Raw genomic sequence first — 72,089 nt, 5'->3', positions numbered from 1 at the left:
CTGCCGCCCGCGCTCAGCAATGTGCATCCAACGTTCCATGTATCCAATCTCAAGAAATGTTTAGCTGACGAGAACCTTCACATTCCACTTGATGAAGTTCAAGTTGACGAATCCATGCATTTCGTTGAGAAGCCTGTTGAGATTATGGATCGCGAGGTTAAGCAAACCAAGCGCAGTCGTATCCCTATTGTTAAAGTTCGCTGGGAGTCCAAGCGCGGAGCAGAGTTCACATGGGAAAGGGAAGATCAGATGAAGATCAAGTACCCGCACCTGTTCTCTGCGCAGCCTACTTCGAGATAAATTTCGGGACGAAATTTCTTAAAGTAGGGGAGACTGTGACATCTGCCCGATCCGACCCGACCCAGGTACCCGTTTTCTGATCCGATTCTTTTTATGATTTAAAATTTAATTATTTTCTTTTAAAACTTGACATTTAAAATATATATATTACTAATAATATTTTCCTTCCCGCCTCTCCCTCTCTCTTCCTTTCCGCCGTCCCTCTTCTTCTCTCCGCCTTCTTTTCTCTCTTGTCGCTATCCCGCCCTTCTGTTTAACCTTTGAGCCTTGAACCCCCCCCCCCCCCCTCTTTAACTCTTTGCTTGCCCCTTTGGTTCTTCCCGCCTAAGGATGTCTGCGCAGCCTCGCGCGCTAGACTCCTTACAAGGAAGCCTGCGTGAAGATTGACTGTTCCTGCGTTACGCGCTAGGGACTGTAGTTCTTCCCGCGGCGCGCTAAGAACTATAGTTCTTCGCGCGGCGCGCTAAGAATTGTAGATCCTCCCGCGACGCGCTGTGAATTTGTAGTTCTTCCCGCGGCGCGCGCTAAGGTTTGTTCTGTCTGCCTTCGCCCTCGCGCGCTCAATCTTCTCGTGTGCGCAGCCTCTCGCGCGCGCAGCTTTCTCGCGCTGTCTTGTGTCCTTTCTTCTGTTTTAACTTGCTTGTTTGCTTTTGATATCTTATCTTTTGTGCTGTTGACCTAACCTGTCTTATGTCTGAAAAGCCACTTTTGGCGCAGCATGCGCACCAACCCCATTGGTTGGCAGGAAAAGTGACTGACATTATCTTTTGAGATCTGCTTTTCCCATGCTTGACCAGTACCTTTTCTGACACCTCCCATGCCTGTTTACTGTTCCCTGTCAGTCTTCCCTTTTGCTTTTTCTCTTTTCCTGCAGCCGTCATATCTTTTGTTATCTTTTGGTTTGTCTTGTTTGCCTTGGAATCTTTTCCCCTTTTTCTGGATTTATGTCTCCGAGGGTTTCCCTATAAATAATAATGCTATTTTCCTAACACTACACACACAATACTTATTATCTTTCTCTTCCTTTGCTCCTTGCCGTTGTTCTTCCTCAGCCGTCTCCCTCTCTGCCACCGTCTTCCTCCCTGTTCTGCCCTGCTTTTCCGGTAATATATATTATATATAATAATTTACTTATTAATTATGCTAACTTATAATCAAGACTTAAAACCAATCGTTAAAACGATAATCTTTAATTATAGGATAACTTTGCTTGTTAAGAGTTGGTTCTTGCTTTATCTTACACCGCACCGTTTATCAAGTGAGTAATCTCGTACCTAATCCCTTTTTATTTTTAATGTTTTGGGATGTTCATGTGTTCATACAAACTTAGAGTCTTAAACTTGTTTATGAACTTTAGTCGCGCAGTATCCCATGTGTTGAGGACGTAGACTTGGCTGTTTATTTGTATGTGTGGATCATTAACCGTCTTGTCGGTCTATTCCGCAGTTCTCATGGTACCATTAGATGAACACGGGAGAACTATAGTTTATGATTTTCTCTTTTGTTTACACCTGCACAGTTTTCTTGTTTTTGTGCTCAATTGGGAGCACGGATTGACTATGAGCTATGAATCTTAGACTTGGTCCCGATCTGATTACACCCTTGTTGAAAACCAGACATACACATGTTGCGCGCAGATTTATTGTTATCTATGTATGGTATTAAACTTGATTTCTCACCAACACGCAAGTGTTTGACGTTTTATTTTAACACATGTTCAGGTTTGCTGTAGCTACATTTGGAGCTTGTGGACACGTAGGACGTTTTCACTTTCGGACCTAGATTAAAATGTATCAAGACAAGTTATTGTTGTTCGAATATTTTGCCTTATAATATATTGATTTATGTTGATTTATGTTATCTTGCCATTGCGTTGCGCGTGCGCGAATGAATATATTTATTAAATATTGACACCCAATAGTGTCACGAGTAATGAAACAATATGTGGCGCCCCGATGTATAATCCGCCTTTGGTCGGGGTGTTACAGTGCGTACCTATTGTACTGTTGTACATGTGGTGGTACCATGTTTTTGTTTATTCCTGCAAGCTCTTGTATTGATGGTGGTCCCGAGTGTACCTCCACCTATGTGGCATTCTTGACTATTATATGTCCAAGGATGCGTGCCTGTGGGTATGTTCCCTTTCTAGACGCTTTCCCTTCTGACAGTTTGGCCTATTTGAATATGTAACTAAAATTACATCCCTATTATCTCATAAACGCAATAAAACACGAAATTCAGGCATGCAGAAGTTTATACAAGTAAAAACCAAATCTTTATGTAACACCTAAAGAATCACACATGCAACACCAAAACGAAGCAATGTAGAACAAAACAAAGATTAAAGTAACATCATATACAACAAAAACGAAGATTAAACTGTAACTGAATCGAAAATATAGTAGAGAATAGAGCCTTTCTCCCTCGTTTATTAATCGGAATATTTTGCGAAATTGTAGAACGCCTAATTCAGTTATGAAATATCAAAGTGCAGTGGGAATTCATATGCGAAGCCTAAAAGTGTACTGGCGTTATACGTGACAGAAACTACTCTGATTACAACACTTACTACAACATTACAAAACAGAATAACACTTGCCACACAAAAATAATAAGAAACCCAAAGGACCTAATATGTCAAAATTTAAATTCTAGTAACAATCAAATTCAAATTCTAATATGTGCGGCTGTGTCATTGGACAAGGCCCACAAATTTTTTTGAGGCCCGAAAAAGGAAAACAGATACATAATATGCATACATATATTATTTATACACACAAATTGATAAGAAGTAGGGATAGCATTTTGTTCCAAATATCTGTATTCGTATCTATACATGTATCTGTACCCGTACCGATTTAGCTTATACGGTACGAGCATTGGTACTCATTTTTTTTGAATTTTAGTACATGTACAATCGGGTACAGGTCGTGTACGTTTGTTATTTTGTACCTGTTTGGAGTATATAAAGGTTTAATTGGTATTCTTCATATTTAATATATAATAAATTCTCCAACCATGTTATTATTGAATAAGTATCAAGCGTTTCTTCAAAATTAAATAATATAACATCCAAGACTTGAACCAACAAACAAATTACTTAAAGTGGGCGACCGAATTAGGGTTCTTCAATACTATTTTATCATTAAATCGACGACCAATATGTTACCTGTACTAATTTGGTACCCGTCACGTACCTGTGAAAGCACCAGATTGTTTGTTACTCGTATCGGTACCGGTTTCAAGATCGTTGAAGATTTGAAAATAAAAAAGCAAAATGATACAAAAATGGGTACTGTACCGAAATACCCCTACCAATACTTGTACCAGTACCATATCGAAAAAATTGGTACGAGTATTGGTCTGTGTTATTATTGATTTTTGATACAAGTAGAATCAGGTATAGGTATAAATACGGATACAGGTACTGTCCCATATTTATCCCTAGTAAGAAGTGGCATAGCTCGCATGGTTAGCCAGTCTATTTTCAAGTTGAAGTCCTCAAGTTCAAAGTTTGAATTCCATCCATCACATTTTTTTCCTTTGATTCACATCAAAATGTCTTTTTTAAATATTTTTTATATTAACTGGTATCCATATATTAGTCACACTCTTTTCCTTTCTTTCACCGATCAGTCACACTTTTATCCTTTGATTCACATCAAAATGTCTTTTTTTATATTAGTTGGTGTCTATATATTATTATTTATTTATATTAGTTGGTGGTCATACATTAATATATTATACTATATATTATTACTGTTACATATTTTATATTTAGTGTTTTTTTAGACCATGGCTCATAATTAAATCAAAACTCAACTAAAATATGTATAGTAGAAGCAAATTTAGTTGGGCATAATTTAAAGAATAAAATGTATTTGTATTTTAGCTTAAATCAATTTTATATTTTGAGGCTCATTTTTATTATTTGCACATGTCACAAGGTCTCCTGGCATTCACATAAACGAAACGATATGGCCATGCATGTTTATATATATAATAATTTTGTGAGAAAAATAAATATCTAGATCACCCAATCACCTGACAACTACTTGGCCAGCCATGCAAGAATTAGGCAGAAAAAGGACAAGTTTCATTTTAACAATAATTGATATAAAATGGTCCAACTAAAATCAAACGTATATTTACAAATCTACTTTAACGACCTTGGATCCAGTGTGGACAAATTAAGATGGCAGATTTCTTCAGTGACCTTCCTGAAGGATTTGTGGCGGAAGCATTGGCTCTCACCACTCCACGAGATGCTTCCAGGTTGTCCTCTGTCAATTCTTTCTTTCGGTCTGCGGCCGAGTGGGATACCGTGTGGGGGAGTTTTCTGACCCCGGAGAGGCTGCTGCCCAAGGCGGAGGCGGACGGTTCACTGAAGAAGGTGTATTTACGTCTCTGTGATCACCCTATCATCATTGAAGATGGACACAAGGTGTGTTTGTTTTTCCGATCAGTTTGCTTTTTCCATTCCTCCTATATATATATGACAATATTTAAAGCTGTATTACGGATGTTAATTTCTTATATTAATTAAACTAACCCTTACACTAAATTCCTGGGTTGTGTTTTCGTATATAAACGAGTCGAGCTCATACTTGGCTCAGCTTGTTTACACCCCTGCTTTTATCATATATGTGAACATATATTAATTCTAATTTTGTACGTGAAATGTCTATTTTAACATTTACACAATGGGTTAAGGATATTTATTTTCGGGTCGAACCTATGAACCCTTTTAGCTAAACTGCTTGGGTTTTAAATCAACCCGACAGGTTCACGAATATTTGTTTTATATTATAAATATATTTTTTTTTCAAATGTGTTTTACTTAATAAATTAAGTTGTTTACGTAGCTTATGCCAAAAATTCAAAATTAAAGAGAAATTTGTATTAGTATAATATAATGTTAGCTTTATACTAATTTAAATGTAACTTTATGATATAAATTTGTATTTTTTGTTATAAATATGAAAATTTAAAGTGTTAATATGTGAAAACAAAAAGAAAAAAAAATATCGGGTCAAATGGGTCGTGTTCGGGTTCACGTGTCTTACACGATTTCTGGGTTTGTGTCGGGTTGGACCCGCAAACACGATCCGTTTAACACCCTTAAGCTGTATAGATTTGATCATCTTTAATCTGATTTAATAGAGTTTCTGGTTGGATAAATGCACTGGGAAGAAATGCTACATGTTGGCTGCCAAACAATTGTCAATTGCTTTGGTCAACTCCCCTAATTGTTGGAAATGGGCCTCCATACCAGAATCTAGGTAATCTTTTGCTCTTTTAAACTTAAAAGACCATTTTAATTTATTAATTTGTTCATAGTTTAAATGATAGATTCACAGAAGTGGCTGAACTTATAAGTGTGTGTTCACTTGAAGTCAGTGGGAAAGTCAACACTTCCATCTTATCTCCCAACACAGCTTATGTTGGTCACCTTGTGTTTAAGACAACCGCGGAAGCTTACGGTTTTGAGTACAAACCAGTGGAGGTCTGCATTGGGGACAACTCAAACACAAGAATGGTGTATATGGATCCCGAGGCACAAAATAGACGAAGATTACGACCAAAGAGACGGATAGGAATATTTGGGAGATTAGCGTTTGCAAGCTACAATGAACTACCTCCACCTTGTGAGGACAATTGTCCAAAACAAAGGGAAGATGGGTGGTTTGAGGTTGAGATAAGGGAGTACTATAATAAGGGAGGGGATGGCGCGGAAGAAGTTGAGATGAGTGTAATGGAGGTGAAAAGAGGGAATTGGAAGAGTGGGCTGATAATTCAAGGGATCGAGTTTAGGCCGAAAAACGGTTTATAAGTTTGTATATATCGCTTTGTAGTAACGACTTTTTAGTTTATATCTTCATTATAATCTTGTTGGGGAATTGGCTTTGAAATTTATCATTGGCAGTTTGATGGTGGCATATTTTATGCTACAACTGCTGCAAGTAGTTAACTTATGGTCTAGTTATTTTAACAAGGTTTAAATGTTTAATTGAGTTGAATGATTTAAGCATATATATTAACTAGAACTGGGATGCTCAAATGGGTCATTGAAGTTACATTATGAAGATTCCCATGTTCCTGTTATAATGTTGTGGTTATGAGCAGCTGTTGCTTTGTTAATGGTTTTTGGTGATCAATATTTGGACTTTGGTCAATGGTAGTCAAACTTAAGCAACAATCAAAGGGATACATAAGGCTAAGGGTAGTGGGGTTTGGTTGAGCCCCTAGTGATCTAATATATTTGCGCCATGCAGGCGTTGATGTGGCACAGGATCAAGCCCCTCAACCAAGCCCCAGAGGGTGTAGTGGTCCAGGTGATCTGGGGCTTGATTGATCTTTTTTATTTATTATTTATTTTTTGTTATACACACAAATATAAATTAAAATACTTCATTAAAAGATAAATAAAAAGGAAAATACAAAAGGAAAATAAAAGGAAAAATAAAAAAGGAAAATAAAAAAATACTTATAAATAGCGTTTTTATTTTTGTGTTGCCAATTCCTTTCAAAGACGTTCTTTTTCTTCCTCCATTAGCGCTTGGTCGTATGGCGGTAGGTGGCTAAAGTCTTTGGCTAGAAAAGCCAAACTCTTGAAACGGTTTCTTTTGTGTCGAGCTTCACCAATCGAGAGGAGGCCACTTGACAATTCCTTAATTTCTTTTTATAGTCGCCATCAACAACAGTTTTTTTCCCACGATCCCTACCCGGAGGGCGGCTACAACCTTGGTCTTTCAAATGACCTTCGGACAAGTTTAGGTCGAAGTCAATTTGATTATCTGACTCGCTCGAAGAGAAGTATGTGCCGGACGCACTAGTTTTTGTACGTTTTGCCCCATCGCCCACGTCCTCCACACATAGTTCAATCCATTTCGAGCACTTTCTTAACACCTCCCACAAGTAGCCCTTGTCAAACGTCTTCACCACCTCGTGCCTCCTCAGCACCTCTTGTTTCCATTCTTCACATGTGAATTGGTAAACCGCGAGATCGTCGGACCCACTCGGCCGCATTCGGTTAGCATTGAGGTTATCTATGTTGGAAAACAATCCTACATATTTACGAGTATCAGTCCACCGACCCGATATCATAATATCGGTACGAGCCCTACTCCCCACTTGATCATAAAAACATTCCCGAACCTTGGCCCAAAAAACTCTAGCTTTTTGAAAGTCGGCTACAAAATAAATAATAAAAAATGTAATAAGTACACACAAAACTTAACAGATATATTATTCCATAAAATTCACGAAATAATTTACCCGCGTTCCGATCTTGGGATATTTCAATCCAAGCTTTCGCCAACGCAAGTTTCTCTTCTTTAGACCATGGAGTAGATTTCCGCTTCTCCGGTGCCGAAGGACCATCCGTTTCGCCGGTTTTCTTCCTCTTTTTTTGTGGGATCGTTTTGCCGGCTTCTCCGGTGCCGGCTCCGGTTGTGTTTCCGGGACCGAAAAACCGGGCTGTGACATCTCAATGAACTCTTGAAACGATTCGCCGTCCATGTAGTTCAATCCCTCAGAAAATTAAGTGTCGTTGATGTTAATATTACCATAACCCCAACCCGACATAGTTTAGTAAGCTCTTTAAGGCGAATAATATTGTTCTGTTCCAGTCCGAGTTTTCTAAAATAATATTATTCGCCTTAAAAAGCTTACTAAATGACTGAAAGTTAACAAATACAATAAATGTGTGTCTGGAAATTAACAATAATAACACACCACTGGAACAACATTTTGCAAAGTATTAATTTCATATAAAATAATGGTTAAACAAGATAGTGGATTGACCTGTTTAACTAAACAGGTTAAACAGGTCGACCTCTTTTAACTAAGCATGTTAAACAGGTCAACCCTGACACGATCCTTTTAAATAGGCTAGATATGTCAACTCCATAAATAATTATTTTTGGGTCGTGTCGTAAATTGCCAACCCTAGGTTTTAGGCAAAACTACACCTTGGGCCCAATCAACTCGTTTGACTTGGTTTGATTTTTAGCTAATCTTTTTTTACGTGTATGATATGTTTGAGATGCAAATTAATTAATTTGAAATGACTTGTTCATAAGAAAATAGGTCAAAATGATCACCTCCAACACACAAGATCCCTTTGTTTGAGATACAAATTAATCCGAATAGACCCATTCTGATTTTCCTAATTTATATGAAAGTTGAATTCCATTCGCACTCCAATAACATCAAATTATAGTCACCCAATTTGATGTTATTGAAGTGGGAATATAATTCAGCTAATATGATAAACCCGTTATATTTATAAAGATTAGAATGTACGTTTAAACAAAAATCATGGGCACAGATCAAAACGATCTTGTGTATTAGAGGTGGCCCATTTTGGCCCGTATTGGCTTGACCTATATTTTACCTCCCGTAACAAAAATTTTAGGATCCACCAATTAGCCATTTGATGATTTGAATGTTTACTAGTTTATATGATAAGTTTGTGCTTTAATTTACACTAGCAAAAGTGCTCGCGTGTTGCTGCGAGTTCGTGCAAGCTATCGCCTACTGTTGGTTTGCAGTGTTTAGTATGGTGTAATGGGTTATTCATGCGAGCGAGCTACCGCATGTGATTATGGTTTGTTGGATGTCTTATTTTTTCTTCTTTTATTGGGGGGTGGGGGTGTTCACACAAAGATGTTAGCGTATGCATATATAGTGGCCCGAAAACTATAGTGGCATAAGTGTGGTTCAATACGGTAACAATTAGGGGTGTGCATGCAGGGTCAGTTTTGGACAGTTTTGGGCCAAACCCATAACCATAACTAATATGTCGGTTAATGGAAAATCATATCCATAACTGATCCGTTAAGGCGGTTTCAGTTTACCTGTTTTGACGGTTATAGCTCATCGGTTATGGGCCGGTTAACAATAACCAAAACAATGCGACCACGCCCAAGTTTGGTACCAAATATTAGAAAAAAATGACATAATCCAACCAAATATAAAATTCATGCAATTAATACCAAATATTAAAAAAAAACTGGCATTATATAACTCAACAATGAAATAAAATTAATTCGGTAATAAATGTTGCACCGAAAAACATCAAATGGTATATCCAACAATATGTTTTGTGGAAGTTAAAAGGGTCGGATCGGTTATGGTGGGTTCTGAATTATCTTTAACCCAAGCCGGTCCATATTTGACGGTTTTTCAAAATTCATTAAACCTATCCATTGGTTTTTGTCGATTATTGGATAAAGTCAGTTACAGTTATGCTTTAGTTAACGGTTATACCGATTAAGTTGTTCACCCTTAAAAAACAATTTTATCAATAGTTAGAATCTTTTATTAGCTTTATAATAATTTTTAATGTACGTGTTACTTTAAAATTTCCCAAACCAATTTTATGTCTAGATCACACATTAGTATATGAATAATGTGTTATTTTGCGTGTCACTTATACGGTGTAAGCAATTAATACATTTTGTCCTCACGATATCAATTTGTCCTTCAACCTTTTCATTTAACAAAAATTACTTGTCATTCCAAAAACATTAGAAGGATTCTATTAAGTTTAAGCCAAAGAATGAAAACTTCTTCTGACGCTAAATAATACACTTTTTGTTTATCAAAAGCGGCGGGGGCACATTGGAGATTTAGTCGATAGTGGGTTGGTTCGTTATGGCACTGGAAGTTAGCAGGGACTAAACGTGATTTCAACTGCATGGGTTTGTAACAATGAAAGAAAAGAGTAAAAAGACATAAAATAGATTAGTATGAATAATGTGTTATTTATGATTCCAAAAACGTAATTAATAAATATTAACTAATATCTCCTCCATTTTTGTAGAGTTTGTTTGGATGTGTAATTGGTTATTAGTGCGAGCACGCTACCACATGTGCATATGGATTGTTGGATGTTTTCTTTGTAGTTGTTAATAAAGTAGGTTTATAGGTTTTGTGATTTTTAATTAACATAAATGATTGAATGTGTATTAATTGGAGAGTGTTTAAAGTTCAAGTTAGAGCCACAAAGTTGTCGTCATGTAAACCCAGAGCAATAGCATGATGAACCAAAAAGTCTCCAGGACCTGTTGTTAAATGTAAAAAAGGTAAAGTGGTGGGCATATGTGATTTGATTGTGCACATGCATACTGACTTATATTGGAAAGTTGGTGTTATAAAGTGATAGGTTAATATAAAATCAAACTAAAAGAACAAATCATTTAATTTTTTTTCTTTTTTTTCAACTAGAGCCAGCTATTTTCCTTCGACGGCAAATCATGTTCCATACCATTTAGTCAAGGATAAAGCATAATAACAATATCCCTGAAAACAACCATCTTAATACATCTTGTGTCGTAAAGTGTAATATCCCTAAGTCTTCGTACATCTTGTGTCGTAAAGTGTGATATCCATAAAAACCAACTTATTCATACATATTGTGTTGTAAAGTGTCATATGAATTTATACCAAAATTTTTACTTTTAAGAAGACCAGTTTTAATAAAGAGAATGCCTACGAAATACGAAAAAATACATAGCAAATTTTGAATGTCCCGCATCAAATATACAAAGAATCCAACTTAATAACATAGTCATCTTTACATAATCTTGATTCAACATCATTGTATATGTACGTACATCACAAATATACCTTGATTAATCACAGTTGTTCATAACTTCGCTTATGATCCTTCAGTCACATATTGTCATCCAAAATGATACATTCAATGACCTAAAATTAATATTCTTTCTACAATCATTACTCATAACTTTGATTTTCTTTATCTGGAACTTGAGCAATAATATGGTATTAACACAAAAAAAAACCCAAAAAAAAAAAAACAAAATACACTTTAAAACCTATTGGCTTTACAAACAAAAAATTAAATGAAAAGAAAAACAAACAAAAACGAAAAGAATAAGACTATACAACTAAAACTTGCCAGAAAATGAAGTAAACATTCAGTGACCTGTATTATCTGAATGAACAAGAAAACAACTTTCTGATTATTTAACTGAATGAACATGAACAAAAGTCTGGCTCGTTTTTGTTCGTTCATTTACATTGATGAATGTTTGTTGTGTTAATTTATATCCATTTATGTTTATTAATTTATGTTTGTTCATTCGTTAGACCAGTTCATGTCAAAGTAGTCAACCTTAAAAAAAACTTGGTTTGGATAAAACTGGTCAGTTGAAAAATAAGTCATTCTAATTCTGCAGTTATTACTCTTATTTCCAATTTAAACACAAAATAACAATCAAACTGTAACAAAATTTGCCAAAAAAAAGTCAATATTCACTAAAATGTCAACAAAAATCAATAAAAATCAGTTTGTAACTTTGTTTCTAATTTTCATATTCATCCATATTAAATGTGCTGAACTTTACAATAGAGTTTGAAGTAAAAACAAATCAATATTAAAATACCATGAGTCAAATGGTTCCAATGTAACAAATTAAAAACGACAATAATGCTCTTGCAAACTGTATTTGATATTTATTTCCTTTATTAAGTATTTTCCATTTTTTTCATATTTCGAGACCAAATGTTGGGATTAGTTTATGTATAGTAAAAACACAATCTCATAGTTACTTATACAGAGATAAGTAACATGAATACATGATCAAGTAGGCCTATACAAAAAATATTTTTTATAATCCTTCTATTATTCAATAATTTCATTGAAAGAGATAACAAAAGAAGCAACGAATACAAAAAATGGTAACATTCATGAACCTGAAAGACTATCTTTCAATCCCATGCTCTTTGGAATATATCAATTGAATAAACTTCATTTCTTCAAACTCGACATCATAAACTGTAGTGCCAAGATTATGCGAAAACAACTCTATTTCCGTCAAATACAAACTCTAATTGAACTTAAATGAAATTAAAACAACCCAAATTGAACTGAAACTGAAACCAAGCCGAATCAAAACTTAAAATAAACACAAAGCCCAAAAAACTAAAACAAAACCAACAAAAAATACCTTACCAAAACAAAGCAAAAAAAAACTTACCCTAAACGAAACAAAAGACCATACCCTTTTTTTCCGCGAGGCTATAAATAATAATAATAATAATAATAATAATAATAATAATAAGCTCGTGAATTAATTCGTGAAAGGTCTTTTCATTTTCAAATAGGTACGAATTTCGTCACCGTTATTATTTTCTTAAATTCAACTTACACTATCATGTTTACTATTTAATTCAAGTAGTTGTGTTTGAGTTGATTTAATTAGTTGTATTGTTTTGGTTCGAATCCGTAACGATTTATCAATTTTTTATTTTATTTTTTAGTTGTTGAGTGTTGTAGATGCTGTTGGCTAGGGTTTAATGACTAAATCGGAGTAATGTGCATCATGTTTGTTTGATTGATCGTGTGCATTCACAAAGGAAACGACACTTAAGAAATAAAATCAGAAACCATTTATGGCTTGTTTATGTGAGCCGTTAAGCTAATTGAAGCTTTTCATACATATTGTATTTATTGGGCAAACCCATTTAAAAAACAATTTTTTGTTGACTGAATAATGATGATAACTAAAGTTTTAGGTCACGGCCCACTAAACACACATTTTTAAATTTAACTACATAAAGTACAATTATGTTGTCATGATTGATTGTACACAGTGACATAAGCATTACTCACTTTCCCATTAAACATTATTTACTTTCATTAACCACATACATCGAGCACAAGTTTGATTTAGAGTAACAAACAAACAAAAATTTGTTGTACAAAAACATCAAAACATTCTAATTTCTACACAACATTTGCTCAACCAAATGAGAACCAACAATAATCAGTCCACCCTTCCGAATCCAAAGCTGGACCTTGCTTTACGTTAGTTGTCGTTGTCGTTGTTGTTTTGAATAGTGTATAGAAAGCATAATAAGTAGAGAAACTGGAGTTTGTTATTCATTGATATGTATGCATGTATATCTAGTACAAGCACAAGAAGCCACTATATATAGGCTAACAAAGTTAATAGAAACATAATGACACATGAGAATTAAGAATGTGGATAGTCACCATATAATAATAATAATACAATTGAATCATTGAAATCAATTAAACTATTGATGTTGAGTTAGTGGGCTTTTATAATAATTATTTAGTATTGTTCAAACATTAATTAAAAAAACCTTTTGCATCTCTAAAGGCTTGAAAAGCAATTTACAAAAAAATAGAGCTTTATGAACTTGTAAAAGATGCTTGAAAAACGAAATTACGCAATGGCAAATTACTTTTGTTGCCCAATTATGAAATGTCTGTTTTACCCTTGTCATGGAGTTATGAAATTACTTTTGTGCCCATCACACCTCCTTTATATATAATATAGATAAGGACATTTTTACTGGCAAACCTTTTTTTTTCTTTTTTTTTAAGATGTCATGGTTTTAAATTTTATTTAATTATTTTGAACTAAGGATCCAATTACAATAGAGAGGCAGGTAAGGCGGGCAACAAGTTGCGATGTCACACCCTTTTGAATGGCAAAAACGATGTTACTGAAAACAAAATTATCGTTCTTCGGCGTCGTTGAGTTACTGTGCACGACCTGTTGAACTCTTTTTAAAAATGTAGCAGCATCGGGGGCAAAAGACCCAAATGTATCAAAAGCAAAAGGAATTAAGGCATGTTGATTCTCAACACACGCCTTCTCGTGTTTAACAACTTTTCCTGCTTCTGCCTTTAGCAGCGCCTGCCTAGCAACAAACCCGGTGTCCCTAAGCCCGACAAGAGGGGACACCCTAATAAGGTCCACACAAGCATGCTCCCCCCTATCCAAACAAAAGAATGTCCGCTGGTCGGAGAGTAGACCTTCCTTCACGTGGATCCAACAGGAAATTCACAAGAGCCTCTTTTTTTGCCAAGATTCCCGTCGGTTTTAACACATCACAAAGGACATCCCTGACCAAATCATGTCTATATTTAAACCCCGGGAGTTCTTTGCAATGAACCGCGTGTTCACCAAAATTATCTAAACAAAATTTACGGTAGACTGGACATGACTCATCAACTGGGAACAGAGGGATCATTAAACGATATTTGAGAATGGCTCGGTACTTCACTGCTGACATGTGCTGGCATAACCCTTCGATAGGGGTGACAGTCAAATAGTCTTGAGCATGAGGAGCCTGAAGACATTCTAATACCGCTATCTGATGAGAGGACATGCCAAACTTTTCTCCCAAACTTTGGACGGTTTACTATACAGAGCACTCACCAAAGCATTTTGGGCTTTAGGGGAGGGTGTCCTTATTAGCGAAACCGCCAAGATCAAAATCGGGAATGGAGTTGTGCAAATAATTCATTGCACACCCAAAATCAGAATCTAACCCATCAACACCACAATCACGCAAAATGTGATCCTGTAACTTCCAAGATTGTGTTCTCGAGGCTACAAAAGCATAGGTGGAAACATCCTCTGCTGAATATAACCCTAAACCACCAAAATGGATGGGGAGAGAGGCCAGCCTCCATTGAAAATCACCAAAAAACGAAACCCCCCCCCCCCCACACACACACATACCACAATATCCTTAATCGTCGCTCGAAGCCCTTTGTCAAAAAAAGAGACGATTCTTTAACAAACATACGCTGACATGTTCGAAGTCCGAACAACAACTTAGCCACCCCCATACATGAGCGAAGCAAGAGAAATTCACATTGAGGGTCACGCAGGCGAGTAAGACATCTCATTAGTTCTACTGCTCTTTAAGCTCTAGTAGTGGCAAACTACTGATAAACCCAACGTCCGGGCTAACCGCTCCTCCAAGGAATTTTACCCCTAACTCCGGTCTCTTAATCCCAACAGGAAATAAACCTACTTTTGCCTTTACCCTATTGCAGGACGACCAAAATACTTTGGTCTTTTTAATATTAAGCTCAAGGCCCAAACTAGGCCCCTTAGATCTAATAATATCCAAGGCTTTAGCTACTTCAATGACGTCTCCTATAATCGTGACATCATCTAAGTACCGTGCATGGAAAAGTAAATTACAACCATCCCGTACCCGATGAATGAGGGGTGTAAGGCTAATGTAAAGAGAAGGGGTCCTAAAGGATCGCCTTGCTAAGCACCGTTAGTTGAATGGATACAATTATTCCCTACATATAGCCTAGCTGGTTGCCCGTACAGAAAATTAACCCATAGGAAAATAGATGGGCATCTGGCACGAACCTCCTGCAGGAGTGTGGTCGTATGTTTTGCAACCTGTTAAAGCATTCCTAAAACTATATAAGTCTAAACTGTGTAACCAAACCGTTTGTACAGTTTGGTTTGGTTTGTTTTGGTTTCAATTATGCAGAAGTTTGATTTTGGTTTAAAGAAACCGTAACAAAGGCTCACGGTTTGACTTAAAAACCGTCAAAATCAAATAGTGAACACCTCTAACGATGGTCCATATCAATCGCAATCGTTGGCCCAATCCTAAACTGCATATTAGATAACAAATGTTAGTAAAAAAAATTAGAACCATAAACATCAAAAACTTATATACCGAACATTTGGAGCATGGCATTTAGCCTCAATTTCTTACACTACATCCAAACTGTTATCAGAAAATGACATCTTCATGAAATCAGCCTGTACCACTTTTGGATCACATAGTTGACATAAACTTTCATGTTCTATTGCTCTATAATCTAAATAAAAGAATCTTTTTTAATAAACAAGGAGAATATTGTCGAGTAAGTTGCCACTAACGTACCTTAAATATTTAGTTTTTGTTTTAATTTAATTCATTTGTCAGTGATTTTTTATAGGTAAATATGGGTAAATAACATAAACTGTTGAATGTAACTATGTAAGTTAGAGAAATAAACAAAATATTTTGATAATCTAGTTTATAAGTATTTTTGTAGAAAGTTCACAACTACACAAATGAAACTCAAACCCTTATGATTCCATTCATACACTTTAATAAAACTAGTAAAAGGATGGAATTGTCACAAAACAAGTATTCCAATTATAACTTTAAACACAGATTAGTTACAACATTTAACTTGTAGTAGCAAAAGAACAAGTGTTCATCTCCAAGACATCAATCGGGACTGGATCTTGTGGATACTCGCAATTACTGGGACCTTTCTCTGATAACTCACCGCAGGGTTCGGGTAACACATTACTCGAGACACCAGACACACCCGTACAATTCCATACTTGATTTTCTTTTTGTGTACCGAATCCGATAGTAACATTTGATAAACAAAATCCAGTGAATGGATAACCATCTATGCCCCCCATATTCCCCGCCATCTTCACATCTTCAGCCACCACATTTCTATAAGTAATTCGGTCAACCACGGGGAGTGCCCTAGAATCATAACCTAGATCTGGTGCTCCCCATGGGACCCAGTGGTCCAAAAGACGGAATCAATCGCTTGTAGATTCATTTCGTTCACAAATATGTCTGTAATGTATCCTCCTCTTCCGGGAGAAGTTTTAATTCTGATCCCGGATAGGGAATTAATAGCCGTGATGTCTTCGGCTCTAATGTTTTTTATGCCACCCGACATTTCACTTCCTAGTGCGATCACTGCACCATTTGGTGAACTACATGTTAGTCTCCTTATGACCATTTGTTCGGTAGGCATCCTGAATCTAATCCCGTATTCATCCCACCCGCTTTTCACGGCTACACAATCGTCACCGGACACAACATTAACATCTTGAATCTTTACATTGCTACAAGAATCTGCACAAAAAGAGAAAGACAACGCATATTATTTGGCGCTTGGCTGATTTGTATGATCAAATTGTATTTTAGTGTGAAATTTTCCTCTCCTACATATTATTTATACTCATATGATGAATTAACCGAAAAGGGCTAACTGAATACAAACCTGGATTGATACCATATGTATTAGGAGAATCAATAGGTGCTCGAATGATTAGGTCTTGAATTATAATATCTCTGTACATGAACAAACTTTGTGTTTTAGATTATGCTTTAAAGATTAAAAACAAAAGTGTTAAGATGGCTTGACCTGCTATAAACAGGGTGAACAAACCACGAAGGCGAGTCGATCAATGTGAGATTAGAAATTTGGACTTGGTTTGCGTAGATTAGTTCGATAAGGTATGGTCTGGTGTTCTTTAGCTTCTTTCTGTTAAACTTTTTCCACCATATCGAACCTTGCCCGTCAATCGTGCCATTATCACCTTCAACAACATGTTGGCGACGAAAAATAAACCGAATGTATATGCTAAAAATGTTGTAAAAAAAATTGTACCAGTGACAACAACATCATTGAGGTGTGATCCACCTATTAGACTGCTAAATCTTCCCCCTGGTCCATCTCTTCCTTCACCATAAGAAGGTAATGGTACTAGAAGTGGGTACTCTCCAGCATCCTGATTTAGCCAAAAAAAAACCTTAATTGTTCAACTGAGTTTGTGTAATAATTATAAATGATTTATTCAAAAATGGGATGTTTTAAAACCCGTAACGACAAATTGGGTCTTTATATGACTACGGCGGGTTAGTCTGCTTTAAAAATAGCGGCATGTGTGTCTTGAAGTTGCCTATATCTTCCTCGACAAAACCCATATGTAATTTATATAAATAATGTTACTGAAATATTTTCTAACGTGTTTATATCCATACCTGAGAAGCAACAATAACCGCACCGGACTGAAGGAACAAGGTGAAATGGCTGGTGAGGTTAAAGCTACCTGTGAGCCATCTTCCGGGTGGCACAATAAGCTGTGCTCCACCATCTTCTGCCACCTGACTAAGGTTCTGAACGGCTGCTCGGAAGACTGCGGTGCTTGATGTTTTCCCATCACCAAAGCCACCAAAATCTGTCAAATATGCAGTATGCTTACGGCAGTTGATGGCAGCGTAGGTAGCATAAGATCCGGAGAGCAAATTCCTCCGGCATTCAACGAAGGACAACGCTAATATTAATAATCCAAATAACAAAAAAATAGCTACCAAGTTCTGCATTTGATGATTCAAATTATTAGAAAAGTGATGCAAAATTTTAATTAAAGTTAAAAGAAAACGATGCATACAGGTGAAAGTGTGTATTGCTGATAGAATGCCATGATTGCTGATGATTAAAGAATGCTATAGGCGAGAGATTTATAGTGTGTAGATTTTTGATAATCCATGGGATATAGGCTTATGCAATGCATGAAATAATAAAATAACAAACATGTATAATGTATTATGAAATATATTGTTGTGCTTATAAAATACTATAATTAATAACACACACGTTTCTCCTTGGTCTGTTTGTCCACCAAATTTTCGTCCATAAAGTAAGATAAAAAGTTTATTAATTATGCTTGTTATTTAACTGTATTTTAATTTAAAAATAAAACAATAAAGGAGACAAAGAACTTTAATTACATTACTTACATCTAACTCATTTTAACCACTGCCAGTCTGCCAAAAACATGGCTATTCACCTCTTTTGTGGAAAATTGCCGGAAACAAGATATACTGACAAATTTTTGAAAAAAAAGGCACTTCCACGGTTTAACCGCTATACATTTAGTATCATAAACGTAAGCATATACGTATAAAATATGAATATGCTTGAGTAGAAGAAAGGGCCCTCGTGGATTACGAAATAGAGGCCCTTTACGCTGTGCGGCTAAAGTGTCACTTGAAAGAGACGCGCCGCTGGGCCGGTAATGGGTTTGAGCCTACCAGAATAGGCCCAAGTTAAGACTACCCCTTTAGCCTCTTTATTCCTTAATTTAAATGTCAAATTAGATTACTTTTCAATCATTTTGGAGAGAAATAAACTAATATACCATGTTCTGGTAAAATTATATCTTTATATTACCTTTGAATATAGCAATAAAATAACAACCCAAATAAGATCTAAATGCAGATAATTAAAGGAAAACATATATATAATCAACCTAATAAAAGTCTAGGAAACAACAAAGGTTTTATATAACAGCTTTAGATTCCTGCATTTAGTTCATCGTGGTATGTCAGCAGACAAATTGTGTGTAATATCTTCGTCACCATTATCAAGTGCACCACTACTACTTGATGGTTTTGCACCAGCAGCCACAAGGTTTTTGAACCAAGCAGGTTGTTGAAAACTAGGGCTGGCGGTGCCGCCTTTACTTGAGCTGCTTGGGGAATCTGCAGTCACTGCTGCGGCGGTGTTGGAAGCAATTCCGGCAAGGAATTGATATGCCACTTTGCTAGCGGTCACAATCTCCGTTTTAGCTTGTCTGAACTACATTCATTGAAAAACAAAAGTAAAAAACAGTTTTAATCAATATATTATTTATGATATTGTAGGTGGCAAGATGCACAGGTTAGATAATAACTTATAATGAGGTCTTGCTTGACACAGGTCGATTTCTAGCCCGAATGAAATTTGTCATATCTGGCTGAGTTGACCAACAAATAAGTACATTTTAAAATCATATACAGATATTTAATGTGTCAATTATTTACAAAACGATGTTTTTAAAATAAAGAGTAAATTGCCATTTCCGTCCAAATTTATTATTTTTGTTGCCATTTTCGTCATCAAGGTTTCTAAAACTTGCCAATGCAGTCCAAATCACTATCTGTTAAGTTAGTGTGAAATGACCAAAAACCCTTAATATAATAACATTGATAATAACTACCCACCCCAAACACACCCATTTCTTCTCCACACCCCCACCCTCCTTCCCCATTTTTGTGAAATGGAGTTTAGTCCCGGGGGGTGGGTGGGTGGGTGTGAGGGGGGGGGGTGTTTGTTGATTTAGATTTTGTATTGATGGCTGATCGGTGGTGGTGTTAGTTCAGTGATTTAGCAAGAAATCGAACCAAGGGTAATCATGAAACAAATAAGAAGGTTGGCGATGGTGCAGTGGTGGCAGGAAGCTGTTGCTATGTCATTGGTTGTAGCCGGAAAAGGTGTTCAATTATGATGTGTTCGGCTAGCAGTGGTGACCGGAAGTAGCTTGTAGGGTTTTAATTTTTGGGGAAGAAGAAGACAACTGTGGTTATTGGAATATTTTTAAAAATGTTAAAAACTAAAAATCTAAAGAAAGAAATACCCCTTAGTGATTTGGACTGCATTGGCAAGTTTTAGAAACCTTGATGACGAAAATAGTGAAAAAAAAATTTTGGACAGACGGCAAAAGAGATCAAACCACTGAGACGAAAATGGCAGTTCTCTGTGAAATAAATGTATACCTTTGAATAAAAATATTATGTTGTATGCATTAATAATTACCTTGAGCGAGACCTTCAACCCTTTTGATATCCCTTTTAAACTAATCTTTTTAGTTTCACCCATTTGAGATAAAAACACGACCCATATTGGTTGAAATCACCATATCTAGTAACGAGTCAAAACGAATTTGTGATTTTAGTAAGTCTGGCAAAAGGGGCAGGTGGGGACGTGTTAGATGGCAGGTCAAAACAAGTCCGGGTCAAAAGAAGTCTACAAAATGAGTTCGGGTAAACTGGCCATGTTAAAAAAGTATTAGTATGATTTGGGTCAAACCAGGAGGAGTCAACATGTCTACAAAATATGCTCAGGCCAACACGAGCCGTTTTAATATGATCTGGGTCAGAACTCAAAACAGGTTGCGAACAAAATAAACTCAAAATCGATGAGTTGTCTTAGAAAACAGAATATCAAACATGCTCACCCACCAAATTTTATTTGTGGCGGCTAGTGGTGAAGTGCGCCGGGTTGTGGTGGTGGTGGCTACATAGCGAAGGTGGTGGTAATGGTTGTTGTGGGGTCAGTTACAACGAGTAGGTGATGGAGACAAACAATAGCCACAGGTGGCGCAAACACATTTGCGTGCGTTTTAAATTAACAAATTTGATAAGGCCATTTTGACCGCAATATAATTTGAGTTACCCAAATGAACCCCCATTGGCAAATCATTTTTCCCCAAATCATCCCATTCTTTAAAGAACGGGTCATAATTGATTAATTGCCACCTTTAGATTTTAGTGGCTGCCAAATGATAACAAACTGATAAAAAAAAAAGAAAGAAAGAAGAGCACTCACCCGGTAAGCAGTAGTTCCGGCTATTTCTACAGCAGTGTCACCAGCATTAGCAAACCTATTCACCCAACCTGTAACAACATAACAGAAGTTGATCATTAAAACAAATTCAAAACCAAACTCGAAGCCCACTTTCAAACAGAAAACAACAATCACCTGGAAGTTCAGGGACACCGAGTCTGACACAAAACTCATCACAAAAGTGATTACAATTCTTTGAAAGCAAATCATAAGAATCGCCGGGCCATTCTCTGCTAAGTTCCCTGAGTATCTGATTAACCTTAGACTTAGAAAGGTCTGTTATCCCAAGAACAATCTACTCTCGGTACGTGTACATTGGATTCCTCCCAAAGGGGCAGTTAAAAACTCCACTTCCCTCTTCACAAAACCCGAATGACCATTCATCTTCTCCATAAACCTGTAACACAAAACTAGTTAGTTTTGTCTTGTGAAACCAACAACATATGATATTAAGACGCATCTCTCTTATTGTTCTGCATATAAACCAATGTTTCAAGCAATCATTACATCCTTCCTTCTGATTGTTTAACATTAAATAATTATACATTAGAAATTGGTCGATTAGCAATTGATCCACTTATAAACACACAAACTGAATAAAGCAAATGAAATTGAAAGCTTAGATCGTGTTGATAAATAATAATAATAATTAGTTGAAGAAATAAAACCTGAAAGGCACTGTGGAAGATCCCACCGAGGCCAATACCGTCTTTAAAAAACTTGTTGATCTGAACAATGGTGTTATTCGTCTTGTCAGAATCACTATTAGTCACATCGTATATATGGAGTATCACCTCCGACATCTCCACAATCCTTAACCCTAATCAATTCGAACGAGATCGGAATAATAATTGCTGGAACAGGAGTAAGTAAGATATAGTCGATATGGATGGGCCTCCATTACTGTATTCATTTTCACCTTTTTAACTTATTGAACCAAATGTACGGCTGCCGTAATGGAAATACACTTTTTTATTATCATTATCATTATTATTATTATTATTATTATTATTTTGTTTTATTATTATTTCAGGACCTTATTATCTTTTAAACTTGGAAAACGCTATAAATGTTCACTCTTTCTAAATAGAAGCAGTGGATTCAAATTCTTGCAAGTGTAAGGTTAGTGGGATTTTTATTCTTACAAATGCAAGGTTGATGAACATAACTATGTGGCGTTTTGAGTGGAGAACGCAAGGGGTGTCCCCCCCCCCCCCCGGCTTTTTCCTTCGGCGTTTTGGGCCCAGTGTTTCCCACAAAACGCTATTATGGCACGCATTTTGATGAATTTTGATAAAATTGTGTGTTGGGAAGGGAGAGAGAGGGGAATATATGTAGTTATTATAAGAGAGTTGTGACGTTTTGCCCACCAAGCCATTTTTTGCAAAACTCTCCATTGATGACGGGGATGTCACATGGCACAAAATGTCCAAGGGTTAGGCTTTTCGACTACACATGGTCGTAAGTGCTGATATATATATATATATATATATATATATATATATATATATATATATATATATATATATATATAAGATGGGTATCATTACAGAACTGTTAAATTATTTAAGAACTTGAAGGAACCCTTGAAAAATAACATTTTTTTTATAAAATTCTTTGTATGTCAATGTTATTTAAGTGTAGTTTTATCATTTTTCTATATCTATATTTATAATTACAATTTTGAAAATTAGTTTTTTTATACATATCTATGTTTTGTTTTACACCTATGTAAATTTGTTAGTATATAAATTTTACACATATGTAAACTTGTGATTAATATATGTAATCAAAAAATTTTATATAAAATATGATAAAACTACTATTAAATAATGTTAATACATAAAAAAAATTTTAAAAAAATGTTTGGTTGTTTAGAGTTCCTAAGAGTTTTTTAATTTTTTTAGAGTTCTTAAATGATACCAACCCTATATATATATATGTTAGTGCACGGTTTTGTCATCTCGAGTCTTTGTAATAGTCGTTTGTAATTTATTATTATTTTAATGTTAAAAGACAATTATGTAATTATGACTCATTCTCTATGTAAGGCTCATTCGTTAAGGATGTTTAACGAATGAGCCCATACGTTGTTAATCATAGTTCATTCGTTAAGGATGTTTAACGAATGGACCTTAGTCGTTATGAATTAGATCCATTCGTCATGGAATGTTGACGAATGAGGTATAGCGAATGAGTCATTCGCTATACCATAATGATAACGTATGTAAGGAAGACAAATGAAGGCCATTCGTTACGGGATGTGTATGCGTGTGGGTAACTTCCACCATAAAAAATAGCAAACACGTTGCACATAATTCACATAAAATCATAAACATTATGCGGGACTAATATTAACATGAACGATAAATGTGAATTGGTTTGTAAACAAGAGCATAACTAATGAGATAAAATTTGTGACATGCTACACCACAAAATATTAAAAACGTTAAAAATGGGTTATGAAAAACTCACTTATTTAATAAGCAAGAATGAGTTAATAAGCGAAGATGTCTTTAAGAGAGTGAACCGACAGGGTTCGGTTCATCAAGCGACCCTAGATAAATAAATAACTATGATCAGAATAAGGTTGAGGAAAGATAAAAAATAGATTGTTGACATGTTCGGTTTATAATTTTTAAACGAAAAGTTTATTAAAAATATATTTTTATTCTATTTGTTTATCAAAAGCATTAGAAGGATTCTATTAAGTTTAAGCCAAAGAATGAAAACTTCTTCTGACGCTAAATAATACACTTTTTGTTTATCAAAAGCGGCGGGGGCACATTGGAGATTTAGTCGATAGTGGGTTGGTTCGTTATGGCACTGGAAGTTAGCAGGGACTAAACGTGATTTCAACTGCATGGGTTTGTAACAATGAAAGAAAAGAGTAAAAAGAAATAAAATAGATTAGTTTGCAAAAGTGCTCGCGTGTTGCTGCCAGTTCGTGCAAGCTATCGCCTACTGTTGGTTTGCAGTGTTTAGTATGGTGTAATGGGTTATTCATGCGAGCGAGCTACCGCATGTGATTATGGTTTGTTGGATGTCTTATTTTTTCTTCTTTTATTGGGGGGTGGGGGTGTTCACACAAAGATGTTAGCGTATGCATATATAGTGGCCCGAAAACTATAGTGGCATAAGTGTGGTTCAATACGGTAACAATTAGGGGTGTGCATGCAGGGTCAGTTTTGGACAGTTTTGGGCCAAACCCATAACCATAACTAATATGTCGGTTAATGGAAAATCATATCCATAACTGATCCGTTAAGGCGGTTTCAGTTTACCTGTTTTGACGGTTATAGCTCATCGGTTATGGGCCGGTTAACAATAACCAAAACAATGCGACCACGCCCAAGTTTGGTACCAAATATTAGAAAAAAATGACATAATCCAACCAAATATAAAATTCATGCAATTAATACCAAATATTAAAAAAAAACTGGCATTATATAACTCAACAATGAAATAAAATTAATTCGGTAATAAATGTTGCACCGAAAAACATCAAATGGTATATCCAACAATATGTTTTGTGGAAGTTAAAAGGGTCGGATCGGTTATGGTGGGTTCTGAATTATCTTTAACCCAAGCCGGTCCATATTTGACGGTTTTTCAAAATTCATTAAACCTATCCATTGGTTTTTGTCGATTATTGGATAAAGTCAGTTACAGTTATGCTTTAGTTAACGGTTATACCGATTAAGTTGTTCACCCTTAAAAAACAATTTTATCAATAGTTAGAATCTTTTATTAGCTTTATAATAATTTTTAATGTACGTGTTACTTTAAAATTTCCCAAACCAATTTTATGTCTAGATCACACATTAGTATATGAATAATGTGTTATTTTGCGTGTCACTTATACGGTGTAAGCAATTAATACATTTTGTCCTCACGATATCAATTTGTCCTTCAACCTTTTCATTTAACAAAAATTACTTGTCATTCCAAAAACATTAGAAGGATTCTATTAAGTTTAAGCCAAAGAATGAAAACTTCTTCTGACGCTAAATAATACACTTTTTGTTTATCAAAAGCGGCGGGGGCACATTGGAGATTTAGTCGATAGTGGGTTGGTTCGTTATGGCACTGGAAGTTAGCAGGGACTAAACGTGATTTCAACTGCATGGGTTTGTAACAATGAAAGAAAAGAGTAAAAAGAAATAAAATAGATTAGTACGAATAATGTGTTATTTATGATTCCAAAAACGTAATTAATAAATATTAACTAATATCTCCTCCATTTTTGTAGAGTTTGTTTGGATGTGTAATTGGTTATTAGTGCGAGCACGCTACCACATGTGCATATGGATTGTTGGATGTTTTCTTTGTAGTTGTTAATAAAGTAGGTTTATAGGTTTTGTGATTTTTAATTAACATAAATGATTGAATGTGTATTAATTGGAGAGTGTTTAAAGTTCAAGTTAGAGCCACAAAGTTGTCGTCATGTAAACCCAGAGCAATAACATGATGAACCAAAAAGTCTCCAGGACCTGTTGTTAAATGTAAAAAAGGTAAAGTGGTGGGCATATGTGATTTGATTGTGCACATGCATACTGACTTATATTGGAAAGTTGGTGTTATAAAGTGATAGGTTAATATAAAATCAAACTAAAAGAACAAATCATTTAATTTTTTTTCTTTTTTTTCAACTAGAGCCAGCTATTTTCCTTCGACGGCAAATCATGTTCCATACCATTTAGTCAAGGATAAAGCATAATAACAATATCCCTGAAAACAACCATCTTCATACATCTTGTGTCGTAAAGTGTAATATCCCTAAGTCTTCGTACATCTTGTGTCGTAAAGTGTGATATCCATAAAAACCAACTTATTCATACATATTGTGTTGTAAAGTGTCATATGAATTTATACCAAAATTTTTACTTTTAAGAAGACCAGTTTTAATAAAGAGAATGCCTACGAAATACGAAAAAATACATAGCAAATTTTGAATGTCCCGCATCAAATATACAAAGAATCCAACTTAATAACATAGTCATCTTTACATAATCTTGATTCAACATCATTGTATATGTACGTACATCACAAATATACCTTGATTAATCACAGTTGTTCATAACTTCGCTTATGATCCTTCAGTCACATATTGTCATCCAAAATGATACATTCAATGACCTAAAATTAATATTCTTTCTACAATCATTACTCATAACTTTGATTTTCTTTATCTGGAACTTGAGCAATAATATGGTATTAACACAAAAAAAACCCCAAAAAAAAACAAAATACACTTTAAAACCTATTGGCTTTACAAACAAAAAATTAAATGAAAAGAAAAACAAACAAAAACGAAAAGAATAAGACTATACAACTAAAACTTGCCAGAAAATGAAGTAAACATTCAGTGACCTGTATTATCTGAATGAACAAGAAAACAACTTTCTGATTATTTAACTGAATGAACATGAACAAAAGTCTGGCTCGTTTTTGTTCGTTCATTTACATTGATGAATGTTTGTTGTGTTAATTTATATCCATTTATGTTTATTAATTTATGTTTGTTCATTCGTTAGACCAGTTCATGTCAAAGTAGTCAACCTTAAAAAAAACTTGGTTTGGATAAAACTGGTCAGTTGAAAAATAAGTCATTCTAATTCTGCAGTTATTACTCTTATTTCCAATTTAAACACAAAATAACAATCAAACTGTAACAAAATTTGCCAAAAAAAAGTCAATATTCACTAAAATGTCAACAAAAATCAATAAAAATCAGTTTGTAACTTTGTTTCTAATTTTCATATTCATCCATATTAAATGTGCTGAACTTTACAATAGAGTTTGAAGTAAAAACAAATCAATATTAAAATACCATGAGTCAAATGGTTCCAATGTAACAAATTAAAAACGACAATAATGCTCTTGCAAACTGTATTTGATATTTATTTCCTTTATTAAGTATTTTCCATTTTTTTCATATTTCGAGACCAAATGTTGGGATTAGTTTATGTATAGTAAAAACACACAGTTTATGTATAGTAAAAACACAATCTCATAGTTACTTATACAGAGATAAGTAACATGAATACATGATCAAGTAGGCCTATACAAAAAATATTTTTTATAATCCTTCTATTATTCAATAATTTCATTGAATGAGATAACAAAAGAAGCAACGAATACAAAAAATGGTAACATTCATGAACCTGAAAGACTATCTTTCAATCCCATGCTTTTTGGAATATATCAATTGAATAAACTTCATTTCTTCAAACTCGACATCATAAACTGTAGTGCCAAGATTATGCGAAAACAACTCTATTTCCGTCAAATACAAACTTAAATTGAACTTAAATGAAATTAAAACAACCCAAATTGAACTGAAACTGAAACCAAGCCGAATTAAAACTTAAAATAAACACAAAACCCAAAAAACTAAAACAAAACCAACAAAAAATACCTTACCAAAACAAAGCAAAAAAAAAAACTTACCCTAAACGAAACAAAAGACCATACCCTTTTGTTCCGCGAGGCTATAATAATAATAATAATAATAATAATAATAATAATAATAAGCTCGTGAATAATTCGTGAAAGGTCTTTTCATTTTCAAAATAGGTACGAATTTCGTCACCGTTATTATTTTCTTAAATTCAACTTACACTATCATGTTTACTATTTAATTCAAGTAGGTGTGTTTGAGTTGATTTAATTAGTTGTATTGTTTTGGTTCGAATCCGTAACGATTTAGCAATTTTTTATTTTATTTTTTAGTTGTTGAGTGTTGTAGATGTGCTGTTGGCTAGGGTTTAATGACTAAATCGGAGTAATGTGCATCATGTTTGTTTGATTGATCGTGTGCATTCACAAAGGAAAGGACACTTAAGAAATAAAATCAGAAACCATTTATGGCTTGTTTATGTGAGCCGTTAAGCTAATTGAAGCTTTTCATACATATTGTATTTATTGGGCAAACCCATTTAAAAAACAATTTTTTGTTGACTGAATAATGATGATAACTAAAGTTTTAGGTCACGGCCCACTAAACACACATTTTTAAATTTAACTACATAAAGTACAATTATGTTGTCATGATTGATTGTACACAGTGACATAAGCATTACTCACTTTCCCATAAAACATTATTTACTTTCATCAACCACATACATCAAGCACAAGTTTGATTTAGAGTAACAAACAAACAAAAATTTGTCGTACAATAACATCAAAACATTCTAATTTCTACACAACATTTGCTCAACCACATGAGAACCAACAATAATCAGTCCACCCTTCCAAATCCAAAGCTGGACCTTGCTTTACGTTAGTTGTCGTTGTCGTTGTTGTTTTGAATAGTGTATAGAAAGCATAATAAGTAGAGAAACTGGAGTTTGTTATTCATTGATATGTATGCATGTATATCTAGTACAAGCACAAGAAGCCACTATATATAGGCTAACAAAGTTAATAGAAACATAATGACACATGAGAATTAAGAATGTGGATAGTCACCATATAATAATAATAATACAATTGAATCATTGAAATCAATTAAACTATTGATGTTGAGTTAGTGGGCTTTTATAATAATTATTTAGTATTGTTCAAACATTAATTAAAAAAACCTTTTGCATCTCTAAAGGCTTGAAAAGCAATTTACAAAAAAATAGAGCTTTATGAACTTGTAAAAGATGCTTGAAAAACGAAATTACGCAATGGCAAATTACTTTTGTTGCCCAATTATGAAATGTCTGTTTTACCCTTGTCATGGAGTTATGAAATTACTTTTGTGCCCATCACTCCTCCTTTATATATAATATAGATAAGGACATTTTTACTGGCAAACCTTTTTTTTCTTTTTTTTTTAAGATGTCATGGTTTTAAATTTTATTTAATTATTTTGAACTAAGGATCCAATTACAATAGAGAGGCAGGTAAGCGGGCAACAAGTTGCGATGTCACACCCTTTTGAATGGCAAAAACGATGTTACTGAAAACAAAATTATCGTTCTTCGGCGTCGTTGAGTTACTGTGCACGACCTGTTGAACTCTTTTTAAAAATGTAGCAGCATCGGGGGCAAAAGACCCAAATGTATCAAAAGCAAAAGGAATTAAGGCATGTTGATTCTCAACACACGCCTTCTCGTGTTTAACAACTTTTCCTGCTTCTGCCTTTAGCAGCGCCTGCCTAGCAACAAACCCGGTGTCCCTAAGCCCGACAAGAGGGGACACCCTAGTAAGGTCCACACAAGCATGCTCCCCCCCATCCAAACAAAAGAATGTCCGCTGGTCGGAGAGTAGACCTTCCTTAACGTGGATCCAACAGGAAATTCACAAGAGCCTCTTTTTTGCCAAGATTCCCGTCGGTTTTAACACATCACAAAGGACATCCCTGACCAAATCATGTCTATATTTAAACCCCGGGAGTTCTTTGCAATGAACCGCGTGTTCACCAAAATTATCTAAACAAAATTTACGGTAGACTGGACATGACTCATCAACTGGGAACAGAGGGATCATTAAACGATATTTGAGAATGGCTCGGTACTTCACTGCTGACATGTGCTGGCATAACCCTTCGATAGGGGTGACAGTCAAATAGTCTTGAGCATGAGGAGCCTGAAGACATTCTAATACCGCTATCTGATGAGAGGACATGCCAAACTTTTCTCCCAAACTTTGGACGGTTTACTATACAGAGCACTCACCAAAGCATTTTGGGCTTTAGGGGAGGGTGTCCTTATTAGCGAAACCGCCAAGATCAAAATCGGGAATGGAGTTGTGCAAATAATTCATTGCACACCCAAAATCAGAATCTAACCCATCAACACCACAATCACGCAAAATGTGATCCTGTAACTTCCAAGATTGTGTTCTCGAGGCTACAAAAGCATAGGTGGAAACATCCTCTGCTGAATATAACCCTAAACCACCAAAATGGATGGGGAGAGAGGCCAGCCTCCATTGAAAATCACCAAAAAACGAAACCCCCCCCCCCACACACATACCACAATATCCTTAATCGTCGTTCGAAGCCCTTTGTCAAAAAAGAGACGATTCTTTAACAAACATACGCTGACATGTTCGAAGTCCGAACAACAACTTAGCCACCCCCATACATGCTCGAAGCAAGAGAAATTCACATTGAGGGTCACGCAGGCGAGTAAGACATCTCATTAGTTCTACTGCTCTTTAAGCTCTAGTAGTGGCAAACTACTGATAAACCCAACGTCCGGGCTAACCGCTCCTCCAAGGAATTTTACCCCTAACTTCGGTCTCTCAATCCCAACAGGAAATAAACCTACTTTTGCCTTTACCCTATTGCAGGACGACCAAAATACTTTGGTCTTTTTAATATTAAGCTCAAGGCCCAAACTAGGCCCCTTAGATCTAATAATATCCAAGGCTTTAGCTACTTCAATGACGTCTCCTATAATCGTGACATCATCTAAGTACCGTGCATGGAAAAGTAAATTACAACCATCCCGTACCCGATGAATGAGGGGTGTAAGGCTAATGTAAAGAGAAGGGGTCCTAAAGGATCGCCTTGCTAAGCACCGTTAGTTGAATGGATACAATTATTCCCTACATATAGCCTAGCTGGTTGCCCGTACAGAAAATTAACCCATAGGAAAATAGATGGGCATCTGGCACGAACCTCCTGCAGGAGTGTGGTCGTATGTTTTGCAACCTGTTAAAGCATTCCTAAAACTATATAAGTTTAAACTGTGTAACCAAACCATTTGTACAGTTTGGTTTGGTTTGTTTTGGTTTCAATTATGCAGAAGTTTGATTTTGGTTTAAAGAAACCGTAACAAAGGCTCACGGTTTGACTTAAAAACCGTCAAAATCAAATAGTGAACACCTCTAACGATGGTCCATATCAATCGCAATCGTTGGCCCAATCCTAAACTGCATATTAGATAACAAATGTTAGTAAAAAAAATTAGAACCATAAACATCAAAAACTTATATACCGAACATTTGGAGCATGGCATTTAGCCTCAATTTCTTACACTACATCCAAACTGTTATCAGAAAATGACATCTTCATGAAATCAGCCTGTACCACTTTTGGATCACATAGTTGACATAAACTTTCATGTTCTATTGCTCTATAATCTAAATAAAAGAATCTTTTTTAATAAACAAGGAGAATATTGTCGAGTAAGTTGCCACTAACATACCTTAAATATTTAGTTTTTGTTTTAATTTAATTCATTTGTCAGTGATTTTTTATAGGTAAATATGGGTAAATAACATAAACTGTTGAATGTAACTATGTAAGTTAGAGAAATAAACAAAATATTTTGATAATCTAGTTTATAAGTATTTTTGTAGAAAGTTCACAACTACACAAATGAAACTCAAACCCTTATGATTCCATTCATACACTTTAATAAAACTAGTAAAAGGATGGAATTGTCACAAAACAAGTATTCCAATTATAACTTTAAACACAGATTAGTTACAACATTTAACTTGTAGTAGCAAAAGAACAAGTGTTCATCTCCAAGACATCAATCGGGACTGGATCTTGTGGATACTCGCAATTACTGGGACCTTTCTCTGATAACTCACCGCAGGGTTCGGGTAACACATTACTCGAGACACCAGACACACCCGTACAATTCCATACTTGATTTTCTTTTTGTGTACCGAATCCGATAGTAACATTTGATAAACAAAATCCAGTGAATGGATAACCATCTATGCCCCCCATATTCCCCGCCATCTTCACATCTTCAGCCACCACATTTCTATAAGTAATTCGGTCAACCACGGGGAGTGCCCTAGAATCATAACCTAGATCTGGGTGCTCCCCATGGGACCCAGTGGTCCAAAAGACGGAATCAATCGCTTGTAGATTCATTTCGTTCACAAATATGTCTGTAATGTATCCTCCTCTTCCGGGAGAAGTTTTAATTCTGATCCCGGATAGGGAATTAATAGCCGTGATGTCTTCGGCTCTAATGTTTTTTATGCCACCCGACATTTCACTTCCTAGTGCGATCACTGCACCATTTGGTGAACTACATGTTAGTCTCCTTATGACCATTTGTTCGGTAGGCATCCCGAATCTAATCCCGTATTCATCCCACCCGCTTTTCACGGCTACACAATCGTCACCGGACACAACATTAACATCTTGAATCTTTACATTGCTACAAGAATCTGCACAAAAAGAGAAAGACAACGCATATTATTTGGCGCTTGGCTGATTTGTATGATCAAATTGTATTTTAGTGTGAAATTTTCCTCTCCTACATATTATTTATACTCATATGATGAATTAACCGAAAAGGGCTAACTGAATACAAACCTGGATTGATACCATATGTATTAGGAGAATCAATAGGTGCTCGAATGATTAGGTCTTGAATTATAATATCTCTGTACATGAACAAACTTTGTGTATTAGATTATGCTTTAAAGATTAAAAACAAAAGTGTTAAGATGGCTTGACCTGCTATAAACAGGGTGAACAAACCACGAAGGCGAGTCGATCAATGTGAGATTAGAAATTTGGACTTGGTTTGCGTAGATTAGTTCGATAAGGTATGGTCTGGTGTTCTTTAGCTTCTTTCTGTTAAACTTTTTCCACCATATCGAACCTTGCCCGTCAATCGTGCCATTATCACCTTCAACAACATGTTGGCGACGAAAAATAAACCGAATGTATATGCTAAAAATGTTGTAAAAAAAATTGTACCAGTGACAACAACATCATTGAGGTGTGATCCACCTATTAGACTGCTAAATCTTCCCCCTGGTCCATCTCTTCCTTCACCATAAGAAGGTAATGGTACTAGAAGTGGGTACTCTCCAGCATCCTGATTTTGCCAAAAAAAAACCTTAATTGTTCAACTGAGTTTGTGTAATAATTATAAATGATTTATTCAAAAATGGGATGTTTTAAAACCCGTAACGACAAATTGGGTCTTTATATGACTACGGCGGGTTAGTCTGCTTTAAAAATAGCGGCATGTGTGTCTTGAAGTTGCCTATATCTTCCTCGACAAAACCCATAAGTAATTTATATAAATAATGTTACTGAAATATTTTCTAACGTGTTTATATCCATACCTGAGAAGCAACAATAACCGCACCGGACTGAAGGAACAAGGTGAAATGGCTGGTGAGGTTAAAGCTACCTGTGAGCCATCTTCCGGGTGGCACAATAAGCTGTGCTCCACCATCTTCTGCCACCTGACTAAGGTTCTGAACGGCTGCTCGGAAGACTGCGGTGCTTGATGTTTTCCCATCACCAAAGCCACCAAAATCTGTCAAATATGCAGTATGCTTACGGCAGTTGATGGCAGCGTAGGTAGCATAAGATCCGGAGAGCAAATTCCTCCGGCATTCAACGAAGGACAACGCTAATATTAATAATCCAAATAACAAAAAAATAGCTACCAAGTTCTGCATTTGATGATTCAAATTATTAGAAAAGTGATGCAAAATTTTAATTAAAGTTAAAAGAAAACGATGCATACAGGTGAAAGTGTGTATTGCTGATAGAATGCCATGATTGCTGATGATTAAAGAATGCTATAGGCGAGAGATTTATAGTGTGTAGATTTTTGATAATCCATGGGATATAGGCTTATGCAATGCATGAAATAATAAAATAACAAACATGTATAATGTATTATGAAATATATTGTTGTGCTTATAAAATACTATAATTAATAACACACACGTTTCTCCTTGGTCTGTTTGTCCACCAAATTTTCGTCCATAAAGTAAGAGAAAAAGTTTATTAATTATGCTTGTTATTTAACTGTATTTTAATTTAAAAATAAAACAATAAAGGAGACAAAGAACTTTAATTACATTACTTACATCTAACTCATTTTAATGAGTACGATGATGATGATGATGATGATGATAACTCATTTTAACCACTGCCAGTCTGCCAAAAACATGGCTATTCACCTCTTTTGTGGAAAATTGCCGGAAACAAGATATACTGGACAAATTTTTGAAAAAAAAGGCACTTCCACGGTTTAACCGCTATACATTTAGTATCATAAACGTAATCATATACGTTTAAAATATGAATATGCTTGAGTAGAAGAAAGGGCCCTCGTGGATTACGAAATAGAGGCCCTTTACGATGTGCGGCTAAAGTGTCACTTGAAAGAGACGCGCCGCTGGGCCGGTAATGGGTTTGAGCCTACCAGAATAGGCCCAAGTTAAGACTACCCCTTTAGCCTCTTTATTCCTTAATTTAAATGTCAAATTAGATTACTTTTCAATCATTTTGGAGAGAAATAAACTAATATACCATGTTCTGGTAAAATTATATCTTTATATTACCTTTGAATATAGCAATAAAATAACATAACCCAAATAAGATCTAAATGCAGATAATTAAAGGAAAACATATATATAATCAACCTAATAAAAGTCTAGGAAACAACAAAGGTTTTATATAACAGCTTTAGATTCCTGCATTTGGTTCATCGTGGTTGTCAGCAGACAAATTGTGTGTAATATCTTCGTCACCATTATCAAGTGCACCACTACTACTTGATGGTTTTGCACCAGCAGCCACAAGGTTTTTGAACCAAGCAGGTTGTTGAAAACTAGGGCTGGCGGGTGCCGCCTTTACTTGAGCTGCTTGGGGAATCTGCAGTCACTGCTGCGGCGGTGTTGGAAGCAATTCCGGCAAGGAATTGATATGCCACTTTGCTAGCGGTCACAATCTCCGTTTTAGCTTGTCTGAACTACATTCATTGAAAAACAAAAGTAAAAAACAGTTTTAATCAATATATTATTTATGATATTGTAGGTGGCAAGATGCACAGGTTAGATAATAACTTATAATGAGGTCTTGCTTGACACAGGTCGATTTCTAGCCCGAATGAAATTTGTCATATCTGGCTGAGTTGACCAACAAATAAGTACATTTTAAAATCATATACAGATATTTAATGTGTCAATTATTTACAAAACGATGTTTTTATAATAAAGAGTAAATTGCCATTTCCGTCCAAATTTATTATTTTTGTTGCCATTTTCGTCATCAAGGTTTCTAAAACTTGCCAATGCAGTCCAAATCACTATCTGTTAAGTTAGTGTGAAATGACCAAAAACCCTTAATATAATAACATTGATAATAACTACCCACCCCAAACACACCCATTTCTTCTCCACACCCCCACCCTCCTTCCCCATTTTTGTGAAATGGAGTTTAGTCCCGGGGGGTGGGTGGGTGGGTGTGAGGGGGGGGGGGTGTTTGTTGATTTAGATTTTGTATTGATGGCTGATCGGTGGTGGTGTTAGTTCAGTGATTTAGCAAGAAATCGAACCAAGGGTAATCATGAAACAAATAAGAAGGTTGGCGATGGTGCAGTGGTGGCAGGAAGCTGTTGCTATGTCATTGGTTGTAGCCGGAAAAGGTGTTCAATTATGATGTGTTCGGCTAGCAGTGGTGACCGGAAGTAGCTTGTAGGGTTTTAATTTTTGGGGAAGAAGAAGACAACTGTGGTTATTGGAATATTTTTAAAAATGTTAAAAACTAAAAATCTAAAGAAAGAAATACCCCTTAGTGATTTGGACTGCATTGGCAAGTTTTAGAAACCTTGATGACGAAAATAGTGAAAAAAAAATTTTGGACAGACGGCAAAAGAGATCAAACCACTGAGACAAAAATGGCAGTTCTCTGTGAAATAAATGTATACCTTTGAATAAAAATATTATGTTGTATGCATTAATAATTACCTTGAGCGAGACCTTCAACCCTTTTGATATCCCTTTTAAACTAATCTTTTTAGTTTCACCCATTTGAGATAAAAACACGACCCATATTGGTTGAAATCACCATATCTAGTAACGAGTCAAAACGAATTTGTGATTTTAGTAAGTCTGGCAAAAGGGGCAGGTGGGGACGTGTTAGATGGCAGGTCAAAACAAGTCCGGGTCAAAAGAAGTCTACAAAATGAGTTCGGGTAAACTGGCCATGTTAAAAAAGTATTAGTATGATTTGGGTCAAACCAGGAGGAGTCAACATGTCTACAAAATATGCTCAGGCCAACACGAGCCGTTTTAATATGATCTGGGTCAGAACTCAAAACAGGTTGCGAACAAAATAAACTCAAAATCGATGAGTTGTCTTAGAAAACAGAATATCAAACATGCTCACCCACCAAATTTTATTTGTGGCGGCTAGTGGTGAAGTGCGCCGGGTTGTGGTGGTGGTGGCTACATAGCGAAGGTGGTGGTAATGGTTGTTGTGGGGTCAGTTACAACGAGTAGGTGATGGAGACAAACAATAGCCACAGGTGGCGCAAACACATTTGCGTGCGTTTTAAATTAACAAATTTGATAAGGCCATTTTGACCGCAATATAATTTGAGTTACCCAAATGAACCCCCATTGGCAAATCATTTTTCCCCAAATCATCCCATTCTTTAAAGAACGGGTCATAATTGATTAATTGCCACCTTTAGATTTTAGTGGCTGCCAAATGATAACAAACTGATAAAAAAAAAAGAAAGAAAGAAGAGCACTCACCCGGTAAGCAGTAGTTCCGGCTATTTCTACAGCAGTGTCACCAGCATTAGCAAACCTATTCACCCAACCTGTAACAACATAACAGAAGTTGATCATTAAAACAAATTCAAAACCAAACTCGAAGCCCACTTTCAAACAGAAAACAACAATCACCTGGAAGTTCAGGGACACCGAGTCTGACACAAAACTCATCACAAAAGTGATTACAATTCTTTGAAAGCAAATCATAAGAATCGCCGGGCCATTCTCTGCTAAGTTCCCTGAGTATCTGATTAACCTTAGACTTAGAAAGGTCTGTTATCCCAAGAACAATCTACTCTCGGTACGTGTACATTGGATTCCTCCCAAAGGGGCAGTTAAAAACTCCACTTCCCTCTTCACAAAACCCGAATGACCATTCATCTTCTCCATAAACCTGTAACACAAAACTAGTTAGTTTTGTCTTGTGAAACCAACAACATATGATATTAAGACGCATCTCTCTTATTGTTCTGCATATAAACCAATGTTTCAAGCAATCATTACATCCTTCCTTCTGATTGTTTAACATTAAATAATTATACATTAGAAATTGGTCGATTAGCAATTGATCCACTTATAAACACACAAACTGAATAAAGCAAATGAAATTGAAAGCTTAGATCGTGTTGATAAATAATAATAATAATTAGTTGAAGAAATAAAACCTGAAAGGCACTGTGGAAGATCCCACCGAGGCCAATACCGTCTTTAAAAAACTTGTTGATCTGAACAATGGTGTTATTCGTCTTGTCAGAATCACTATTAGTCACATCGTATATATGGAGTATCACCTCCGACATCTCCACAATCCTTAACCCTAATCAATTCGAACGAGATCGGAATAATAATTGCTGGAACAGGAGTAAGTAAGATATAGTCGATATGGATGGGCCTCCATTACTGTATTCATTTTCACCTTTTTAACTTATTGAACCAAATGTACGGCTGCCGTAATGGAAATACACTTTTTTATTATCATTATCATTATTATTATTATTATTATTATTATTTTGTTTTATTATTATTTCAGGACCTTATTATCTTTTAAACTTGGAAAACGCTATAAATGTTCACTCTTTCTAAATAGAAGCAGTGGATTCAAATTCTTGCAAGTGTAAGGTTAGTGGGATTTTTATTCTTACAAATGCAAGGTTGATGAACATAACTATGTGGCGTTTTGAGTGGAGAACCCAAGGGGTGTCCCCCCCCCCCCCCCCGGCTTTTTCCTTCGGCGTTTTGGGCCCAGTGTTTCCCACAAAACGCTATTATGGCACGCATTTTGATGAATTTTGATAAAATTGTGTGTTGGGAAGGGAGAGAGAGGGGAATATATGTAGTTATTATAAGAGAGTTGTGACGTTTTGCCCACCAAGCCATTTTTTGCAAAACTCTCCATTGATGACGGGGATGTCACATGGCACAAAATGTCCAAGGGTTAGGCTTTTCGACTACACATGGTCGTAAGTGCTGATATATATATATATATATATATATATATATATATATATATATATATATATATATATATATATATATATAAGATGGGTATCATTACAGAACTGTTAAATTATTTAAGAACTTGAAGGAACCCTTGAAAAATAACATTTTTTTTATAAAATTCTTTGTATGTCAATGTTATTTAAGTGTAGTTTTATCATTTTTCTATATCTATATTTATAATTACAATTTTGAAAATTAGTTTTTTTATACATATCTATGTTTTGTTTTACACCTATGTAAATTTGTTAGTATATAAATTTTACACATATGTAAACTTGTGATTAATATATGTAATCAAAAAATTTTATATAAAATATGATAAAACTACTATTAAATAATGTTAATACATAAAAAAAATTTTAAAAAAATGTTTGGTTGTTTAGAGTTCCTAAGAGTTTTTTAATTTTTTTAGAGTTCTTAAATGATACCAACCCTATATATATATATGTTAGTGCACGGTTTTGTCATCTCGAGTCTTTGTAATAGTCGTTTGTAATTTATTATTATTTTAATGTTAAAAGACAATTATGTAATTATGACTCATTCTCTATGTAAGGCTCATTCGTTAAGGATGTTTAACGAATGAGCCCATACGTTGTTAATCATAGTTCATTCGTTAAGGATGTTTAACGAATGGACCTTAGTCGTTATGAATTAGATCCATTCGTCATGGAATGTTGACGAATGAGGTATAGCGAATGAGTCATTCGCTATACCATAATGATAACGTATGTAAGGAAGACAAATGAAGGCCATTCGTTACGGGATGTGTATGCGTGTGGGTAACTTCCACCATAAAAAATAGCAAACACGTTGCACATAATTCACATAAAATCATAAACATTATGCGGGACTAATATTAACATGAACGATAAATGTGAATTGGTTTGTAAACAAGAGCATAACTAATGAGATAAAATTTGTGACATGCTACACCACAAAATATTAAAAACGTTAAAAATGGGTTATGAAAAACTCACTTATTTAATAAGCAAGAATGAGTTAATAAGCGAAGATGTCTTTAAGAGAGTGAACCGACAGGGTTCGGTTCATCAAGCGACCCTAGATAAATAAATAACTATGATCAGAATAAGGTTGAGGAAAGATAAAAAATAGATTGTTGACATGTTCGGTTTATAATTTTTAAACGAAAAGTTTATTAAAAATATATTTTTATTCTATTTGTTTATCAAAAGCATTAGAAGGATTCTATTAAGTTTAAGCCAAAGAATGAAAACTTCTTCTGACGCTAAATAATACACTTTTTGTTTATCAAAAGCGGCGGGGGCACATTGGAGATTTAGTCGATAGTGGGTTGGTTCGTTATGGCACTGGAAGTTAGCAGGGACTAAACGTGATTTCAACTGCATGGGTTTGTAACAATGAAAGAAAAGAGTAAAAAGAAATAAAATAGATTAGTATGAATAATGTGTTATTTATGATTCCAAAAACGTAATTAATAAATATTAACTAATATCTCCTCCATTTTTGTAGAGTTTGTTTGGATGTGTAATTGGTTATTAGTGCGAGCACGCTACCACATGTGCATATGGATTGTTGGATGTTTTCTTTGTAGTTGTTAATAAAGTAGGTTTATAGGTTTTGTGATTTTTAATTAACATAAATGATTGAATGTGTATTAATTGGAGAGTGTTTAAAGTTCAAGTTAGAGCCACAAAGTTGTCGTCATGTAAACCCAGAGCAATAGCATGATGAACCAAAAAGTCTCCAGGACCTGTTGTTAAATGTAAAAAAGGTAAAGTGGTGGGCATATGTGATTTGATTGTGCACATGCATACTGACTTATATTGGAAAGTTGGTGTTATAAAGTGATAGGTTAATATAAAATCAAACTAAAAGAACAAATCATTTAATTTTTTTTCTTTTTTTTCAACTAGAGCCAGCTATTTTCCTTCGACGGCAAATCATGTTCCATACCATTTAGTCAAGGATAAAGCATAATAACAATATCCCTGAAAACAACCATCTTCATACATCTTGTGTCGTAAAGTGTAATATCCCTAAGTCTTCGTACATCTTGTGTCGTAAAGTGTGATATCCATAAAAACCAACTTATTCATACATATTGTGTTGTAAAGTGTCATATGAATTTATACCAAAATTTTTACTTTTAAGAAGACCAGTTTTAATAAAGAGAATGCCTACGAAATACGAAAAAATACATAGCAAATTTTGAATGTCCCGCATCAAATATACAAAGAATCCAACTTAATAACATAGTCATCTTTACATAATCTTGATTCAACATCATTGTATATGTACGCACATCACAAATATACCTTAATTAATCACAGTTGTTCATAACTTCGCTTATGATCCTTCAGTCACATATTGTCATCCAAAATGATACATTCAATGACCTAAAATTAATATTCTTTCTACAATCATTACTCATAACTTTGATTTTCTTTATCTGGAACTTGAGCAATAATATGGTATTAACACAAAAAAAACCCCAAAAAAAAAACAAAATACACTTTAAAACCTATTGGCTTTACAAACAAAAAATTAAATGAAAAGAAAAACAAACAAAAACGAAAAGAATAAGACTATACAACTAAAACTTGCCAGAAAATGAAGTAAACATTCAGTGACCTGTATTATCTGAATGAACAAGAAAACAACTTTCTGATTATTTAACTGAATGAACATGAACAAAAGTCTGGCTCGTTTTTGTTCGTTCATTTACATTGATGAATGTTTGTTGTGTTAATTTATATCCATTTATGTTTATTAATTTATGTTTGTTCATTCGTTAGACCAGTTCATGTCAAAGTAGTCAACCTTAAAAAAAACTTGGTTTGGATAAAACTGGTCAGTTGAAAAATAAGTCATTCTAATTCTGCAGTTATTACTCTTATTTCCAATTTAAACACAAAATAACAATCAAACTGTAACAAAATTTGCCAAAAAAAAGTCAATATTCACTAAAATGTCAACAAAAATCAATAAAAATCAGTTTGTAACTTTGTTTCTAATTTTCATATTCATCCATATTAAATGTGCTGAACTTTACAATAGAGTTTGAAGTAAAAACAAATCAATATTAAAATACCATGAGTCAAATGGTTCCAATGTAACAAATTAAAAAGGACAATAATGCTCTTGCAAACTGTATTTGATATTTATTTCCTTTATTAAGTATTTTCCATTTTTTTCATATTTCGAGACCAAATGTTGGGATTAATTTATGTATAGTAAAAACACACAGTTTATGTATAGTAAAAACACAATCTCATAGTTACTTATACAGAGATAAGTAACATGAATACATGATCAAGTAGGCCTATACAAAAAATATTTTTTATAATCCTTCTATTATTCAATAATTTCATTGAATGAGATAACAAAAGAAGCAACGAATACAAAAAATGGTAACATTCATGAACCTGAAAGACTATCTTTCAATCCCATGCTTTTTGGAATATATCAATTGAATAAACTTCATTTCTTCAAACTCGACATCATAAACTGTAGTGCCAAGATTATGCGAAAACAACTCTATTTCCGTCAAATACAAACTTAAATTGAACTTAAATGAAATTAAAACAACCCAAATTGAACTGAAACTGAAACCAAGCCGAATTAAAACTTAAAATAAACACAAAACCCAAAAAACTAAAACAAAACCAACAAAAAATACCTTACCAAAACAAAGCAAAAAAAAAAACTTACCCTAAACGAAACAAAAGACCATACCCTTTTCTTCCGCGAGGCTATAAATAATAATAATAATAATAATAATAATAATAATAATAATAATAAGCTCGTGAATAATTCGTGAAAGGTCTTTTCATTTTCAAAATAGGTACGAATTTCGTCACCGTTATTATTTTCTTAAATTCAACTTATACTATCATGTTTACTATTTAATTCAAGTAGTTGTGTTTGAGTTGATTTAATTAGTTGTATTGTTTTGGTTCGAATCCGTAACGATTTAGCAATTTTTTATTTTATTTTTTAGTTGTTGAGTGTTGTAGATGTGCTGTTGGCTAGGGTTTAATGACTAAATCGGAGTAATGTGCATCATGTTTGTTTGATTGATCGTGTGCATTCACAAAGGAAACGACACTTAAGAAATAAAATCAGAAACCATTTATGGCTTGTTTATGTGAGCCGTTAAGCTAATTGAAGCTTTTCATACATATTGTATTTATTGGGCAAACCCATTTAAAAAACAATTTTTTGTTGACTGAATAATGATGATAACTAAAGTTTTAGGTCACGGCCCACTAAACACACATTTTTAAATTTAACTACATAAAGTACAATTATGTTGTCATGATTGATTGTACACAGTGACATAAGCATTACTCACTTTCCCATAAAACATTATTTACTTTCATCAACCACATACATCAAGCACAAGTTTGATTTAGAGTAACAAACAAACAAAAATTTGTCGTACAATAACATCAAAACATTCTAATTTCTACACAACATTTGCTCAACCAAATGAGAACCAACAATAATCAGTCCACCCTTCCAAATCCAAAGCTGGACCTTGCTTTACGTTAGTTGTCGTTGTCGTTGTTGTTTTGAATAGTGTATAGAAAGCATAATAAGTAGAGAAACTGGAGTTTGTTATTCATTGATATGTATGCATGTATATCTAGTACAAGCACAAGAAGCCACTATATATAGGCTAACAAAGTTAATAGAAACATAATGACACATGAGAATTAAGAATGTGGATAGTCACCATATAATAATAATAATACAATTGAATCATTGAAATCAATTAAACTATTGATGTTGAGTTAGTGGGCTTTTATAATAATTATTTAGTATTGTTCAAACATTAATTAAAAAAACCTTTTGCATCTCTAAAGGCTTGAAAAGCAATTTACAAAAAAATAGAGCTTTATGAACTTGTAAAAGATGCTTGAAAAACGAAATTACGCAATGGCAAATTACTTTTGTTGCCCAATTATGAAATGTCTGTTTTACCCTTGTCATGGAGTTATGAAATTACTTTTGTGCCCATCACTCCTCCTTTATATATAATATAGATAAGAACATTTTTACTGGCAAACCTTTTTTTTCTTTTTTTTTTAAGATGTCATGGTTTTAAATTTTATTTAATTATTTTGAACTAAGGATCCAATTACAATAGAGAGGCAGGTAAGCGGGCAACAAGTTGCGATGTCACACCCTTTTGAATGGCAAAAACGATGTTACTGAAAACAAAATTATCGTTCTTCGGCGTCGTTGAGTTACTGTGCACGACCTGTTGAACTCTTTTTAAAAATGTAGCAGCATCGGGGGCAAAAGACCCAAATGTATCAAAAGCAAAAGGAATTAAGGCATGTTGATTCTCAACACACGCCTTCTCGTGTTTAACAACTTTTCCTGCTTCTGCCTTTAGCAGCGCCTGCCTAGCAACAAACCCGGTGTCCCTAAGCCCGACAAGAGGGGACACCCTAGTAAGGTCCACACAAGCATGCTCCCCCCCATCCAAACAAAAGAATGTCCGCTGGTCGGAGAGTAGACCTTCCTTAACGTGGATCCAACAGGAAATTCACAAGAGCCTCTTTTTTGCCAAGATTCCCGTCGGTTTTAACACATCACAAAGGACATCCTTGACCAAATCATGTCTATATTTAAACCCCGGGAGTTCTTTGCAATGAACCGCGTGTTCACCAAAATTATCTAAACAAAATTTACGGTAGACTGGACATGACTCATCAACTGGGAACAGAGGGATCATTAAACGATATTTGAGAATGGCTCGGTACTTCACTGCTGACATGTGCTGGCATAACCCTTCGATAGGGGTGACAGTCAAATAGTCTTGAGCATGAGGAGCCTGAAGACATTCTAATACCGCTATCTGATGAGAGGACATGCCAAACTTTTCTCCCAAACTTTGGACGGTTTACTATACAGAGCACTCACCAAAGCATTTTGGGCTTTAGGGGAGGGTGTCCTTATTAGCGAAACCGCCAAGATCAAAATCGGGAATGGAGTTGTGCAAATAATTCATTGCACACCCAAAATCAGAATCTAACCCATCAACACCACAATCACGCAAAATGTGATCCTGTAACTTCCAAGATTGTGTTCTCGAGGCTACAAAAGCATAGGTGGAAACATCCTCTGCTGAATATAACCCTAAACCACCAAAATGGATGGGGAGAGAGGCCAGCCTCCATTGAAAATCACCAAAAAACGAAACCCCCCCCCACACACATACCACAATATCCTTAATCGTCGTTCGAAGCCCTTTGTAAAAAAAGAGACGATTCTTTAACAAACATACGCTGACATGTTCGAAGTCCGAACAACAACTTAGCCACCCCCATACATGCGCGAAGCAAGAGAAATTCACATTGAGGGTCACGCAGGCGAGTAAGACATCTCATTAGTTCTACTGCTCTTTAAGCTCTAGTAGTGGCAAACTACTGATAAACCCAACGTCCGGGCTAACCGCTCCTCCAAGGAATTTTACCCCTAACTTCGGTCTCTCAATCCCAACAGGAAATAAACCTACTTTTGCCTTTACCCTATTGCAGGACGACCAAAATACTTTGGTCTTTTTAATATTAAGCTCAAGGCCCAAACTAGGCCCCTTAGATCTAATAATATCCAAGGCTTTAGCTACTTCAATGACGTCTCCTATAATCGTGACATCATCTAAGTACCGTGCATGGAAAAGTAAATTACAACCATCCCGTACCCGATGAATGAGGGGTGTAAGGCTAATGTAAAGAGAAGGGGTCCTAAAGGATCGCCTTGCTAAGCACCGTTAGTTGAATGGATACAATTATTCCCTACATATAGCCTAGCTGGTTGCCCGTACAGAAAATTAACCAATAGGAAAATAGATGGGCATCTGGCACGAACCTCCTGCAGGAGTGTGGTCGTATGTTTTGCAACCTGTTAAAGCATTCCTAAAACTATATAAGTCTAAACTGTGTAACCAAACCATTTGTACAGTTTGGTTTGGTTTGTTTTGGTTTCAATTATGCAGAAGTTTGATTTTGGTTTAAAGAAACCGTAACAAAGGCTCACGGTTTGACTTAAAAACCGTCAAAATCAAATAGTGAACACCTCTAACGATGGTCCATATCAATCGCAATCGTTGGCCCAATCCTAAACTGCATATTAGATAACAAATGTTAGTAAAAAAAATTAGAACCATAAACATCAAAAACTTATATACCGAACATTTGGAGCATGGCATTTAGCCTCAATTTCTTACACTACATCCAAACTGTTATCAGAAAATGACATCTTCATGAAATCAGCCTGTACCACTTTTGGATCACATAGTTGACATAAACTTTCATGTTCTATTGCTCTATAATCTAAATAAAAGAATCTTTTTTAATAAACAAGGAGAATATTGTCGAGTAAGTTGCCACTAACATACCTTAAATATTTAGTTTTTGTTTTAATTTAATTCATTTGTCAGTGATTTTTTATAGGTAAATATGGGTAAATAACATAAACTGTTGAATGTAACTATGTAAGTTAGAGAAATAAACAAAATATTTTGATAATCTAGTTTATAAGTATTTTTGTAGAAAGTTCACAACTACACAAATGAAACTCAAACCCTTATGATTCCATTCATACACTTTAATAAAACTAGTAAAAGGATGGAATTGTCACAAAACAAGTATTCCAATTATAACTTTAAACACAGATTAGTTACAACATTTAACTTGTAGTAGCAAAAGAACAAGTGTTCATCTCCAAGACATCAATCGGGACTGGATCTTGTGGATACTCGCAATTACTGGGACCTTTCTCTGATAACTCACCGCAGGGTTCGGGTAACACATTACTCGAGACACCAGACACACCCGTACAATTCCATACTTGATTTTCTTTTTGTGTACCGAATCCGATAGTAACATTTGATAAACAAAATCCAGTGAATGGATAACCATCTATGCCCCCCATATTCCCCGCCATCTTCACATCTTCAGCCACCACATTTCTATAAGTAATTCGGTCAACCACGGGGAGTGCCCTAGAATCATAACCTAGATCTGGGTGCTCCCCATGGGACCCAGTGGTCCAAAAGACTGAATCAATCGCTTGTAGATTCATTTCGTTCACAAATATGTCTGTAATGTATCCTCCTCTTCCGGGAGAAGTTTTAATTCTGATCCCGGATAGGGAATTAATAGCCGTGATGTCTTCGGCTCTAATGTTTTTTATGCCACCCGACATTTCACTTCCTAGTGCGATCACTGCACCATTTGGTGAACTACATGTTAGTCTCCTTATGACCATTTGTTCGGTAGGCATCCCGAATCTAATCCCGTATTCATCCCACCCGCTTTTCACGGCTACACAATCGTCACCGGACACAACATTAACATCTTGAATCTTTACATTGCTACAAGAATCTGCACAAAAAGAGAAAGACAACACATATTATTTGGCGCTTGGCTGATTTGTATGATCAAATTGTATTTTAGTGTGAAATTTTCCTCTCCTACATATTATTTATACTCATATGATGAATTAACCGAAAAGGGCTAACTGAATACAAACCTGGATTGATACCATATGTATTAGGAGAATCAATAGGTGCTCGAATGATTAGGTCTTGAATTATAATATCTCTGTACATGAACAAACTTTGTGTATTAGATTATGCTTTAAAGATTAAAAACAAAAGTGTTAAGATGGCTTGACCTGCTATAAACAGGGTGAACAAACCACGAAGGCGAGTCGATCAATGTGAGATTAGAAATTTGGACTTGGTTTGCGTAGATTAGTTCGATAAGGTATGGTCTGGTGTTCTTTAGCTTCTTTCTGTTAAACTTTTTCCACCATATCGAACCTTGCCCGTCAATCGTGCCATTATCACCTTCAACAACATGTTGGCGACGAAAAATAAACCGAATGTATATGCTAAAAATGTTGTAAAAAAAATTGTACCAGTGACAACAACATCATTGAGGTGTGATCCACCTATTAGACTGCTAAATCTTCCCCCTGGTCCATCTCTTCCTTCACCATAAGAAGGTAATGGTACTAGAAGTGGGTACTCTCCAGCATCCTGATTTAGCCAAAAAAAAACCTTAATTGTTCAACTGAGTTTGTGTAATAATTATAAATGATTTATTCAAAAATGGGATGTTTTAAAACCCGTAACGACAAATTGGGTCTTTATATGACTACGGCGGGTTAGTCTGCTTTAAAAATAGCGGCATGTGTGTCTTGAAGTTGCCTATATCTTCCTCGACAAAACCCATAAGTAATTTATATAAATAATGTTACTGAAATATTTTCTAACGTGTTTATATCCATACCTGAGAAGCAACAATAACCGCACCGGACTGAAGGAACAAGGTGAAATGGCTGGTGAGGTTAAAGCTACCTGTGAGCCATCTTCCGGGTGGCACAATAAGCTGTGCTCCACCATCTTCTGCCACCTGACTAAGGTTCTGAACGGCTGCTCGGAAGACTGCGGTGCTTGATGTTTTCCCATCACCAAAGCCACCAAAATCTGTCAAATATGCAGTATGCTTACGGCAGTTGATGGCAGCGTAGGTAGCATAAGATCCGGAGAGCAAATTCCTCCGGCATTCAACGAAGGACAACGCTAATATTAATAATCCAAATAACAAAAAAATAGCTACCAAGTTCTGCATTTGATGATTCAAATTATTAGAAAAGTGATGCAAAATTTTAATTAAAGTTAAAAGAAAACGATGCATACAGGTGAAAGTGTGTATTGCTGATAGAATGCCATGATTGCTGATGATTAAAGAATGCTATAGGCGAGAGATTTATAGTGTGTAGATTTTTGATAATCCATGGGATATAGGCTTATGCAATGCATGAAATAATAAAATAACAAACATGTATAATGTATTATGAAATATATTGTTGTGCTTATAAAATACTATAATTAATAACACACACGTTTCTCCTTGGTCTGTTTGTCCACCAAATTTTCGTCCATAAAGTAAGAGAAAAAGTTTATTAATTATGCTTGTTATTTAACTGTATTTTAATTTAAAAATAAAACAATAAAGGAGACAAAGAACTTTAATTACATTACTTACATCTAACTCATTTTAATGAGTACGATGATGATGATGATGATGATGATAACTCATTTTAACCACTGCCAGTCTGCCAAAAACATGGCTATTCACCTCTTTTGTGGAAAATTGCCGGAAACAAGATATACTGGACAAATTTTTGAAAAAAAAGGCACTTCCACGGTTTAACCGCTATACATTTAGTATCATAAACGTAATCATATACGTTTAAAATATGAATATGCTTGAGTAGAAGAAAGGGCCCTCGTGGATTACGAAATAGAGGCCCTTTACGATGTGCGGCTAAAGTGTCACTTGAAAGAGACGCGCCGCTGGGCCGGTAATGGGTTTGAGCCTACCAGAATAGGCCCAAGTTAAGACTACCCCTTTAGCCTCTTTATTCCTTAATTTAAATGTCAAATTAGATTACTTTTCAATCATTTTGGAGAGAAATAAACTAATATACCATGTTCTGGTAAAATTATATCTTTATATTACCTTTGAATATAGCAATAAAATAACATAACCCAAATAAGATCTAAATGCAGATAATTAAAGGAAAACATATATATAATCAACCTAATAAAAGTCTAGGAAACAACAAAGGTTTTATATAACAGCTTTAGATTCCTGCATTTGGTTCATCGTGGTTGTCAGCAGACAAATTGTGTGTAATATCTTCGTCACCATTATCAAGTGCACCACTACTACTTGATGGTTTTGCACCAGCAGCCACAAGGTTTTTGAACCAAGCAGGTTGTTGAAAACTAGGGCTGGCGGTGCCGCCTTTACTTGAGCTGCTTGGGGAATCTGCAGTCACTGCTGCGGCGGTGTTGGAAGCAATTCCGGCAAGGAATTGATATGCCACTTTGCTAGCGGTCACAATCTCCGTTTTAGCTTGTCTGAACTACATTCATTGAAAAACAAAAGTAAAAAACAGTTTTAATCAATATATTATTTATGATATTGTAGGTGGCAAGATGCACAGGTTAGATAATAACTTATAATGAGGTCTTGCTTGACACAGGTCGATTTCTAGCCCGAATGAAATTTGTCATATCTGGCTGAGTTGACCAACAAATAAGTACATTTTAAAATCATATACAGATATTTAATGTGTCAATTATTTACAAAACGATGTTTTTATAATAAAGAGTAAATTGCCATTTCCGTCCAAATTTATTATTTTTGTTGCCATTTTCGTCATCAAGGTTTCTAAAACTTGCCAATGCAGTCCAAATCACTATCTGTTAAGTTAGTGTGAAATGACCAAAAACCCTTAATATAATAACATTGATAATAACTACCCACCCCAAACACACCCATTTCTTCTCCACACCCCCACCCTCCTTCCCCATTTTTGTGAAATGGAGTTTAGTCCCGGGGGGTGGGTGGGTGGGTGTGAGGGGGGGGGGGGGGTGTTTGTTGATTTAGATTTTGTATTGATGGCTGATCGGTGGTGGTGTTAGTTCAGTGATTTAGCAAGAAATCGAACCAAGGGTAATCATGAAACAAATAAGAAGGTTGGCGATGGTGCAGTGGTGGCAGGAAGCTGTTGCTATGTCATTGGTTGTAGCCGGAAAAGGTGTTCAATTATGATGTGTTCGGCTAGCAGTGGTGACCGGAAGTAGCTTGTAGGGTTTTAATTTTTGGGGAAGAAGAAGACAACTGTGGTTATTGGAATATTTTTAAAAATGTTAAAAACTAAAAATCTAAAGAAAGAAATACCCCTTAGTGATTTGGACTGCATTGGCAAGTTTTAGAAACCTTGATGACGAAAATAGTGAAAAAAAAATTTTGGACAGACGGCAAAAGAGATCAAACCACTGAGACGAAAATGGCAGTTCTCTGTGAAATAAATGTATACCTTTGAATAAAAATATTATGTTGTATGCATTAATAATTACCTTGAGCGAGACCTTCAACCCTTTTGATATCCCTTTTAAACTAATCTTTTTAGTTTCACCCATTTGAGATAAAAACACGACCCATATTGGTTGAAATCACCATATCTAGTAACGAGTCAAAACGAATTTGTGATTTTAGTAAGTCTGGCAAAAGGGGCAGGTGGGGACGTGTTAGATGGCAGGTCAAAACAAGTCCGGGTCAAAAGAAGTCTACAAAATGAGTTCGGGTAAACTGGCCATGTTAAAAAAGTATTAGTATGATTTGGGTCAAACCAGGAGGAGTCAACATGTCTACAAAATATGCTCAGGCCAACACGAGCCGTTTTAATATGATCTGGGTCAGAACTCAAAACAGGTTGCGAACAAAATAAACTCAAAATCGATGAGTTGTCTTAGAAAACAGAATATCAAACATGCTCACCCACCAAATTTTATTTGTGGCGGCTAGTGGTGAAGTGCGCCGGGTTGTGGTGGTGGTGGCTACATAGCGAAGGTGGTGGTAATGGTTGTTGTGGGGTCAGTTACAACGAGTAGGTGATGGAGACAAACAATAGCCACAGGTGGCGCAAACACATTTGCGTGCGTTTTAAATTAACAAATTTGATAAGGCCATTTTGACCGCAATATAATTTGAGTTACCCAAATGAACCCCCATTGGCAAATCATTTTTCCCCAAATCATCCCATTCTTTAAAGAACGGGTCATAATTGATTAATTGCCACCTTTAGATTTTAGTGGCTGCCAAATGATAACAAACTGATAAAAAAAAAAGAAAGAAAGAAGAGCACTCACCCGGTAAGCAGTAGTTCCGGCTATTTCTACAGCAGTGTCACCAGCATTAGCAAACCTATTCACCCAACCTGTAACAACATAACAGAAGTTGATCATTAAAACAAATTCAAAACCAAACTCGAAGCCCACTTTCAAACAGAAAACAACAATCACCTGGAAGTTCAGGGACACCGAGTCTGACACAAAACTCATCACAAAAGTGATTACAATTCTTTGAAAGCAAATCATAAGAATCGCCGGGCCATTCTCTGCTAAGTTCCCTGAGTATCTGATTAACCTTAGACTTAGAAAGGTCTGTTATCCCAAGAACAATCTACTCTCGGTACGTGTACATTGGATTCCTCCCAAAGGGGCAGTTAAAAACTCCACTTCCCTCTTCACAAAACCCGAATGACCATTCATCTTCTCCATAAACCTGTAACACAAAACTAGTTAGTTTTGTCTTGTGAAACCAACAACATATGATATTAAGACGCATCTCTCTTATTGTTCTGCATATAAACCAATGTTTCAAGCAATCATTACATCCTTCCTTCTGATTGTTTAACATTAAATAATTATACATTAGAAATTGGTCGATTAGCAATTGATCCACTTATAAACACACAAACTGAATAAAGCAAATGAAATTGAAAGCTTAGATCGTGTTGATAAATAATAATAATAATTAGTTGAAGAAATAAAACCTGAAAGGCACTGTGGAAGATCCCACCGAGGCCAATACCGTCTTTAAAAAACTTGTTGATCTGAACAATGGTGTTATTCGTCTTGTCAGAATCACTATTAGTCACATCGTATATATGGAGTATCACCTCCGACATCTCCACAATCCTTAACCCTAATCAATTCGAACGAGATCGGAATAATAATTGCTGGAACAGGAGTAAGTAAGATATAGTCGATATGGATGGGCCTCCATTACTGTATTCATTTTCACCTTTTTAACTTATTGAACCAAATGTACGGCTGCCGTAATGGAAATACACTTTTTTATTATCATTATCATTATTATTATTATTATTATTATTATTTTGTTTTATTATTATTTCAGGACCTTATTATCTTTTAAACTTGGAAAACGCTATAAATGTTCACTCTTTCTAAATAGAAGCAGTGGATTCAAATTCTTGCAAGTGTAAGGTTAGTGGGATTTTTATTCTTACAAATGCAAGGTTGATGAACATAACTATGTGGCGTTTTGAGTGGAGAACGCAAGGGGTGTCCCCCCCCCCCCCCCCGGCTTTTTCCTTCGGCGTTTTGGGCCCAGTGTTTCCCACAAAACGCTATTATGGCACGCATTTTGATGAATTTTGATAAAATTGTGTGTTGGGAAGGGAGAGAGAGGGGAATATATGTAGTTATTATAAGAGAGTTGTGACGTTTTGCCCACCAAGCCATTTTTTGCAAAACTCTCCATTGATGACGGGGATGTCACATGGCACAAAATGTCCAAGGGTTAGGCTTTTCGACTACACATGGTCGTAAGTGCTGATATATATATATATATATATATATAAGATGGGTATCATTACAGAACTGTTAAATTATTTAAGAACTTGAAGGAACCCTTGAAAAATAACATTTTTTTTATAAAATTCTTTGTATGTCAATGTTATTTAAGTGTAGTTTTATCATTTTTCTATATCTATATTTACAATTACAATTTTGAAAATTAGTTTTTTTATACATATCTATGTTTTGTTTTACACCTATGTAAATTTGTTAGTATATAAATTTTACACATATGTAAACTTGTGATTAATATATGTAATCAAAAAATTTTATATAAAATATGATAAAACTACTATTAAATAATGTTAATACATAAAAAAAATTTTAAAAAAATGTTTGGTTGTTTAGAGTTCCTAAGAGTTTTTTAATTTTTTTAAAGTTCTTAAATGATACCAACCCTATATATATATGTTAGTGCACGGTTTTGTCATCTCGAGTCTTTGTAATAGTCGTTTGTAATTTATTATTATTTTAATGTTAAAAGACAATTATGTAATTATGACTCATTCTCTATGTAAGGCTCATTCGTTAAGGATGTTTAACGAATGAGCCCATACGTTGTTAATCATAGTTCATTCGTTAAGGATGTTTAACGAATGGACCTTAGTCGTTATGAATTAGATCCATTCGTCATGGAATGTTGACGAATGAGGTATAGCGAATGAGTCATTCGCTATACCATAATGATAACGTATGTAAGGAAGACAAATAAAGGCCATTCGTTACGGGATGTGTATGCGTGTGGGTAACTTCCACCATAAAAAATAGCAAACACGTTGCACATAATTCACATAAAATCATAAACATTATGCGGGACTAATATTAACATGAACGATAAATGTGAATTGGTTTGTAAACAAGAGCATAACTAATGAGATAAAATTTGTGACATGCTACGCCACAAAATATTAAAAACGTTAAAAAGGGGTTATGAAAAACTCACTTATTTAATAAGCAAGAATGAGTTAATAAGCGAAGATGTCTTTAAGAGAGTGAACCGACAGGGTTCGGTTCATCAAGCGACCCTAGATAAATAAATAACTATGATCAGAATAAGGTTGAGGAAAGATAAAAAATAGATTGTTGACATGTTCGGTTTATAATTTTTAAACGAAAAGTTTATTAAAAATATATTTTTATTCTATTTTCACAAGTTAAGTGAAATAGGTTAGTTATTTAATTTTTAATCAATTTATTTTAGTTTTTAAAAAATAAAGGTTATATCAATTATTAGTTAATTTTAATGAGTTCGGTTCGTTTCCGAACTAAATATTATTTAAAAAACAAGTTTAATGAGTCGTTCATGTTTTTGGTTGGGCATGAACTCCGTATTAATTTAGGTTTATTTCTAACATGTTTGAAATGATAAGATGACGAGACATGTTAGAAAATCTTAGTCTTGTTTATTAGTTTTGCAAAAGTTAGTTTCTAACATAAAACTTTTTTTAAATGAACATTAACGTGCCGACGAGCGATAGTGAAAACACAACCACGGTTATTAATTTAGAGTGACAACTTGATGATCAAATGACATGTTGTCCAAAAATAAGACAATAATTATCCGATGATGGAATATCAAAAAAGAAAAAAAGAACTTGATCGGTTTGACTTTCTTGGTCAAACTTGGATTTTAGCACCAATTGAAAAGCAATAACACAATTGAGAGTGTAAAGTGTTGTGGCAAGTAATTTGTAGAACTTTGAGAGGCTCTATATAGGCTTCAAATCGTTAATAACAATATTGAATTAATTAATTGAATTAGCTAGTCATATGGCCAGTCTTAAACAATTTTAATCACCAAATTAATGATATATTATAATGTAATGTTGGCTAAACATAATCCTAACTTTATTCCAATGTTTATAATAATTTCTTATCTAATGAGTGTTTAAAAAATAATTGAATATGGTGTAATATCTTAATGTTGTTTTCGTAAGCGATGGAATATCTAAGTTCGGACAGTGTAGATGAAGTTGAAAGTATATCTGAAGACTTTGATCCAACATTGTACTCTCCTGATTTTCTAAATGGGATAAAGATGTTTGGTTTGCCTAACCATAAATTTGTACTTAAGATCGGTGTTCTGATTATGTTGCTACGAAATATTAACAAAAAAAGGTATGTGCAATGGAACTCGCCTACAATTGTTAGCTTGGGAAAAAGAGTTATTGAAGCTAAGGTTGTTTCTAGTACTAATATCGGATATCGTACGTTATTCAGTCGAAGTACTCTTAATCCATCCGATAATAAACTTCATTTTAAGTTAAAGAGAAGACAGTTTCCTGTTGCACTTTGCTTTGCAATGACTATAAATAAAAGTCAAGGATAGTCGTTAGCAAAAGTTGGGTTGTACTTAAAAGAGCTATTTTTATACACGACCAGCTTTATGTCGCTTTGTCAAGAGTGAAGATTAGAGACGACGTTAAATTAAAAATATTAGACAAAGAATCTAATCTTACGAATCAAGCAACAAATGTGGTATATGAAAAAATATGTGGAAACTTATCGTGATTAAGCTTACTGGTATGTTGTGTATGTGTTTTCATGTTATCATATTAATTAAATACATTTTTAATGTTTTTGGATCTGTTAGTTTTATATTACTAATTTTTAAAGACGGTTGAACTTGTATTTTATTATATATAAATATATATACATATGAAGTATATATATTTTAAATCGTGTGTAACATGGGCTATAACCTAGAAAACGGTAGTTTGCACAGCGCTAGGACCAGATTTTTGAAGGACCAATAGAAAAGGTGGAGGGCTTCAAACACCCAAATCCCCCCTCCCCCCCCCCCCTCTTCTCTGCTCCCACAAACCAAAAACAAACACCTCATCGCCACTATCACGCCCCCACTTATCGATTATTGATTAATTAAACAATCAATAAACTAAATCAATATATTGTTTAATAATATTACTATATTAGCTTATAGCCCACATATTACGTGAGTGTTTGAAAATCTATTAAATGTTTTCTTTTCTGTTTCAAACTGCTTCCCTCCACCCATTCTCATTTTGAAGACTCGAATCTGCACCTGCTTCCATTAAAGTATCTGTCGAGAACGAATCCTTATGCCTAGCCACAAGAAGAAGTGGTGTTGCCCGCCTCAGAACACCGCGGCAGTCACTGACAGCCGATATGGCATCAGTTTCCAACTCAGCGGCTACTGACTCAGCCAGTGACGAACCTAGAAAAAAAAATCACATGGGGTCGAAAAAGGGTTGGTGCCAAACTTTTATAGAGCTCGATTATGATTTTACCACACACACACACACACACATATACCTTTAAAAATATTCGCATGGGTCGGCTGACACCTACACCATATATGGTGTAGGTCCGCCAATGGACTCAGCCTCAACGAATCGCATCGGTTTTGGCTAACCGTGATAGCATGGTGATGAGCATCGGTTAAGACCCGTATGGTATTGTTAGGCTGCTGCTAGATGAGCCATATATATATATATATATATATATATATATAGAAAAGAGTTAAAATAAAAAAAAATAGTTTTCTAAGAATGGTAAGAAGGGCATAAAATTTGATGTTTAGAAACTATGTAGCCTAAATCCTAAATCCTAGGAAACTATTGGACATTTTGAAAACTAACAGTCACAATCACTAGATCATAAATCCAATGGTTTAGATCTATTCTTACTCTTCCTAGAAAACTATCTTTTTTTTTATTTCAACCTACCCCTATATGTATATATATATTGTTATTCTTTTATAGAGATTATAGATTGTTAATTATAAATGTTTTAAGACATATATATATGATTTTAACAGTTAGACCCTCCGTAGTGGGGCGCAATGGAGGCCCAAAGCGCCCCATAGCGCCGGGAACTTTAACATTCGTTAAATTTCAAACCCGAAAACCCGACCCGATTTTTATTTTTTATTTTTTTATTTTATCCTCGTTAAAAAAAGGCAAATAATAATAATAATAATAATAATAATAATAATAATAATAATAATAATAATAATAATAATAATAATAATAATTCGATCTCCGCAATTAAATGAGAATGATAGTATTACTTTGTTTATCACTCCTTTCGCTTCCCGACACTCGATGCAGGTATCGTTTATTTCATAATATCATATAACTGTCAAGAATGTGCATAAACCATCCCCTTAACTATGCTATTCCCTAACTTGGCTAACTAGAAAACACCAGGGACCATTTTGTAAACAAATAAAAAAAGAAACTTTTTCCTTCTCTCACTCTCTTCCCGTCGGCGTCCAAGACACCCCTCCTTGTGATTTTTGATCCATAAAATATGCCGGGAATCACGGATGTAACCATCCTTACACGTCAATGAGCCAATTATGCGTTCAATCATCATATAAATATGGAAATTGATAGCAAGTAACCACCAAATCGTCATTATCACGAGCCGCACCTCTTGATCTTTGTAACTCTATATACTTGTCGCTTGCTCAATTAAATAGAGCTGCACTATCCTCACATCAATGTTAAGCTAAGCCCTAACTCAATTGTGACCCAGAAGCCGTGTAATATCAATTTCGAACCTCGTGTTCTTAAGCCAAACCCACCCTTCGTTTCATTAAATCCAGCCGTGTTCGAGGTAATTGTTGAGTGGTTATGGTGTGTGTTTTGGTAAAAAATAAACTAAGGATAATGTAACCAAATTTGTAAGGTGAGGTTTAGTGCTAGGTTGATAACAACGGTTATGAAACAGTTGCAAACAAGAACACAAGGAATTGTTGCGAGGAAAAGCCCTTGATCTTGGTCGGATCGCCGACACAAAAACCCCGGGTGATGACAAATCATCTATCACCACTTTATTAATCAAAAAATGAGGTTACAAGGTTGGAGATTATGATAAATGAGTACAATATTGCTAAGTGTGTTTGTTAACTGCTCTAGTTTGCTTTGGGATCGATTGTGAATGTGATAAAGTTTTTTACCCTAATTGATCTTAAGCTCTGTTAGGGCATGGAATTTCTGCTAAGGATCCTTTATCCTTGAGTAACTTATGGATAGAATATCCTTGAGATATGTTTCAAATTGCAAAGGATTAAGGATCCTTGGTATTGTATGTTTACTAATGATTGTGTCTGAATGGTGTTGTGTTTGTTAGATGTAACGGCTTGATGACTTGGTCCTCCTATTTTAGCGCTACTGGACGACTCCCGCACGTGGTCAAAGAGATGGAACGGTTAGTGGGAAGAGTGGCGTGATTATAGGAGATATAATTGGTTGTTATTTTTATATAACGTGTTATGATCAACTAGGTTTATTATCACTCACTAGCTCACATTCGTAAACACTAGCTCAGAATTCTCTGTAAACAGCAACACACACTTAGATTCTTTGTATTCGTTGATCATAAACTCCACATTTGTAACCCGATTTTCACATTAATAAAGTGGTGATAGACGATTTGTCATCACCCGGGGTTTTTGTGCTGGCGATCCGAACAAGATCAAGGGCTTGTCCTGGCAACAAATCCTCGTGTTCGTGTTTGCAATCATTTCATTATTGTTATCATCTAATTAGCATAGACCTCACCTAACTAATTTGGTTATATTATCCTTAGCCAATTTTTGACCAAAACAATTTGGCGCCCACCGTGGGACGATTGGTGCTATAATCCAGAAAATACCCTATCAATATTCAACCTTTCATACCCATATCACTATCAATGGCCTCCAAACAATCTTATGCTTCATCCACTATGCCTTCATCAGTTTCTCACCCGCAAAGAACCTTGCCACCGATGCCTCCTCCGCTAGAAACAGCTCCAAGGACCACCGCGGCTGGAAACAAGACACAACTACCAGTCTTCTAGAGCTCAAAAACCACTGCTGCCATTTCGGTGGTTAACTCTAACAACGATGTTTCTGCTATGTTTTCACATGTTAAAGCTTACATGGAGCAGCAGAACAAGACTAACCAAAGGATCCTTCAGGAAATAAAAGATCTGAAGAGGACTAAGAGGCCAGCGGCGGATCAAACTCTTCTGATGCATAGGATGCTGGATTTCACCACTCCAGGGTCCTTGGCTCAACCTACTCAAGGATCATCCATCCTCCAAACGAGATCCATGAGTCAACAAACTCAGGGATCCTCAGTTTTCCAACAAGGATCATCCATCCTTAATCCGGGGTCCATGGGTCAACAGGCTCAAGGATCCTCATTCTTTCAACAAGGATCATCTATCCTCCAATCAGGGTCAATGGGTCAGCAGACTCAAGGATCCTCAATCTTTCATCAAGGATCATCGATCCTTCAACCAGGATCCTCTAGGTTATGTTACCAAGGATCCTATAACTTCCAGCCTCAAGGATCCTTCCTCCCGAATCAAGGATCCTCTGGAATTCAGCATCAGAGGTCTTCGAAGGTCCATGAAGGAGATATTATCCCCATGCAGACTATCGCATCTGATGGACCAACTCCTGTAGCAGACGCTTCTTACCTCAGCCATTCTTCTGGAATGCCGACGTTCACGTAACAAAGAGGTAACATGTAAAATCCTATATCCTTAGATGCTAATCGTGGTTCCATGCAGGATGCAGATATCAACCAAGCTATGGCTAAGGAACTGCAGAAACTTAAGGATATTATATCCAGCGTATCAGGGGTAATCCTGTAACACCCCGTAACCGCAGCGGAAACGTACACGGGATGCAACAGACACATCTGATATCAACAGCATTGTTTATAAAGAAAACACCACTACATTAATTTAAACGTATTACATTGTTCTGAATTTCATAACCATCTAAGCGTTATCACATAAGTGTTACCGATAGTACATTAACATATTTAATGCAAAATATAGATCTCTAGACTTCCACAAAATAGCACACAGCATCGAACACATATCACTCATTCCAATTTGAGTGTACCTAGAAAGCATGTAAAGAAAACGGGTCAACTACGAATAGTTGGTGAGTTTCACTAATTTAAATAAACCATAACAAATCATTATAATAATCATAAATAAGCGATGTAATTATGCTGAGCCCACAAGTGAGAACTCTGTTAATCCCAAAACATATCGATTAACCTCCGGGAACTCTGTTACCCCAGAATACTTCCAATAACCTCTGGGAACTCTGTTACCCCAGAAACACATTTAATAACCTCTGGGAACTCTGTTACCCTAGAAACACATTTAATAACCTCTGGGAACTCGGTTACCCCAGAACACTTTTAATAACCTCTAGGAACTCGGTTACCCCAGAACACTGTTTCGGGCCTTACACTGTTAGCAACTCAGACAATTACCATCATAATTCATTACCGTACGATTCCCGTACAATAAACATTATATAAATACGTTCATTTCCATGCGATCAGCATGTACTTAAACACTTTGATAAAAAACATGCTTTCCGCCCCGGGAAAATATTTAAAACAGTTCAGTAAAAGGGGCTCGTGAAAACTCACCTTCTTGTGAGCAAAGATGTACTACGGTGCACGGCTACTGGTACAGATCTGTAATACGATCCCCAAATCGTTACTACACAATTTCTATCAATATAACTTAAATTCGTGTTAACCGGTACGTCTGGGGACACTGCTAACCCAGTACCGTACACGATCCGGGGACAATGTTAACCCCAAAATACTTTTCAGGACTTAGATTGTGATATCACTTAGAGTTCTTTAGTCAAAACTACCGTTAATTTGTTTTCTCGTTTTACGTGCCTAGCACGGTTATCCGTCTTTATGTTTTAAAAAAAAATGAGTTTGACCACATACGACCCGAAAATAGTTATTATTGATATTTTCATTAAAGTGGTGAAATTAGAGCTCGCTTAGACACCCCGTTTGGCCGCGGGGCCCGTTTCCGCCTTTAATACACCGGAAACGGTTAAGTCGGGTAAAATTACCCAAATCATCCGAATTATTTTCGGATGATTTATTTTTACTTGATTAACTTAGTTTCATAAAAATCATCCATTTTTAAGGTTTTCAAACACCAGTCAGCTCGCTTAGGCGAACTGCGCCGGTTTACTCGTTTTAAGCTTTAAAAGTTTGTTTTTAAGTTCCATTTAGCACAAATAAATATCCGTTTAGTCTCGGACCTTGAAATTTTGTACAAACTATATTTTGACAGTAAGGAATTTTATAAAATTTTTCTAGAATTAATTTTTATATCTAAAATTTATTTAACCATTTTTAAACGTCATTTAAACACCAAATATGTCGAAAATACCAAACGACCTTCGAAAAATCCCAAATTTTTCTGGGATGACCCCTGTCACCCACCTAGTTCCCTGTAATTTTTCCAGAACCAAAAACTCATTTTTCATGCCATTTTTAGCAAAATCGAGCTAGAAATCCCTAGAACTCGTTTTACCGAAAAGCCTACTTAGACTTCTCCAATGAACCTGAAATTTTGTGTGTGACTTTTATATGTTATAAAAAGCGTATTCTAAATTTTCCAGAATTTTTCATGATGTTTAGCTATTTTTCACCATTTTTGGCCAAAACCGAGCATTAAATTCACCAAATATTCATCCTTTATCCAAAAATTACCAAAAATTCACAGATCTCATATTTTCATGTGTAGATCATCTCTGTGAAATTTCGTGACCCAACTATAGGTCTATCACAATCTGTCCAAATTATCTAAATCATACGAAAACCGAACTACCTTGTGTTTTCTAGCGTTAGATCGCAAAGATCTTGGTTTCTAGCCTTTGCTAGCCACTAGATACAACACCTACAAGCACAACAACACCACACCAAGCAAGTTATACCCACAATCAAGCCATTACTTTCATGGTTTCGATTAAAACATCAAAACAAAGATTTTGACCGTAAAAATTCGTTTTTGACTCTTTTAACTCCTTTCTTGGATCAAGATCCTTTGTATAACTTGTATACATCACTTGATCCTCCAAGAATCGGTTTCATCTCGGGTTTTCACCCATTTTTCATTTGAAACCTCATTTTCTCAAGATCAAGGAATCAAAACTATGAATCAACCATTAAAACCATGTTTTTACCTTATGATTCTTGTTCAAAATCAAGGATTTGGATGAAGGTTGAAGTGTGTTGAGAGGATTTTGGAGTTGGAAGCTTAGAAAAAAGAAAATGTAATGTGTGTGTGTGAGGCTATGGACCGATTGGTCCATTGTAAGGTGGGGGGGGGGGGCCCACAACTCCAACCATGGCCACACATTTGGATTGTGTAATCCAGATAACGTTGTGGATAATCTGGTTCAGTTCGTTTTTCGGTTAAACGCTTAATTCGGCTTAAAACGAGGCTAAAACGGTCGTTTTTCGGCTTAAAAATAAAATTTATATAAAACCGATTAAAAATCTTTAAAAACTTAAACCATGACATTTATTGACTCAACACATCATATTGTCGGTCATTGTGCATCTTTTTCGGCTTGATCGATCGTCTCTTGCTTGGTTTGATGTTAAAGGTTTCGTTTAACGTACCGACGTACTAATAAATCGAAATCCTTTTTCTGTGCTATAATTCACTTATCCCGAAGCCTTAATACTTCGTAAACCTTACTAAACATCATATATTTCATCTATGACGTAATCCCCGATTCGTTCGGGTTTCAATAACCGTTCATCGGTTAATCGTAATTCCAATACGACTAGCTTATACATTCGAGTATAATTCGTACTGTGAATCTTATATACTCGTATAGACACCTTATAATTCATATATTCGGTATTAAATAACGCGTAAATAGTATATTCCGGCTAGGGTATACCTGAATTTGCCGGAATCGTTACATTCTCCCCCCGTTACAAAAATTTCGTCCTCGAAATTTTAAGCATCAACTACTTCCTTTTGCGGAAATAGGTGGGGGTATTTCTTCCGAAATTCGTCCTTTCGTTCCCACGTATATTCTGGGCCTCGTTGCGAGTTCCATCTAACTTTGACCAACGAGATCTTATTGTGTCTAAGTTGCTTGATTTTCCCATCCACTATTTCTATGGGTTCCTCTACAATGTTGAGTTTATCACTTATTTGGACACCCTCTAAGGGTAACGCCGATGTCTCATCCGACAGACACCTTTTCAAGTTCGACACGTGAAACACATTGTGAACTGCACTCAGTTCATCAGGCAGTTCGAATCGGTATGCTACGGGACCGATTTTTGCAGTAATGTCGAATGGTCCAATGTATCTAGGGGCTAACTTCCCCGCCTTTCCAAATCTAACCACACCCTTCCACGGTGATACTTTCAAATACACTTTATCACCTTTCTCGAATGATAACGGTTTTCTACGGGTATCAGCATAACTCTTCTGCCGATCCCGCGCGGCCTTCAGATTGTTTTTAATTTCAAGGATTTTGCTGGTCGTTTCCTGGACCAGATCTGATCTAATAACCTGTGTGTCGCCCACTTCAGTCCAGCAGAGTGGCGATCGGCACTTCCGTCCATGCAATGCTTCGTAAGGTGCTGCCTTTATACTGCTATGGTAACTGTTATTATAGGAAAATTCAACGAGTGGGAGATGTTGATCCCAATTTCCCTTAAAATCCAGTACGCATGCACGAAGCAAATCCTCCAGGGTTTGGATGGTCCTTTCAGACTGGCCATCGGTCTGAGGGTGGTAAGCTGTGCTTAGATCAATACGCGTTCCCAGCGCTTCTTGCACAGCTTGCCAAAGTTTGGAGGTGAAATGGCTATCCCGATCGGAGATGATCGAGATGGGTATACCATGACGAGACACAATTTCATTTATATAAATCTGCGCAAGTCTCTCAGTGTTATAAATATTTCTAATCGGAATAAAATGTGCCGATTTGGTTAATCGATCCACGACTACCCAAATTGCATCATGTCCTCGGGACGTCTTGGGGAGATGTGTCACAAAATCCATCGTGATCTGCTCCCACTTCCATTCAGGAATTTCCGGTTGTTGTAACATTCCCGAAGGTTTCTGGTGCTCCGCCTTAACCCTCGCACACGTCGTACACTTGCCGACGTATGTGGCTATATCCTTTTTCATACCCGGCCACCAGTAGAACTCCTTCACATCCTGGTACATCTTATCCGATCCCGGATGTATGGAATATTTCGATTTATGCGCTTCGTCCATGATTAATTCACGAAGGTCATGGAGGGTCGGGATCCAAATCCGATTTTTGAAATAGAGAATTTCGTCCACGCGCTGTTCGAAATTCTTCTCGTTACCGTAAAGTCCCTCTTTTTCCAATTGTTCCTCTTTCAACGCCTCGCGTTGAGCGACTCGAATTAAATCCGAAAGGTTCGACTGGACTATCATCCCCAACGCTCGCACTCGCAATGGCTTAACCCGATCCTTCCTACTCAAGGCATCGGCTACGACGTTAGCCTTGCCGGGGTGATAACGGATGTCACAGTCATAGTCGCTTAACAACTTGACCCATCTTCGTTGCCACATATTCAGTTCTTTCTGATCGAATATGTGTTGCAAACTTTTATGATCGGTGAAGATGGTGCACTTTGTACCGTAGAGATAATGTCTCCAGATTTTAAGTGCAAAGATAACTGCTCCCAGTTCTAAGTCATGAGTAGTGTAATTTTTCTCGTGTATTTTTAACTGTCGAGAAGCATAGGCTATAACCTTATTATCTTGCATCAACACGCATCCTAACCCTCTCCGGGATGCGTCACAATACACGACAAAACCATCGTCTCCATCGGGGAGACTTAAGATTGGCGCTTGGCACAATCTTTGTTTTAGCGTTTGAAACGCCGTTTCCTGCTCTTCACCCCATTCATACTTTCGATCCTTTTGGGTCAAAAGGGTTAAAGGTTGGGCGATGCTGGAAAAGTTCTTTATAAATCGACGATAGTATCCAGCTAAGCCCAAGAATTGGCGGATTTCCTTTGGCGATTTAGGCGCTTGCCAACTCTTAACTGCTTCAACCTTACTTGGATCAACGTGTATTCCTTGATGGTTTATGACGTGACCAAGGAATTGCACTTCTTGTAACCAGAAGTTACACTTGGAGAATTTTGCATACAACTTCTCCTGATTTAGAAGTTCTAGAATTGATCTTAAATGTTGCTCGTGCTCTTCTTTATTCTTCGAGTATATCAAAATATCGTCAATAAACACGATGACGAATTTATCGAGGTAGGGTTTACAGACTCGATTCATGAGATCCATGAACACTGCTGGCGCATTTGTTAGCCCAAAAGGCATAACTAAGAACTCGTAATGACCGTAGCGAGTCCGGAATGCGGTTTTTGGGATATCCTCCTCCTGAATTCTAACCTGATGGTATCCCGATCTAAGATCTATTTTTGAGAAGTAGCTCGCACCTTGTAGTTGGTCGAACAGATCATCGATTCGGGGGAGAGGATACCTATTTTTGATTGTCAACTTGTTCAACTCCCTGTAATCAATGCACATTCTAAGGCTCCCGTCCTTCTTTTTCACGAATAGTACCGGTGCACCCCACGGGGAATAACTAGGACGAATAAATCCTTTATCCAACAATTCTTGCAACTGGTTGGATAATTCTTGCATCTCAGATGGTGCAAGTCGGTAAGGTGCCTTAGCAACAGGGCCAGCTTGAGGTAACAGATCGATTCTGAATTCGACCTGTCGGGTTGGCGGTAATCCAGGAAGTTCCTCTGGGAAAACTTGTGGAAATTCGCGTACCACGGGGATATCGTCCACCCGTTTTTCCTCAGGATCCGTGGCCGTCAAGCTCGCTAGATACGCCACGCATCCCTGGCGTATATATTTTAACACCTTGAGGTGGGATATAAACGGTATCATATTGCCCGACTTCTCACCCTGCACTAATACCTCTTCGTCATCCGACACCCGGATCTTGACGATTTTCTTTTCACAGTTTATTTCTACCCTATTACGCTAACCAATCCATTCCCATTATCACGTCAAAACTACCCAATTCTACCGGTAACAAGTCAATCAGAAAGGATTGTTCGTTCAGAATAAAAGGGCAATTCCGAACTATCTGATTAACTATCATGGTTTTACCGTTAGCGACTTCTACGGTGTAAGGTTCTATGGTTTCACCAGTAGGAAGGTTTGCTATCGACAGGAATCTAACGGAGACAAAACTTCTATCGGCGCCTGTATCAAATAATACAGAAGCGTAATGATCAGAGACGAGGAATGTACCTGTCACTACGCTGGGGTCCTGGCGTGCCTCGTTCGCCCCCATCACGAATGCTCGGCCTCGCACCGGATTGGACGACGATGCTTGACCCATGGGTTGCCTCCCGTTTCCTCCCTGGTTCAGTTTCGGACAGTGTCTTTTGAAGTGATCTGTGCTGCCGCATTCATAGCAAGCACGGCTGGTGGTCACCATTTGGTTTCCTTGCGGGTTTTGCTGTCGGGCTGGTTGGGTCCTAAAAGGCTGCGCACGGATAGGTTGCGGTTGTCGGTTCAGATTTTGCAGGGTTGTCCTACAACTCGGTGCGTAGTGCCCATTCCTGCCACACCGGTGGCACACTACCTCCTTGCACACGCCACCATGCTGGCAACCGCATTTCCCACATTTAGGGAACGTCCCTTTCTGCGATTCCTGCCTTCCGCCCGAACTAGTCATGGTGTAGTTCTGGGCAGCGGGCCTAGCACGTTTACTTTGCTGCTTCTCCCGGATCCTATTGTCATACGTACCTCGCTTTCCCCCAGCAGACTCTCCTGCCACCTTCAGTGACCCACTCCTCCCGAAATCGTATGTGATGATACCAGCTTGCGTCACCACACTCTCAAACGTCTGGTGTCCCCCAGAGTTGACTATACTCCTTACTAGTGGAGTTAGCCCCCAAATATAACGCTCGACCCTCTTTGACTCTGGGGTGACCAACCATGGCACTAACCGCGACAATTCATTAAATCGGTTTGTATAACCTAAGTGGTCTGCCCCCTGCATCTCCAGGTTCCACAATTCGTTTTCTAACTTTTGCAGTTCATTTTTCGGGCAGAAATGTTCCAGTACGAGAGCCTTGAGCTCTGTCCAGGTCATGCGGTTTGTCGCCGCCTGACCGCGAGTCTGCACTATGGTGTTCCACCATGTCAAGGCATGGTCCGTGAACGTGCAGGTAGCATACTTAACAACGTAATCCTCAGGGCAGTTGCTGATGTTCACAACAGCCTCTATTTTCTCAATCCACTTAACCAACCCATTGGGTCCCTCAGACCCGCTAAATTCTAGGGGTTTGCACAACATAAAGTCTTTGATTGAACATCCCGTGGATACAGGAATTGGTTCAGTGCGGTTCGTTTCTACAGGAGGTATAGGGCCATTACTGTCTGTAACGACCACCCTAGGCGGTGCGTCATTACTCGGAATCGTGTTATCATTCTGCGGAGGATTAGTATTTCGTTCCCCGTCATTATTGGTGGTCGTTTGATTGCTCGGAGGGGTTGGATTGATCGAATTGTTAATACTGGCGGCGATGCGCGATACTATATCCGGTATCGTCGCCTCTAACTGTCGAGCAATCAAACGGCTCACGTCCACTTCCGACAATTGGGCTGAGCGTTTTGGTGCCATTCTACACAACATTCAGAAAAATATATATAATTAATACAAGTTCCAATCATAAAACACAACAAACATACCATTCATTAATAAACATTAGTACATATTACACAAACATCCGTTCACATTACTTCCCTGTCACACCGTTACATCGGCTAAATTTTCATACATAGGGCCTATGTCGGCATCATCTCGACATAACCCGCAATGGGTCAGTGCTTGAATGATACCCAAAAGTATCTATAATGATATACCCCAAAAGAGACCCTCCTAAGGGCCAGTGGTTGTATTATAACTACCCAAGATTCGCTCTATGTTAGCATCACCACTAACTGCTTACACAGAATAACAAAAAGCGGTCCCTGACTACCACCACCCTAACATGATCTAAACACGGTGGTATACCAACCACACCAACACCGCCGCCATCCCCACAATCACTGCCATTAAACCCCGGATCCGTGTTTCCATCTGGTCAATCAACCCCAGGGAGTAGGCGTCCTCCCTCCTCAGCTGCGCGATCGCATGCTGGCTGTCCAGTATGCAATCCACCAAGAGGTTCCTCCTCTGAATACCCACCGTCAAGGCGGTGGTGTGCTCATTCATCCGCTCGGTGAGCACCCGGAGCCACGCCGCCTCGGTGGAGGGATGCTCATCCCTCACTGGCCTGGGGGTACCCCACACAGGTGGCGGCACAGGCCCGGGCTGGGGGCGGGAGGACTCGCCTCTGTGGTAAGTGGATCTGGGTGGGGTAAAGGTAGGTGGAACATACGGGACACTGATCCGCGCCGTGAGGCGGGGACCTGGTCTGGGAGGGGTGAGGGTGACCTAAGGTGCGGGTGGGGTGGGAGACCTGGTAACCCTAGCAGGGGAGGACAAGCTAGCACTCCTAAGGCTAGTCTCAGAAGGCTCGGTGCTGGAAGCTAAGCGTACACTCCTAGAGTCCCCGGAACTGGCCTCCTCCGGGTCCTCCTCTACAGATAAACTTCGTGATCTTGACATGCTTACCTGTACACAAGTTAGCAAACATATAGTCCTTTTCATAATGTAAATCCTAATTAAATTAATATACACACATTCATACAACCTTTTCACATAAAAATATTATCATATACTTACACATATGTTGCCGATTTTACCTATTAAAGTCCCACGTGACTTCCTCTGAATTCCCTCGTGCGGACAAGTCTGTTATTATGTTCCGGACCATAATAACTCACTTGTCCATCCAAGTTCATCCAGACCTCGTCACAATAATTTATTAGTTGATATTCAGATCCTATAACAGTTGAGCTACTGGTTATATTTTAGGTATCTTTTAAAGACATCCTAATTCTTTATAACCTGGCTCTGATACCAAGTTCTGTAACACCCCGTAACCGCAGCGGAAACGTACACGGGATGCAACAGACACATCTGATATCAACAGCATTGTTTATAAAGAAAACACCACTACATTAATTTAAACGTATTACATTGTTCTGAATTTCATAACCATCTAAGCGTTATCACATAAGTGTTACCGATAGTACATTAGCATATTTAATGCAAAATATAGATCTCTAGACTTCCACAAAATAGCACACAGCATCGAACACATATCACTCATTCCAATTTGAGTGTACCTAGAAAGCATGTAAAGAAAACGGGTCAACTACGAATAGTTGGTGAGTTTCACTAATTTAAATAAACCATAACAAATCATTATAATAATCATAAATAAGCGATGTAATTATGCTGAGCCCACAAGTGAGAACTCTGTTAATCCCAAAACATATCGATTAACCTCCGGGAACTCTGTTACCCCAGAATACTTCCAATAACCTCTGGGAACTCTGTTACCCCAGAAACACATTTAATAACCTCTGGGAACTCTGTTACCCCAGAAACACATTTAATAACCTCTGGGAACTCGGTTACCCCAGAACACTTTTAATAACCTCTGGGAACTCGGTTACCCCAGAACACTGTTTCGGGCCTTACACTGTTAGCAACTCAGACAATTACAATCTTAATTCATTACCGTATGATTCCCGTACAATAAACATTATATAAATACGTTCATTTCCATGCGATCAGCATGTACTTAAACACTTTGATAAAAAAAATGCTTTCCGCCCCGGGAAAATATTTAAAACAGTTCAGTAAAAGGGGCTCGTGAAAACTCACCTTCTTGTGAGCAAAGATGTACTACGGTGCACGGCTACTGGTACAGATCTGTAATACGATCCCCAAATCGTTACTACACAATTTCTATCAATATAACTTAAATTCGTGTTAACCGGTACGTCTGGGGACACTGCTAACCCAGTACCGTACACGATCCGGGGACAATGTTAACCCCGAAATACTTTTCAGGACTTAGATTGTGATATCACTTAGAGTTCTTTAGTCAAAACTACCGTTAATTTGTTTTCTCGTTTTACGTGCCTAGCACGGTTATCCGTCTTTATGTTTTCAAAAAAAATGAGTTTGACCACATACGACCCGAAAATAGTTATTATTGATATTTTCATTAAAGTGGTGAAATTAGAGCTCGGTTAGACACCCCGTTTGGCCGCGGGGCCCGTTTCCGCCTTTAATACACCGGAAATGGTTAAGTCGGGTAAAATTACCCAAATCACCCGAATTATTTTCGGATGATTTATTTTTACTTGATTAACTTAGTTTCATAAAAATCATCCATTTTTAAGGTTTTCAAACACCAGTCAGCTCGCTTAGGCGAACTTCGCCGGTTTACTCGTTTTAAGCTTTAAAAGTTTGTTTTTAAGTTCCATTTAGCACAAATAAATATCCGTTTAGTCTCGGACCTTGAAATTTTGTACAAACCATATTTTGACAGTAAGGAATTTTATAAAATTTTTCCAGAATTAATTTTTTATCTAAAATTTATTTAACCATTTTTAAACGTCATTTAAACACCAAATATGTCGAAAATACCAAACGACCTTCGAAAAATCCCAAATTTTTCGGGGATGACCCCTGTCACCCACATAGTTCCCTGTAATTTTTCCAGAACCAAAAACTCATTTTTCATGCCATTTTTACCAAAACCGAGCTAGAAATCCCTAGAACTCGTTTTACCGAAAAGCCTACTTAGACTTCTCCAATGAACCTGAAATTTTGTGTGTGACTTTTATATGTTATAAAAAGCTTATCTTAAATTGTCCAGAATTTTTCATGATGTTTAGCTATTTTTCACCATTTTTGGCCAAAACCGAGCATTAAATTCACCAAATATTCATCCTTTATCCAAAAATTACCAAAAATTCACAGATCTCATATTTTCATGTGTAGATCATCTCTGTGAAATTTCGTGACCCAACTCTTGGTCTATCACAATCTGTCCAAATTATCTAAATCATACGAAAACCGAACTACCTTGTGTTTTCTAGCGTTAGATCGCAAAGATCTTGGTTTCTAGCCTTTGCTAGCCACTAGATACAACACCTACAAGCACAACAACACCACACCAAGCAAGTTATACCCACAATCAAGCCATTACTTTCATGGTTTCGATTAAAACATCAAAACAAAGATTTTGACCGTAAAAATTCGTTTTTGACTCTTTTAACTCATTTCTTGGATCAAGATCCTTTTTATAACTTGTATACATCACTTGATCCTCCAAGAATCGGTTTCATCTCGGGTTTTCACCCATTTTTCATTTGAAACCTCATTTTCTCAAGATCAAGGAATCAAAACTATGAATCAACCATTAAAACCATGTTTTTACCTTATGATTCTTGTTCAAAATCAAGGATTTGGATGAAGGTTGAAGTGTGTTGAGAGGATTTTGGAGTTGGAAGCTTAGAAAAAAGAAAATGTAATGTGTGTGTGTGAGGCTATGGACCGATCGGTCCATTGTAAGGTGGGGGGGGGCCCACAACTCCAACCATGGCCACACATTTGGATTGTGTAATCCAGATAACGTTGTGGATAATCTGGTTCAGTTCGTTTTTTGGTTAAACGCTTAATTCGGCTTAAAACGAGGCTAAAACGGTCGTTTTTCGGCTTAAAAATAAAATTTATATAAAACCGATTTAAAATCTTTAAAAACTTAAACCATGACATTTATTGACTCAACACATCATATTGTCGGTCATTGTGCATCTTTTTCGGCTTGATCGATCGTCTCTTGCTTGGTTTGATGTTAAAGGTTTCGTTTAACGTACCGACGTACTAATAAATCGAAATCCTTTTTCTGTGCTATAATTCACTTATCCCGAAGCCTTAATACTTCGTAAACCTTACTAAACATCATATATTTCATCTATGACGTAATCCCCGATTCGTTCGGGTTTCAATAACCGTTCATCGGTTAATCGTAATTCCAATACGACTAGCTTATACATTCGAGTATAATTCGTACTGTGAATCTTATATACTCGTATAGACACCTTATAATTCATATATTCGGTATTAAATAACGCGTAAATAGTATATTCCGGCTAGGGTATACCTGAATTTGCCGGAATCGTTACAAATCCTTCCAATCCCTGAGATACCGGAAGGAAGCCATAAATTGTCCAGTTTTGCTTCACCAATATGTGACGTGGAGATCCCGAAACGCTTTCAAATCCCCAACATGAAAGTGTATGATGGGACCATTGATCCTGAAGAGCATGTAGCCCAATACAGAGAAAGGATAGAGATCAATCCAATTCCTGAGAGGCTCAAGGAGGCTTGTCTGTGCAAGGGTTTTGGATCCACACTATCAGGATCTGCTTTAAAATGGCTGCTAAGTCTTCCTACCTTTTCTGTTACTTCTTTCTCACATTTAGTTAACTTATTCAATATCCAATTTTTGTGCAGTAGGAAATTTGAGAAGTTAACTAGTGACTTATATAAGTTTTCCAACCCAATGATGAATCCCTCAGGGATTTTGTCACGAGGTTCGGTAGGGAGGCCCTAGAAATCCCTAATCTTGACATGGCTACGACTGTAGAAGCCTTCAAGATGGGGCTAAATAGGGTCTCCCCCTTTTATGATGATCTTGTGATGACTCCTTGCAGGTCTTTAGATGAAGTAAGGAACAGAGC

General features: G+C 36.4%; 2 protein-coding genes and 5 pseudogenes across 4 annotated transcripts; 1 reads left to right on the top strand and 6 right to left on the bottom strand.

The window, feature by feature from the left end:
• Positions 1–4,424: 4,424 nt before the first annotated feature.
• Positions 4,425–6,172, top strand: LOC143598332 (putative F-box protein PP2-B12 pseudogene; annotated as a pseudogene). The gene is made up of 3 exons (XR_013147096.1): positions 4,425–4,744; positions 5,464–5,582; positions 5,653–6,172. The product of XR_013147096.1 is annotated as a putative F-box protein PP2-B12 pseudogene (transcript).
• A 10,003-nt stretch (positions 6,173–16,175) lies between these two features.
• Positions 16,176–18,353, bottom strand: LOC143598336 (putative polygalacturonase; annotated as a pseudogene).
• Positions 18,354–19,172: 819 nt separating this feature from the next.
• Positions 19,173–22,141, bottom strand: LOC143598335 (uncharacterized; annotated as a pseudogene). The gene is made up of 4 exons (XR_013147098.1): positions 21,985–22,141; positions 21,452–21,713; positions 21,299–21,366; positions 19,173–19,510 (listed from the first exon to the last, which is right to left on the bottom strand). The product of XR_013147098.1 is annotated as an uncharacterized LOC143598335 (transcript).
• Positions 22,142–31,578: 9,437 nt separating this feature from the next.
• Positions 31,579–33,807, bottom strand: LOC143598334 (putative polygalacturonase). The gene is made up of 6 exons (XM_077076573.1): positions 33,775–33,807; positions 33,365–33,700; positions 32,991–33,111; positions 32,745–32,919; positions 32,601–32,671; positions 31,579–32,452 (listed from the first exon to the last, which is right to left on the bottom strand). The coding sequence occupies exons 1-6, from the start codon at positions 33,805–33,807 to the stop codon at positions 31,755–31,757; spliced, it is 1,434 nt and encodes a 477-aa protein (XP_076932688.1). The 3' UTR covers positions 31,579–31,754.
• A 917-nt stretch (positions 33,808–34,724) lies between these two features.
• LOC143598331 (deSI-like protein At4g17486) lies at positions 34,725–37,642 on the bottom strand (annotated as a pseudogene).
• Positions 37,643–45,830: 8,188 nt separating this feature from the next.
• LOC143598333 (putative polygalacturonase) lies at positions 45,831–48,059 on the bottom strand. The gene is made up of 6 exons (XM_077076572.1): positions 48,027–48,059; positions 47,617–47,952; positions 47,243–47,363; positions 46,997–47,171; positions 46,853–46,923; positions 45,831–46,704 (listed from the first exon to the last, which is right to left on the bottom strand). Exons 1-6 carry the CDS (start codon positions 48,057–48,059, stop codon positions 46,007–46,009), a joined length of 1,434 nt encoding a protein of 477 aa, XP_076932687.1. The 3' UTR covers positions 45,831–46,006.
• Positions 48,060–48,976: 917 nt separating this feature from the next.
• Positions 48,977–51,896, bottom strand: LOC143598337 (deSI-like protein At4g17486; annotated as a pseudogene).
• Between the last annotated feature and the right edge of the window lie 20,193 nt (positions 51,897–72,089).

Source organism: Bidens hawaiensis, unplaced genomic scaffold (assembly GCF_021521415.1).
Source record: "Bidens hawaiensis isolate Kalapana, Puna unplaced genomic scaffold, B.hawaiensis_p1.1 tig00049953_1, whole genome shotgun sequence".
In the NCBI taxonomy this organism is placed as follows: Eukaryota; Viridiplantae; Streptophyta; class Magnoliopsida; order Asterales; family Asteraceae; genus Bidens; species Bidens hawaiensis.
This window is presented reverse-complemented; position numbering and strand designations above follow the sequence as displayed.

Coding starts and splice junctions, on each gene's coding strand:
- LOC143598333 (XM_077076572.1), bottom strand. CDS start 48,059: ATGGCATTCTATCAGCAATACACACTTTCACCT. Junction 47,953..48,026: donor AGCAATACACACTTTCACCT/GTATGCATCGTT, acceptor CATCAAATGCAG/AACTTGGTAGCTATTTTTTT. Junction 46,705..46,852: donor TACATATGGTATCAATCCAG/GTTTGTATTCAG, acceptor CTTTTTGTGCAG/ATTCTTGTAGCAATGTAAAG.
- LOC143598334 (XM_077076573.1), bottom strand. CDS start 33,807: ATGGCATTCTATCAGCAATACACACTTTCACCT. Junction 33,112..33,364: donor CGGTTATTGTTGCTTCTCAG/GTATGGATATAA, acceptor TGGCAAAATCAG/GATGCTGGAGAGTACCCACT. Junction 32,453..32,600: donor TACATATGGTATCAATCCAG/GTTTGTATTCAG, acceptor CTTTTTGTGCAG/ATTCTTGTAGCAATGTAAAG.